The following is a 72,089-nucleotide window of genomic DNA, read 5'->3' as shown; positions in this document are numbered from 1 at the left end:
ACCTAGCAGCCTGGCCCAAGCGCAACCTAGCGGCCTGGCACAGGCGCCGACCTGCCGACCTACGAGACGTGCTCACCGACAAATTCGACATTCATATCCTAACTCTCCCACAATCCTTGGAAGTTGGTCCATGTGGCGAACGATCCGGAGGGTGGTCAGTGTGCATGGCGGTTAACTCCAAGAATCTCGAACCACTTAGACAAGCTCGCAAAAATCTCGGATATGGTGCGTGAAGCCCACGCCAAACAATGCCTATATAAGGGCACCAACCCCAATGACATGGAGGGCAAGTAAGCATATTCTAACTCTCATACTTTGTGATTTTTAACTCGCAGTCTACTATGAGAGTATTGACTTAAGCATCGGAGCGACCTTGTCGGGTTAGCCACCCTGGGTCCTCTGACATTTGGTTCCTTGTAGGTCTCTAAAGAGCAAGGAAGCTCGTCAATCTAGCTCACCACTAGGCAGCTCACCACCAGACAGCTCGGCACTAGGCAGCTCGGCACTAGGCAGCTCGCCCCTAGGCAGTTTGCCACCAGATAGCTCACCACCAAGCAGCTCATCAAGGCAGTTCACCACCAGGGAGCTCACCAACAGGCAGTTCGCCACTAGGTAGCTCGCCACTAGACAGCTCGCCACTAGGGAGCTCCACTTCAGCCTCTGAGTCACAGGCCACTTGGGAGCATGCGTCACTGACGAGGTACTTAGCCAAAAAATTTGATACATCACTAAAAAATTGATACGTGGCCAGAAACGGTTACACATCAGGAAGTATTGTTAATTAGACTTTTTTTCCTATTTTCCTTAAGGTTCCGTTCACTTTTCGATAAGTTATTTATTCAGGTAAGTTATTTGGGTAAGTGCATTTATCTGTGTTCTTTTATTTTTCATGTAAATAAGACAATGACAATTTTAGTCATAAAAATTTATTTTTAAAAAGGGCATTTTTGTCCCATTCAAGTGTTGGCAACTTTCCCCCTAGGTGGGAAAGTTATTTACCCACCTAGGAGATGGGTATACTCAGGAAAATAAACTTTCCCTAGTCCCCACATAAATCTGGAAAAAAGAAAATGAGATTCTTGATCAATGGGAGCCAAAATCCCATTTACCAACTTTTTCCCCTCTCAAAATCTGAAAAAAGAACACCCCTAAATGTCATTGTAATTTGTTAAGTCAGATTCTTGGATGTACAAAGGAATTTGCATAGGTAAGGAGGTTTTGAAAGTTGGTTTCTCTTGGAGATTTCGAGGTGAAGTTGAGCGACCAAACGTATCATCTTGTTCAGTACTTGATTCATGATTCCAATGGTTGTAATGTTGATTTGTTACAAGTTGACCACTGGAGATAGGGATAAAAGGGTAAATTTACTATCAAAAGTACATATAGGATGTTAGCATCGTAGGAGTATTGGTTTGGCTCCCTAATAGGCTGGTGTTAACTAAGATATGACTGAGGGATGGGACTATTGGGTGCATTAGGAGGAGGCTGAAGACATTGACCATATATTTTGGCGTTGTCATTTCACTAGAGCAATATGGCTTGGTTCAACAATGACTGGGTTTACAATCTTCATGGCTGTAGTGATGAAGTTGCATGGTTATGGAAATTCTTTCATCTGTTGCGCACAGAGGATGAGGATGACAGAAGAAGATTGATAATGGTTACTATGACTCTTTAGTCCATTTGGCGTGCATGCAATAAGGTCATATTTGAAGGATGGGAGGCGGATCCTAGATGGGTGGTGAGTTGTGGTTGGTTTATGAAGTGGCTGAAATAGAGGCGGAGGCACGAGATAGTAACTGTTAAGGAACGGTTCAACCTAAAAGGTTAAGCTGTTAAATTCATTAAAAGCTTAAGCTGTTAGGTGAATTCATTGAATAGATTTTTATTATCTCACATACCCTCTCACGCAAAAAGATATTGGGATTAAAGTGTACACAAGCATAGGCCCACTCATATACCTTATGCTAAAAATTAAGTAATTATAATAAGGGTGGCAATAATCAAGCACTTGATATCATACCCATTTAGTCAAACAGGCTTTAAACAGGCTTTGATACCATGCCAAGTAACTCTTCAACATAAGTGCGTAAGCTATTAGGTGAGATTGCTAAATGGATTTTTATTTTCTAACAATAACTCTTCTTCTTTATCAATTTGGATAAGCACAAGTGGTCCTGGATTGAGATATTGGGGTCTGATTATCTTCTTTGATGGTGTGATTAGAAAGTAGACCTGTTCATGGGTCGAGTAACCCAACGGGCTAGCTCAGCCCAACCCATCTTAAATCGGGCATAGATAAAATTTTAAGCCTGCTGATGGAGGCCCATCTCATCAGGGAGGCCCATCTCATCATATGGGCGACAACTCATGGGAAGAATTCAAGATAAGCCAAAGAACTCAAAGAATCCAAGATAAGTCAAGAATTCAAGATTATCTCAAGATAATTCAAGAATTCAAGAATTATCAAAATTCAAGAATTCAAGATCCATCAAGAATTCAAGAATTCAAGACTCATCAAGAATTCAAGACTCATCAAAAATTCAAAGAATCCAAGACTCATCAAGAATTCAAGAATTCTAGATAATCCAAGATTCATGCATGGATAAGATCAAGGGAGATCGGACGGGGGAGATCAAGTCAAGAAGAGTTCGATCCTATCTACAAGTTTGAGATGTTTAGATCAAATCTAATTTCTTTTCCTAGTTCTTTTATAATTTCTCAATGTATTATAAATACTGCTATTTCCCAGAATTATTAATGAATTTCATACTTCAGATTTTCAGAATTTCTTCAAGTTCTCTTCTTCCTATTTTCGCTACATTTTTCTCTCTCATAGAGAAATCGGTGTTTTTCGCTAGGTGCTAGCGAACGCCCAGTGCTTGCATAGCCAGCTCCGATTCTCATTGCTTCCACGCTGCGTCACCTGCTAGCTCGGGATCGGGCTTTCTTAAATAAGCCCAATCGGATAATATTAAATATATAACAGAAATATAATATATATGTTACTGTTAATAATACAATCATATATTATATAGTAATAAAATTAATAGCAAAAAAAGTATTACATATATTAAATGTATAAAACATTATATAATATATAATTAATATGTTATAAAATACCTATCAAAGTCAGGCTTCATGCTTTATATAGGCCGGGCTTGGGCCTAATAATTTTCTGTTTATAAAGAGGCAAAGCCCGGCCTGAACCCGGCCTGGCCCAGCCCATGAACAGGTCTATTAGAAAGGAGGGAGGTGTGTCCACTTGTGTGGAAATTAAGAATACATAAGAGTTTGTGGAGGAACAAGGTTTGAAGGTGCATGTGGTGTACCCTTTGGTTGTTGAGGCTTGGAACCTGTGTTTAGTGCTAGATGTGGATTTGAGATGCCATGGAGGGAGTATAGTCTCAATGTTGGGTGACTCTAAGGTAGTGATTGATTTAGTAAAGGATTCATGGTGAAATGTCCCTCTCTTTTTAACCTTGAAGACCATTATTCACAATTGTTCCATGAGGTTGTCAAATGTAACTCAATAAAACTTCAATTTGTCCCTAGGCATCTTAGGGAAAGTTCTATAACATGAATGTTTTTGTGTTTGCTTCTTTTTGAAATTTCAACATAGAAGAAAAGAAAAAACATGTTCTTCAACTCCATTTTCTTAAAGGAAAAATAAGTTGACTTTGTTTCAAAAAACAATACATGTTTTTGAAACCATAAAAATAATAGTTTTCAAATAAGGACAAATTTTGTAGTGTATAAATTATTTGATTTATGGAATATGATACAAATAGTCAGATGAAAACATGTTTTTGAAACCAAGAATTCTAGAACGTTTTTTTGTTTCAGTTTTGGAAACAAAAATGCGCATACACAACCAAGAACACATTTTTTATGTTTTTGTTTTATGAAACAATCTATTTTCAAACTAGATTATAGGGATGATTGAACTTCAATAAACTAGCTTGGGCTTAAGTTTGATTAGGCTTTATTCAAGTTCGATTCTAATCAAGTTCAAATCTTAGGCTAAGCACAATTGGTTATTTAAACTTAAGATTGTGTTTGAATGGGTGCAAATGTACTTTTACACTGTTGGAGTTATACACCAATTGGTTTAAAAATTACTCGGGATGTAAATAGAAGCCGGGATTATCAATGTAAATGTTTACATCGATTATCAATGTAAAACTCGATGTGAGTGGAATTTTACATCGTTCTTCGTTGTTTAATTACACTCCATCCAAATGGCTACAAAATTGGATCGGAGTGTAATATAACACATGTCTGGTATTTACACCGCATACAAACAAACATAGCCTAACTTTGATTAATAAAAAGTTCGACTCAAAAGCTCATGAGCCTATCTCGATTTATATATATTATTTTTATAAAATATAAAAATATATTCATTTTCAATCTTTCGAGACGAACTTGACCTTATTAAATATTTAGACAAACCAAGTTCAAACCAAAAAATAGAATTCAAATTGAGCTCAAACTAAAACTCGAACCTCAGAATAAAGTCAAGGCATGCCAAAGTTCGGCTCTACTCAGCTCAATTACATCCTTACCAAATGATTTTGATTTGTTTTCAAAACCATAGAAAAAACAATTCACATTTGTTTTCAAAACCATAGAAAAAACAATTCACATTGTAGAACATTTGAATGATTTTCTAAATGTTTAAAAGGAGCAAGGTATTAAAAATGGACCTAGAAATGAAATCGTTTTGACCATTGGTTTTTGGTAGACCTGTTCATGGGCCGGGTGGCCCGACGGTCCGGCCTGGCCCAGCCTGACGCTCGGACGGGCTTGAACACGCTTATAGGCCCACGGGCTTAAATTCGGGCCAAAAAGCCTGGCCCGCAATAAATTCGAGCTGAGCTCAGGTTTTGTCAAAATAGTCCAGCCCGAGTCCAGCCCAGCTCGACCTAATATTAAACTTAAAATTAGTTATGTGATTATGTCCATTTGAATAAATTTGTTGATTTAAGAATGTAAAAATGTGTTTTAAAATATAAAAGAAAGAGAAAAATACAATCTTGTAAGCCCATTGTTCATTTAAATAGAAAAAAAAATACTATCTGAATTTTTAATTCTAATTTGAATAGGGAAAGTTGTTGTTTTTTTCAATTAAGTCGGGCTCGGATTTCAGGCTTTTTACCAGAGTCGAGCTCGGGTCCAAGTTATAAGCCCATTGGTCAGGCCAGGCTCGGGCTCGGGCCTAATATATTTTCATTAATGATAAGTGAAAGCCCGGCCTGAGCCCGGCCCAACCTGGCCATCAAGAGGTCTAATTTTTGGGTTAACGATTTGACCGTACGAGTCGAACCGTTGAGGCAATGTTTATGTGTGTCATTACTCATTTTAAAGAGAGAAGTAGGTGGTTATCGCTTGTCATCTGGGAGAGAAGAGGAAAGGAAGAAAGGGAGGAGGAGGAGGCGGTGGTTCACTGGCGATGATGATGACGGGGACTATACATCTGATGTCAAATCTCACAGATCTCTCTCTCAATAATGATTTCAAATCTGAGATCTCATTTCAATCCCTCTCCCATCTCTCGTTCTCCTATCTATAAATGGTCTTTTGAAAAGTTAAATAACAAACATTTTATTAAACGTGTGTTGCTACTCGGCGGTTTTTTGATTAATTCAGCGGTTCTTTCAAAAAAAAAAATGATCCATTTGAAAATCGAACCCGGAGATGATGACTGTTTTTTGGGTTAAACGATTTGACCGTCCGGTCTGATCCGGTTTTCAAAATAATAATCCTCCACGTTGTATTATCAATTTAAACTACGTTTGATTTAAACCAATAGAAGGTTTGTATAGATTAACCCTTCGTTTCCCTACCTTTTTTTTCTTTAGATCATGTATAAACTTATTGAATACAAATTTTCTATTTCTTAAGCGGGAAAAAAAAAAAAAACAAGAAGAGAAAGAAAGAGGTTCTAACCGCCATTAGATTTGTATCTTCCAACCCCACGTCCTAATGTTGCATCGATCTGACGGGCATAAGGGTATAATCCATCATCCAATAACTCACCCACTCCAGATCGACCGCAAGCGCAACAGGAGCAACCGCCGGCGTCATTCTCAGACCACCCAAGAACTGGCCATTGGCGCACGGTAGCAAGAGTATCAACAATCGACAGGTATCAGTTGGTTGCATTGTCTACCACCGACTTACTCAAGAATCAGACGGGTTAAGCTGGGGCCCTCCGACTGACTCTCTTCTCCTCGTTAGGTCCGGCCCCACAATAGACGTTGCACTGACACCCAAATGATCCACCGAAGCACGAAAAAACTCCTCTTCCATCGGTGTGCCTTTGCGCATGTTTGGTACCTTCGTCGTTTTCTTCGTCTACGCTCCAACGTTCTAGCACAGAACTTCCAATCTCCTCTTCCGCAAAATAATCCCCCGTGATAGCTGCCTCTGTGGAAGTAAAAGTCGAATATGTCCGACCCGTATCCGATTTCAAATGGCTCGAGTTCGTTATTGTCGTAGACCCACTCCAGCCGGAGGATAAATCGTCCTTGTCGGATTCGACCGACCGTTTGCCTTTGGAGCTGCGGGGTTGGACCTTTTTGGGAGTGTATCTACGGTGATGTGGGGTGTGCATCTTTTTACCCATGAGATCCCAATATCCAACGGTGGTGGTACTGGGTTGGTTGCAAAAAGGCATGATTCTCACGGAGTTGTCGAGGAGTGCTACACTGATATTGAGCAAACCCTGTGGGCGGTCTGACGGACGACGGACCTGGAGACAGACCAATTGGCCGTAGTCGCGATCATGAGGTTGCAGGGATGATGGATGGATGAAATTGCTGACCAAGACGTGGACAGTTCCGACGAGAACGTTGCGGAATAAATAGCGAAGAGCATATATCTCTATGATGACAGAAGAGGTGTAGGATTTGAGAAAGTCTTCGTCAATGGGGAAGATAAACTTGGCATTCCATGTGGGATTGGTGTGGCCAATGAGATCGATGCGAGTGGATTGTTTGCATTTGCGTTCACGATCCAGGCAAGCAACGGCGTAGGTGCGCATTGCAGAGGTTACAGGAGCCAGGTCCAGGGCGGAGATGACATTGATCTCAAGGTGAAGGGAGGGGACATGAGGATGGACGGGCTTAGCGAGAGACATGGCTAGGTGTGGTTTCAGGTGGGGGTGGTGGTGGTGGTGGTGACTGGTGACCGCTCGCCGTCCAAGGGGAGGACAGCGAGGGAGGGATAAGGGAAGGAGCTGGCACATGCACGTACAAGCACTAATTAAGCATAAGGAAATGGTAAATAGATCAGAGCCGAGAGGTGAGGCGGGAGTTTGTTAATCGTTACGAATCCGGACTTACTGCAGTTTTTTCCTTGCACTTTCATTAAGAATGTGACAAGTGTTTCATTACAGGTATGATGTAATATGCATGGATATTCAGACAGGTGTAATGTAATTAGGGCTGTAATTGGATTCGAATCAGATTTAGCAAAATTCGAGTCTGATCCTAAAAATGTACATTTTGAGTTCGATCGCATTTTTTGGATCTGAATCCAAATTTCAAAAGACTTTTTTAAAATGCTAAAAGAAATTTAATTATTTTTTAATTTATGATCTATTAATTTTTTAAATATACTATTAAAGTATTTTTGGTTGCTCTAATAAATTCTTGAAAATTTCTGGTTGGATTTGGTATTCAAATGAAATAGTAGAGGTTTCTTTTTGATAAATATAAATTTAAAGTTTTGCTTCGTTTTTCTTGATTTATTGGAGAAAAAAATAGATAATTTTTATATTTTAAGATGAAGAGGGGCATTCGTGTCAGTGAAATGAAATAAGAATATAAAGAAACTTGTTTTTCATTGTGAGTGAAATGATTCTTGCTATTGTAAGTAGCTGATTTCGCTTGAAAAAAAAAATAAAGGGCGAGGAAAAGAAAATAAGGAAAGTATAGGTGGATGTTTTGGTAAGTTAATGCATTCTATCATCTGAGTTACAGCTACAGAGTATTTACAAAAGACAACACTTTATACTTTTGAATTTAGTCAAAGTAAAAGTTTAGGGGATATTTTTTGCAAATGAAAATTAATTCAGAGGGAAAATTATCACTAACCCTAGAGGGGGTTGTGGATTCTTTAGGCTGAGTTTGGAAGTAAAAATGCAAATATGTAAAGTGCAAAACCTTATATTATTTTGTATGTATTGAGCTGTACATATTTGCATTTGTTTTATTTCCATACTGAGCCTTAATGGCTGAAACTGAAATTGGGTATATCACTACTCCCTTGAAAGTTTTATTATTGGGAGAATGACCAATCATCCCAGATCAGAATTTTATAGCCCCAAAGTACAGGGGGAATGCATCCTGACCGTGAATTGATGCCAAATTCACAAGCAGGGATGTGGTTTATAGGGGAAAAGGGCCAGTAGTAGGGGGGGTTGGAATTCAGAATTCTGCATTGTGTGTATCCGTACTTGTCCGTTTATTATTTAGGGTCCGTTTGGTTTGTGTTTGGAATCGAAATCAGAATGGTCTATTCCCCCTACCTGTTTGGTTCAATCAGGAATCGGAATCGGATTCCGATTGATGCCGTTTGGTTCATCAAGAGGCTGGAATTAGAATCAGCCAAGCTTTCTAATTTTGCCCCTCATAATAATAAAAAAAGCAAAATATGCATTGAAATATCAAAAAATGCAGAAATTGCAGAAATTACAATAATTTTGCAGAAAATTCAGGAAAATGCATGAAAATACCAGTAAATTTGCAAAAAATTCAAAAATTTGCAAAAATTGCAACAAAATAAGAAAATTGCAGAAATTACAATAATTTTGCAAAAAAACAGAAAAAAAATGAATGCAATTATAGGAATTTTGTAAAAATTGCAGAAATTATAATAGTTTTGCAAAAAACCAGAAAAATGAATGAAAATATCAGGAATTTTTTATAAATTGCAGAAATTACAACAAATTTACAGAAAATTGCAAGAAAATAAGAAAATTGCAGAAATTACAATAATTTTGCAAAATTGAGATGATTAATCTACAGGGATGTTAAATGATTGTATTTCTTGGAATTTAAGATTTTGTTAAAGTTCCGGTAAATCTGCAAATTACAGGAATTTAAGATTTTACAAATTACAAATTAAGATAGGACACAAAAATTGTATTTGTTGAAGTTCCTGTAAATCTACAGGGATGTTAAATGAGAAATGAACAAACTCAAAAGTACAAGTGAGAAATATAAATGTGTAATGTGTAAGTAAAAATATGGGGCAAAGCTACTTTTTGTCAATCACCAAGAAAATTTTACAAAGAAAGAAATAATAAAGTGCAAGCTCCCCTACCAAAAAAGCAGTAAGGGAAATGAGCCAACGCATATTCCAATTTCCTTTCATCCCAACTCAGTGAAACTTTAAGAGGTGCAAACATCTTTATCTGGACTCAAGTGTGGAAAGTAACAAATAAGGGTTAACCAATGTATATAGAGTTGTAAAGATATGACAAAAATACGGTAGAGGAATGGATGGACAAGTTGTTGCATACACAATTTACACAAAAAATCAGAATATCCAACATGACATAACACTCATATACAGGTATCCAGATTTCATAGGTCACAAAATGTTTAACCATTAGAATTAAACCATGCAAGAGACACTTTTCAACTTAACCTGCAAAACAATTGTTTTCAACAAATACCATGTAAAGCATTGTGCCAGAAAAGCAATTTCTGAAGTTGAGAAATAGAAATAGTACATTTTTATTCAACCACTGATATGTGAAGGACAATCACTCAATCAGGATCTTGACCACAAAAGGAATTAAAAAAGGCTAATATGTTGGCAGCCCAAGATTTTACTATTATACCAAGTAATGGCCCCTTGGCACAAAAAGAATCTCAGGTGGAATATCCACCCTAGATCCCTGGTTTCCATAAATATAACATACTACATATTGAAAGATCCTCTTGGCTGGAGTGTGGCCAATGACATTTTTTGTAATCAATAACCAAATCAAAAGCTTCATGAAAATTTCATGATATCTAAGAAGTACCCATTCATCAATGGGAAATCCATAAAGAACCATACTCTGTATTCAAGTATATCACACTTTTCATCTGGATAACCTTACCAAACTAGGCACACGCACACACACACAATGAACAAGGATCAACCACAGTATAATCAAGGAACTGATCTAAAAATAATTCTAACAAAGAGGTTTAAGTTCAAAGTCTCGATTCTGATATTGATTTAAGATCTTCAAAAAAACCATAAAGGAAAACTTATTGGGGTTGACACCAAAGGACACAAAGAGTCAACAGTAAAGGAAACAGAATTAGAAGCAACAGACATTAAAACCAAGAACTTCAAAGTTTTTTATTTTTATTTATTTCCACTTATTCTCATCAGATATACAGTGATATAGATAGAGAAAAGTAATAGGCACACCCTCCGTGAACTTCCCAAAATCATTTGCTATGTGGCATTCTAAAACTAGCTGCCTAAGAAATACCAAATTAATAAACAAAGGTTTTCTAAAATTCCAAAGCAATTTAAACCCTTGGGTGGGGATGCTGAAGTATACAGACAACCTTCTATATCTCCAAGACTTTCTCCAAGAGATATTCAAGAAATAGCATCTGCAGCCTGTGAGTTGATATGTTAAGGCTGCTGGTTTGATCTTCATAAGTTCGACCTTGGGTTTCCACAAGTTGCATCTAAGCTTTTAGAATATACTATATAGTACTAACCAGGATAGATAAAACAAACTGTTGCTAAATGGAGCAGTTTTATTATATGCAGTAATATCAAAGCCCATGAATTCTGCAGTAGATTATCATCCTCTTCATCAGAATGAGCATTTTCTTTGTCAAGAAAGATAATTAACCCCAGAAAGCTTATTCTTTTGAGCTTCCTTTGATCTGATCCTGAACAAGTTAACAGTGCTGAAATAAATTCCCAACCCAACTTACAACGCTTAGATTAGGATACGTGCCCATTAATAAATTCCCAACCCAACCTAGTCGGACCAATGATTCGATTACAATCCTAATTTGTAGGGGTGATCATTCTTGACCAACCCAGACCACAAATTTCTGGGCCCAAGCCCAAGTTTTTGTGTGCAGGACAGGATCAGGCCTGGGCCCACATCAAGCCTAGCCCACAATATAATATAATACAATATATATTTAAAAATATAATATATAGTATACATAATTTTTATATATAGTGATATATATTATATTTTATGTTATACAAACACAAGTATATTTTATTTTATATTAAATGTTTAATATTTTATATAAATTAAAAAAGTTTTACATTTTATTTTAACATATAAATAAAAATTTATGAATTGACACATGACAACACTTGAGTCAATTCATGTATGAGAATTTTCCTCATAACTAAGGTCTTCATTTTCATTTATTAAGCAATGTGGGACTTAGAAATATACTCAATGGTTGCACTAACTATTTAATGTTGTTCCAAGTCTCGTATTGCTCAAAAATGAGAATGAAGGCCCGGCCATCTATAGAACGATGGTTAACCCAAGCCAAAAAATCAAGCTTAGCAATTAAACGAGATCCATGTCTTTTTTTTTATGCCAAAGCCCAATTTAACTTTGAATTGTGTAATTGTTTTTTGTATGTATTATATATTATTTAAATAAAAAAATTATAGTCCCAATGTCATTACTTATTAGGCCCAGAAAGCATGTAAACTTGGCCCGAGACCATGTAGGGTCGAGCTGGGCCTAGGTCAATCTCTTACTTGTTACATTATAATTAGACATGTTCATGGGTCGGGTGGCTCGACGGGCCGGCCCGGCCCCCGGACGGGCTTGAATACCTATATAGGCCCGCGGGCATAACCTCGGGCTAAAAAGCCCGATCCGCAATAAATTCGAGTCAGGCTCGGGATTTGCCAAAATAGCCTGGCCCAAGCCCAACCCGGCCCAACCTATAACTAAACATAAAAACCCTAGTCGAATACCCCCTCTTTTTTTCATCTCTTTCCCTTCTGTTTCCAACCGAATTCTTCTTCTCCACATCCTCTTTCCCTTCTTTATATTCTTTTTTTAATATAAAAAAAATTTGAATTTATATATTTTTTTAATGTAAATAAATTCGTATTTATATTGATTATTGAATAGGGAAAATGTCTAATTTTTTTTATTAGGTCAGGCTTCCAACTCGGATTCGGACTTCGGGCTTTTTATTAGGGCCGGGCTCGGGCCCAAGTTGTAAGCCCATTGGTCGGGCCGGGCTCGAGCTCGGGCCTAACATATTTCTGTTAATGAAGAGTAAAAGCCCGACCTGGCCTGGCCCATGAACAGGTCTAATTATAATTAAAAAAAATGATAAATTACATATTAATACCATATACTTTGAGAGTAATCTCACTTTAATACCCAAACTTTAAAACATGTCCCTGTAGTAATTAAACTCGGGAAAAGTGCTACTTTGTTCAATATCATCGTTAATAAATGTTATAATATTGGATAGTAAAATTAGGAATGGATGGACGTCTCTCTCTGGTCATGTAATGATTCCATTACAGAATTCAGGGAGAGGAGGAAGTGTTGATGGGATCAGAAATCAGTCAGAGATTTCTTGAGCAAGAAAAGAAAATTAATTGTGGTTTTAGTTCTCTTTTCTGCCATCTAATTAAGCATTATCATCATCCAAAACAATATATTAACCATTATTTTTCATGCATAACGATAAAGAAATTGCTCTTCTAAAGACAAAAGCCATGCCCAAACAATATATTACTTCACGAATACAGTCAATTCAAAGCACAGCCCGTCGGCGATAAGTAAGTAAATCTTTAAATGTCGGCCATAAGTAAATCTGCCATAAGTAAATCTGTAACTATGGAAGCATATTAAGTTAATGTGAGCATTTTCTTGCACCAATGGTCAGCACAACTCAGTGCAACGATGGAAAATAGTTGGAGGGGGAAGAAGAGAAGAAGAAAAAGAAGTGAAGAAAGAGAATGATAGAGTCGATAGAAAAGAGGTGAATATGTGGTGATAGGTTTTGAATTTTGTTCACCAGTATGGTTTAATCTTGAGGCTCAAGAAGATGATGAACAGAATCTTTTTTTTGAAGGACAAATTTGAGATTTTGAAATATTTCAAATCCCATGTGATATCACATACGTCAAATAACTTGTAAAATGCTAACAAAATGGATGCTATAGTAGCAGTTTTGAGGGATTTTAGGTAATATAGTGGCATGTCAGGTACTAAAATGAAACCACCCCAATAGGTTATTAATATATAATTTAATCGTAAGGCCTTATTTTATCATTTTTTCTTGGTTAAGTACCTCGTCATCTCATCTGCTCCCAAGTGGCCGGTGACTCAGAGGTTGAAGTAGAGTTCTCCAGTGTAGCGCAACCCAGCTGTTCCCTGTAGGAGATGATCCGCTCATCTTTGTAGACGACGGGAACTGAGGAACCCATCCTCCCTATAGGAGATGATCGGCTCATCTTTGTAGGCGGGGGGAACTGGTTGCCTGCAAGAACTGAATCAAAGAACCTGGGGTGGCTTACCCGACGGGGACACTCCAATGGCTAAGTCAGCACTTAATAGCGAGCTGAAAAATGATATTAGAGAATGAGAGAGATAGAGAGCAGAGATCACCCTTCATTTTTCATTTCTTCACCCTTAAGGGGTGAGGCCTTTATATACTGGAGTCCTAGTGGGTTTGGTGGAGTAGTTCTTGGATTCTTGCTGTGATGGAACCTGTTTTCGTGTTAGGTTGGGGATAAAGCCACCAACCGGTAAAGTTGCCCATTTCTATCTAAATCAGGGAGTGGGTGAGCTATTATATCCGTTACAAGTCACAATCCCGTAAAATGCGGGGTATGGTGGTGAGCTCCTCGGGGTTGTCATGTGGTGGTTAGTCTGACTAGGAAGCAAGTTGTCTGTAAGGTGCTAGGCTGCATGGTGGTGAGCCGCCTAGTGGCGAGCTACCTGTAAGTGTTGCATGGTGGTGAGCTGCCTGTGAATGCTGCATGGTGGCAAGCTGCCTGTGAGTGCTGAGTTGTTTGGGTGGCGAGCTGCCTGTAAGTGCTGCATGGTGGCGAGCTACCTGTGAGTGCTACATGGTGGCAAGCTGCCTGTGAGTGCTGCATGGTGGTGAGTTGCCTAGTGGCGAGTTGCTTGTAAGGTGCCAAGCTACATGGTGGTGAGCTGCCTGTGGAGAGCTGCCTGTAAGTGGGCGAACTGCCTGTGGCGAGCTGCCTAGTTGTCACGAGGTTGCACCTAGTTATCTCGAGGTGCCAAGTGTCATAATGTCATTGGAGGGCCAAATCCGCCCTCATCAGAGCCCATAGTAAATTCTTTTTTTGGAAAAAGACTTTGAACCCCTCCCTTGCAAAAGGAAAACCTCTTGACACCTGAATGTTGAAAATCCAACCACTAAAAACCAATGCTAGAACCAAAATACCATTGCTACCCCCCTCTATTCGGCATACGTGATATACGTCAGCAATCTCTCAATTCTTTGACCATAATGCCTATATAAAACTCAGTGATCTGAACATTGGTCATGCAAAACTCTCAATACATGATTCAGATGCCCACAACTCTTTTGTTTTGTGCTTGTTAATTTTTTTTTTTTGTAAAATTACTTGTAAATTAAAGGTGCACGCATGGTTTTTAAAACCAACCCGATGATCGACCCGGTTAGGGGTCCAATTACCAGGTCGAACAGTCTGATCATTTGAACCAAATGCAAGGCCTATTCTAAGAGAAAATTTAAAAATTAAAAAAAATAAAAAAAAAAGTAAAAAATGATCAAAACCGTCCGAACGATTAACCACCCGGTTTAGCGGTTCGCTAACCAAAATTAATAATTTTGGGGGGAAATTTGGCTTTTGGGAAAAATGGACTGGTTCCCGATTTTCTGGTCCGACCATCTGGCCTGATCCAGTTTTGAAAACCTTGGGTGCACGTATGAACCCTATAAATTTTTGTTTAAGCTTTCTTGTTGCAAAAAGAAAATCCAACATTTATTCAATGTTTAGATGAAGTAACCCAATAATCGGAGTTATTAACTCCTCAACATCTAAAAGAATTTTTTTTCTAGAAAAAAGAGAGAGGAATTAGATATCATAGCTCAAATCATGTAATACATTTTGGCCGCCACCATTGGCCATCTACGAATATAGGGGAATCTTTAGGTAGCTCCCCCTTAGAAATCCAAATATCGACTGAGGACGTATAGAAATCGAAACCCATACCACCCCCAAACAATAAATCCGAAATTTGTTTCGGATCCTCCCCACGTTATCATAGGTTTAGTGTTATACCCATTATACCCCTCCACCCCCAACATCTTTTTCATCATCTTCTTCCTCATTTCAAACTTACGATATCCTCGCCCTTTCTCAGATCCGTTAATCATAGATCACTGGAGCTCTATAGAAATCTACAACGTCTTCTCATAGTCTTCTTCCTCATTTCAATCCTACAACATTCACCCTCTTCTCCGTTTCTCAAACTTGTTAATCACCGAATCACTGGAGCTACAACATTTTCCCCATTTCGAAATTTTTCAGAGCCATTTATAACCGGAATTTCATCTCTTTCTCATCACTGGAGCTTCATCTCGTCGTTTCATAACTAGAGCTTCATCTCTACTTGTGTTCGTTGTTTCAATACTAGAGCTTCATCTCTACCTGTGTTCGTTGTTTTATCACCAATCTTCCTTATTTGAGACATTGTAACATTCTCATATCCCCTTGTGTTCACCGATCATTGGCAGTGGACGTCACTCAACGTTCACCGTTCGGAGGAAGCTGGAGCATCGATTTACTGTTCACCGTCCATCAGAGGCACCTTGCGTTGACCATTGAAAGGACGCTCAAAGTTGGTCTTAGTGGTCGTTGGAAGGTTTCTCAAGCCCCTGCATTCAACCATTGTGGAGGTGGTTCCCTCGTGTTTCTGGCACAACCCTTGTGTTTCCAGTTCATTCTGGTTTCCGTGCATTTGTTGACACTGCTCAACCACAGACAATTTACTTTGTTACATTTTTTTTTCCTTAATTGATTACCGTAAGGACCTCTATAAATGAATATTTGAATGTTGCTTAGTTTAGTTCTAATGAAAATGAAGTGTTTAATGTTGATTAAGATATGAATGTCGTTATCATGGATTATTGAACATTTGTAGGTATGAATAGCCAACGAAGTGTCAGGAATCAATCTCTGAATAGTTTGTAGTATAATACTAAGTATTGCTATTGCAAATGAAAATGCATCCTTTGAATTTCAACAACTCGGAATAACCCACAGAAGTTTTTTTATAGCTATCAATTAAAATCCGAGGTAATATTTTTAGCGAGATGATATTATTTGTTAGCATCGATATAGGGCATGTATATTGCTAATGGTATGTGTTGCACTTGCAGGAGTAGGTGCTAGATAGCCCAACAACTGAAAGCGATTCTATTAGCGCTTGCAAATTTTTTGAGTGGGTGATTCCTCGAGGCTGGTTGGATGAGGTTGCATCGGGAAATAGTCATGGTGATGTTTTGGAATGACTTGAAAATGTAGAGAAAGCAGTCAGTGTTTGCATAAGGCAGATTGAGTCTATGAAATCAATCCATGAGTTAGCTACTGAAGGGATGGCTACAGTTAGGCAACTTGTTTTTCTTCTTTTTGTTATTATTCTCCTTACATTGGTCTTTTGGAAATAGTTTATCATTATTGGTGGTGTTTTTAATAAAGTGTTAAAAGACTCGCCCCTTTCGTTTTCACGTTGGTGAACTATTTTGTTGTGTTATTCTAGTTTTCAACTTTTTAAATACAAGTATATAAACATAAATTGCTTAGAAGATATTTTTTTTCCTGACTAAGAAATATTTGTAAATTCCTCGAAGATACCTTCCAGTAGAAGGCAGAGAAGCCCAGGCTCACGGAGAAGGCCGACAGAGAGGCTTCCAAATGATTCTACCATTTCCGAGAAGCGGTCAAAGAGGGGGACACGGGGTAGACGGGCGGTGGAACCACCTCCTGGGTGAGGAGAGGTCTTCTAAACGTCCCTAGAGGAGGTGAAGATGCCCCGAGGCAACGGGGAAGGCTAACGGTGAGAAACGGTGCTTTTGCAGAACCACCGTTTCTCATTGTCGAATCAGGCCAATGGGCAATTGCAAGGTTTCTAGATGCTCGATGGGTGAGTGGTAGTAGGAGGGAGTGGGTTTGGTGGCCATCGAACCCCTCCACACCCACCGAAGCAACCTCTGGGTGATTCTGCCATTTTGGAGAAGCGGTCCCAGAGGGGGGCATGGGGGTAGACGAGTGGTGGGACCACTTCCACAGGGTGGGGAGAGGTCTCCTTTACGTCCCTATAGGAGGTGGAGATGCCCCAGGCCAATGGAGAAGGCCGACGGTGGAAAATGGTGCTTTTGTAGAATCACAGTTTCCCATCGTCAGCCTAGGCCATCGGGCTGATGGGCGATCAGAAGGTGTCTAGATACTCGGTGGGTGAGTGGCAGTAGGAGGGAGTGGGTTTGGTGTCCATCGAACAAGAAGCAACTCCGACAAAAATAAAGAGGAAGGTGGAGAGGCCCTCGACGACGAGGGCCTTGAGGCAGTCAATGTTTGTAGCCTCTCGAACATGAAGGAATATGGTCACTAGTCGGTGTCAGTAGCCTTTCGATTAGGAAACAACTTCGACAAAGACAAAGAGGAAGGTGGAGAGGCCCTCGATGACGAGGGCCTAGAGGCAGTCGGTGTCCTTAGCCTCTCGAACATGAAGGAATATGGTTTTAAATAAGGAGCATTTTCATACAAAACTATGTGACATACACACGGGGTGGAGTTGAACATAAATACCGACGTACAAGGCTAATGGAAATTTTTATTTCTGCGATTGAGAGATCGATAAAACCCCTATATTATAATATTTATTAATTTTATATATAAATTTATATCATTATATTTAAAATTATAAAAATATATTTTATATATTATATTATATATGAATTTATATATATAATAAATTCAGTATGTTATATTTACGTTAATTTATTATATATAAAAGTCAAAAAATATTTAAAATTTTTTTACATTAAAAAATATAAAGTGGAATCGGATTAAATCCTAATCCGTTAGGATTTGAATTTGAATCCAAAGTCTTAAATTCTGATCAGATTTTAGATTGGATTCTGATGCACATTTTTACTAATCAAATCGAATTCAGATTTTGATGAACCCAATCTTAATCCAATCCAATTATATCCCTAATTTTGAATTGATATCTATAAATATGCATGTAGCAATTTAAACTCCGCTGCTCATGAACAAATGTTATTTTTAGATGGGTCAAGGAGTTGTAACTGGTGTTCAAAAACACCAATTATTGGGTTACTTCATCTAAGCATTGAATAAATGTTGGATTTTCTTTTGGCAACAAGAAAGCTTAAATAGGAATTTGCAGGTTATCTTTAATTTACAAGTTGTTCTAAAGAAATAATTTACAAGCAAAAAAAAAATAGTAAAGTACTAAGTTGTGGGTATATGAATTATGTATCGAGAGTTTTTCATAACCGGTGTTCAGATCACTGGGTTTTGTATGGACATTATGGTCAAAAAATTAGGAGATGGCTCACATATATGGGAGGCTACAGTGGTATTTTAGTTTTAGTTCTGTGTTTCAACGGTTGGATATTCTACATTCAAGTGTGGCTCAAAGTCATTTCCCCATTTTCTTTAGCGAGAGTACTAGTTACCTGGTGGGTAACCAATATTTTCCTAAAAGGTGAATAAGTTATTTATACCGGTCAAAAATGCTAATCACCTTATTTCTCATATCTTATTTGGCTAATCATACTCAAGCCAAATGTTATATTTGTAATTATACTTGTATTACCTTTCCCAAGAATCACATGCCTGAGAAAACGCATTACCCAAATAACGCAAAATGAGCGAGGCCTAAAAAATGTTGATTCGGTCCATGACCAATGAACCGGGTGATTAAATCAATGACATGTTTGGCCCATTTAATAGATTATTGATTTTGTATACTATTTTATTTTGGACAAATTTCTTAAATTATCCTTACTATTTAGTTAATTGATTAATTATAATCTTACGCCATCCCTACTGTTTCTAACAATTGTGAATCGTGATCGCTGTTAAATTCTAACGGAAATGATGAAAAATCAGTTTTACCCTCCACTATTCTTCGAATTTCAAAATAGAATCGAATAGACGAAAAATTTTAGGAACCGGAGCTCAGAATACCAAGAGCAGAGCAGTTGGTCGCCACCAGGACTAGAGCTCATAACTATCCATTGCCTTCACCAAGTTTCTGATTAGATCGGAGAATGAGTCGAGGACCGGCTTTTCCCCTTGCCGGAACCAATGGAGAACGGAGAAACAACTCCCTGCACAAACAAATGGTGAGCAGTTTACTTGTGGGTTCATAAAGACTGCTCATGACCGAGACCTTTTCGAGCCCTGTCACAAGATATGGGATGAGGAACCGGCGATGATTCTGTAGAGAAGGAACCACCAAATGTTGTTACTCGTAAAGAGAGGGCAAAGTCAAACCCTAAGCAGAAAGTCCGAAAGCTCCTTTTGCAGATCGACAGCCCGTTTCTTCTCCAGGGTTTTCTCGAACTGAAGCTGCACTTTATTAATTGCAGATGCTTCTGCAAATGTGGGTAGGCTCCGACGGCCACGATCCTCTTCCGAGTTCCGACATCTTTGTGCGGACGAAATAAAGGAGGTTTTTTACTATATAAATGGGTAAGATGAAGAAGAAAAAGATCGACAACCCGTTTCTTCTCTAGGGTTTTCTCAAAGTGGATTTGCACTTTATCATTTGTTGACGCTTCTACAAATGCGGGTGGCTTGGGGGGATTTGGAGATGTAGAAATGGGTTTTGTTTCATAAATACATAGAGGTGGATCAGATGGAACAGAAATGGAGGTAGAGGTGGAGACGGAGATGAAAACAGAAACAGAGGCAGAGGTAGAACTCGATTTACTAAAAGAAAGAAGACAGTAAAGAAGAAGGACAAGGGAATAAGAGAGGGACGAAGGTTAATATTAGGTTTTAAAGAAAATTATATCACTTGGTGTCATGTGTATACGAATTTTGACGAAATATTAACGGATGTTATCAACAGTGGTATAATTAGTCCATTGTCATAAATAATGGTGCAAGACAATAATTAACAGGTAGAATTTATCCATTAATTAAAAAGTAAGAATAATTTAAAACAGTTGCCCTGTATTTTTTAAATATTTTTATAGTAACATTATGGATTAATCTATTGACCGAGACGGTCAAACCGCTGACACATTGACGCACAACAAAAGCTGTGTTGGCTTGAACCTTGAGCGTCCTTAGAGAATGACGTGCGTTTCAATCACGCCCACACCAAGCCAAGCAGCTGTCCATGACAAGGCCCAAAAATAGACGTTTTGGTGCCCTTCCGTGGACGTTGGACAAGCTCATGAAGTGCTAGAGAGTAGAGAGTAGAGACCCTCCAATGGGTCGGAGTGGCTGGAACCAGGCCACGCAGGCTGCAACCTTGGTGAGCCGGGAGCGACTAGTTAGATCTCTTCTCTGCTCAATCCAACCGACACAAGAATGGTCCAAATCGATGTCCAACGTTGAAAAGCCGATAATAATGCTCACCTTGTTTCTTGTAACTTCACAACCTCCAGTCTTGAGATGACTACTTTTCCAACTTGAACACGAAGAGACAGCTTAAAGATGGGTGGTGGTTGTTTTTTCTACACAGCTGGAAGCCCTCTCCACCGTTGAATTACTTCTCACAAACGTAATCAAATTCAATTACAAGAGCTCTAATTAGTTTCTTTCTCCACCACTCACAGCGCCCACCCTATACACATATATACAATGGGCGTCTCTTTCTCACCTCCTTGCCTTTAATTTGTTGCTTGATTTTGCTCTCTTCAGTTCTGAATCCTTATTCTGTGAACAGGTAAGTTCTTCTCCTGATACTTGTTCTTGGTCTTGATTCCTGAATATTAATTCAAAAGATTTTTCTTTTTTTGTACCCAATTCAGAATTAACTTCTCTGAGAAAGACCAAGAGTTCTTCCCTCCCTCTCTATCTCTGTCAAGGGGATTAAATATTTCTTCTGTTTTTCTTTTTTTTTCTTTTCTCTGTCATGCCTTCTTAATTCATTGATAGTTCAGTATTCTGAAGCCCCTTGGCTAGAAAATAGCTCAATATGCATGGAGTAGGATGATAGAAAGTTCCCTTGCGCTCAACAGCTCTCAAATTTTTCAATATGAGAAGATGAAAAATAATGAAAACACCTACTTGATTCATTCAATTGAACATTCCAGTTGGGTGATTGATAGGATGCATTACTCATTCACACTTAAAGGTTCTACATGAAAACCCATTATAGAGCATTAATTATTCCAGTTCCCAAGTCAATTAAGATTTGGTGGCAACCCTAGCACCAATTGATTTCTCACACCAAAACTCCCAAATTGATTACAATATCAGCTTGAATATAGAAGTTTCATGAGCCTGGGCCAAACTGTATTGATGGGCCATAACCCACCTTCACAGCAGTATTCATAATGGGTCATGAATATTAAGCCCTTGTCAAAACTTCTTCTTTGTTGTCGAATTTAATTCCTCCACCGACAACGAAATGGTGAGGTTGGCACATCCCGTTTGTCATTTATAAGAGGGCAACTCCATTGAAAAGTTAAGGTACTTTATTGTCATTTCAAACAAATACTTCGGCTTGGTCTAACTTATTAGAGTGTCCCCATTAGTGTGCCTAAATTTTTTTTTAACGTGAGATACGTGGCAATTGATGAAGGATTTAAATCAACCTGCCTGTTGTTTGCCACGTGCAAAGTAGAGACCCACTTTCCAACTTGGGCCCGAGACGGAGGACCAGAGACAGAGGCATACCGCATACCTGCCCTTTTGTTCCTTGTGGTCCAGCTTCAGCTTGGTTTCGTTTTCTATCTCCTACAGTTCTACGTAAAAAGTGGTTTTCTAACCGTCGTCGATCCGGATAGTTGGACCATTGGGCCTAAAAGGTGGTTTTCTATCTCCAGCAATCGATTTCATTTCATCCTTAGACCTTTTTTTCCCAACCACTGACTTGGTCAGCATTTCGCTGATCCAGATGGTTGAACCATCAATCTGTTCGACTTGAACCATTAATTTGTTCGACCGATGGTTAAATGGTCGAACCGTTGACTCAGAAACAGGTGGCCAAACCGGTTTCGGTTCCGAGTGGGTTTTTAAAACATATTAAAACGTCAGAATCATGAGGGAGATTTTTCAGGGAGGAATCACATGCATATTCTGATATACTACACGTGAGTTTGCACCTATCAACCACCCCACACTTTTGGGATCTTCTCCGAAAGGGCTGGTTGATTGATTACAATTTTCAAATAGATTTTCGGCAACTTATTAATTCCTGTTTCTTTGATTCTTTCTCCAGCATCTCTCTTGAAGCTGCGAGAGACAAATCCATCAAAGCTTGGAGAAATGCTGCTTAGGAGCTCTTCAACCCCAATTCTTGGGTCCTTGCTTTCGTCCTTCCCCGACAGTCCCAACAGAGACTTCGACAACAACAAACACCCATCGAGCTTTGATCACCATCCCAAGAAGATCTCGTTTCCTCACTCTGGCCTACATCACCCCGGCTTCGGCCCATTCTCCTGCAACTCGCCCCCCAACTCTCACTTTGTTGTGGGTTTCACTGACATCGATCGGGAGTCCAGTGGTAGTGGCTCGAGAGGCTTCAGAAGGGCCCAGTCGGACGGCAACCTGGAAGGACTAGCTGTGGCTTCCTGCGATGTCGACAAATTCCAGTGCTCCAACCCGCCGACGGTATCTTCCCGAAGACCCAGTATGCCGATATTGGAGACCATTCAAAGCTTCTCTTTCTATAACTCGAGAGCTAAGAAAGAAGAAGACGAAGAACAAGAACAAGACCAAGAAGGTGGGTTGTTGCAGAGGTCACTTACAATTGGAGAAAGCATTGATGCTTTAGGAAATGCTGACATCAGTTCTAAGAAGAACAAAAACATGGGTTTGATCATGGAGGAGGAGCTTAATTCGGGACTTGAAGGAGAAACAGAGCCGGCTAGTCCACCACTCTATCTTGCAAGAGGTCTTGGAATTGATGCGGGCGGACTTGGTGGCGGTGGCGGTTGTGGTAGTAGTGGTGTTCCGGTGGACTTTGGTGAAAGCGGCCCAGATGGATCAAACGTCGAGGAGCATTATAAGAAGATGGTGAAGGAAAATCCAACCAATTCTTTGTTCCTGAGGAATTATGCACAGTTTCTCTCTCAGGTGAGTTCTGTCCATTCATCTAACAATTATTTTTCTCTTTAGCTTCCCTTTTTGTTTCTCTGCTTTCTAAATCACATTTAGACAGATATCAAAGATGGGACTGATTCATCTGTGGACTGCCTCTTGGGTTTTATGTTCGATATTAGACTGTTAATATATATTGGAGAACCTGATTCTTGGGTCATTCTCTGTCCAAGAAGTTAACTCCTGATGGAATGGTCCAGATAGATGAGTTTGGTGGGCCAAGATCCTTGGAGAGATCTGTAGTCCAGGTCCCTGATAAGTGATAACACCATTTCTTTCATAGTAATAGTGATTGATCTCTGCCTTGTTAGATTCCCTTCAGAGAGTTTATTCTGATTTCTCTGCTTGAGTAGTCCATTTTGGTGGCTATGATGGCCATTGCTCAAATAATTTGAGAATTCTCTGCTTGTTATTGTATAACCCAAGAGGAGCTGCTGAAAATGCTCAAAATGGCCATTGCTCAAACAAGGTTGTGGAAGATGCATTTGACTCAAGAATTAGGACACTGTAACAAATCTGTAACTCGGCTTTGATGTGTCGGAAAGAGCAAAATGTTAAGCAATCAGTCCACATATGTTATCATGGTGGATCTCTATGACTGCAGGCTGCGACCTTAGGTTTCTTCTCACAATACTCAAAACGATTCTACCATAGAGTCGCGGCTTGAAGAACAGATTCCCTAATTCACCAGACTCAACCTCCCCTAGTTATTCATTCCCTAATTCACAGGAATCTCCTTCCCCAGTTATTTCTCTACAGTCGGAAAATTCCAAAAAGTTTTCCTATTGGTTAGCTATTTCAATTATCAGTCTCATGGGTTTGCTCACATAACACAGAATCTGTGAGTACAGCAATAATAGATACTGGGGAAATTGCAGACAAATGGGCTCAAAATTACAGAAGGGTAACTGATCTCGATGTTTGGGAGGGAAAATAAAAGGATTCCTTTTTCTGTCTGGACTGTAAAAGTGGGAAACATGCATGTGGAGAGTGGGGGCCCACCTTTCCTAAGTTATATACTGAATGTGACCAACAGATGGTGAATCTCAACCCCTTTTGCCATGGTAGAGTTAGCAAGGACAAGATCCAGCCATGTGAACTCTTGTTATTCTAGCTTTACAACAAACAAGAAGGGGGTCAAAGAGCAACAAGACAAACAATTCCAGAGATGATATGGATTATATTCAAGTCTAGTTGCTTGATCTCTGAATTGCAGAATTTCTGTTAGTTCCTGGTCACAATCATTTGTTTGAATGGAGTATTTGTTTTCTTTTTCCTTACCTAAGGGATTTGATTTGCTGATTCTTTTACAGTCTAAGAGAGACCTACAAGGAGCTGAGGAATACTATTCAAGAGCTATACTAGTAGACCCCATCGATGGGGAAATACTGTCTCAGTATGCAAAACTGGTGTGGGAGCTCTATCGTGACCATGAAAGAACTTCAAGTTACTTTGAACGGGCAGTTCAAGCTGCACCCCATGATAGGTATGCTTATGTTCTCTACAAGAAGAATCTGTCTCAGATTGTTTACTGTTGAGTTGATTCAGACCTTGCATTAATTCTTGAGCTTCTGTTTCTTGTTGCAGCCACGTCCATGCAGCCTATGCTAGTTTCCTCTGGGAAACAGAGGAAGATGAGGAAGAACATAGCCTGCCGCAACATCCTACTGGGGTTCCACTTTTCCATGGCGCCATGGCATCTGCAAGTGCTTGACTGCCATGGAATCTGCAAGACTGCAAGTGCTCGACCCTTAGAAGACATGAATTTCCAGAGGGATGACAACTAGAGTTTAGAATGTAAATCAAAGCCATGCATGCATCAGCTGCTATTGTATTTGTACTTGTTAGTTAGGTAGAGAAGAATGATTATTTATAACAACTATAGTAGTGTCCCAAGTTTGCAGTTTAATTGGTGAGCGTTTTGGGTGCATTTGCCATTCCATATTTTGGGTTAGTGAGGAGAAATGAGGCCTGAGGCAAGGCTAACATAAGAACACATAAGCTGTTCCTAGTATCAACAATCCAGATATGATGTTCGAAACCGGTCTGAAACATTTGGTCTCTGGGCCGGGGCATTTAGATTCCTGGTATCAACACATAAGCTTGTAAATGGAGGATATGTATCAAAATATGAATTGGATAGGCATTGATATGGTGGAATTTGGAAAGACAACAATAGACTTCAACATCTTAATTAATGAAATCCCCCCATAAATATTGAAACAACTATGAACTAAGATAATAATAAAAAAAAAACTGGAGACATAATGGATAAAACGTGGTTTAAATAATAATAAATCCGAAATAAAGTTGATGCAACATATCCAAGAAAGCACTATATCAACTGATGGAGCTGTATCTCACCCCGGTTGAATTGCCTCGTGGACAACGACGTGGATAAGGACCTCGCTGCAACCTTGATCAGACCAATGATGTGGATTGCCACCATTCGGTAGGGCTGGATAACGGTTACTGTATGTGCCACAAACCTCATATGCAGAGGGACATGTAGCGCACGTCGTGCTTGACTTAGCCTCCCCTCCCACGACAAAAAAAAAAAAATGTAGAAGTTTTGGATTGGATACCAAATCTAATTCGGATATCAAATTTTCTAATCAGATTTAAATTTGGATATTATCTGATCTAATTCGAAGTCCATCTATTTTCATCCTTGTACAAAAACTGCCCTTAAACCTAGGTGGAAATCCATCCTACCGCATATCATATGTTGTCCCGAGAAATGAGGAGCACAATGACACATCGCCATGGAACATGCCGACGAAGTCCATAGATCATGGGATCTAACAGCACAAAGGATGCGTACCCATCGCCATGCGGTTTCCATTCTCTTGCAAGGTGTGTGGGTCCAGGTTCGACATCGCCGATCTCCAGGTTTGTCATCTCCGATCACCGCTACAATTTTTAGTGGCGGCGGATCTCTCCCGTCGATCTCCCTTGTTTCCTTCTTGCCCTCTTACCGCATGCTCTCAGCCTAACTAGAAACCTCCCCTGTTTACCGTCTAGTGACATTAGATTTTTCGTTTCCTTCTACTATTATTAGTTGTTTCCCTACCATCCCGTCACTGTCTCCGCCCGTAGCTGTGTCGACGTTCGTCTTGCCTCTTCTCAGTCATACAAATCTCATATTCACTTTAGTTTTGGGTCGTTATCCTCACTGCCATCCTCCATCTCTTTCTGTTGTTTTGCTCATTACCATGACCTGGGTCCCGCCCATCGTCTCCCCTGATCGGTTGTTATGAAGCCTATTGGGCGTCTAAGAATACCGTCACCAAACTCTTCATAGTGGGAGTTGTTACCCAGACCGTGGGACGGATTCTCTTCATGAGTAAAGAATTACTGGTTGGGTTTGGCTTCACCCCAGGTTCCCCTGCACTGCTTCAACAAATCGCTTAACCATTGACATACTAGCGGTCTGCTGTTCTCCGCCATTGGTATATCGGTAGTTCCCAAATTCCTTTCTTGAACGTGATTCATCCAACATAGTTTGTCTTAAGTCTGAACCCAGTTGATGTGAGCTCACTTCGATACGTATAGTTTCCACCGTAGCAAATGCAAAATCAAAGGTAACATCTGGCATAACAGCCTCGCCACATGTCGTCTTTATACCTATCTATATTTCTTTTTGACCCCGATTTGTCCTGGTGGTGTGTAATGGTTTGGTGTTGTAGTATGGTGGTTTCTGGTTTTATAATTTCGTTCATTTTGGTGGTATCTAATTAGCTATGTGTTTAGGCTTGTTTTAATTTTGTTCTTTTTGGGTGTCCTTCCCATCTTCTTTTGTTTATTTTCCATTATTAATGAATTGGAGAGTTAACTAATGGAGCTACTTCCTAAATAATAAGTCAAAATAACAGATTCTCTATGACCAAAAAAATTGTATATCAGTATTTAATTAATGATTCATTTTTTTGTTATAAAACAATACTTGGGATCCCTTTGGTACTGATTAATGCCTTTTATTATTATCATATTCAATTAATTCACTTCTATTTGATATGGTGCTTTCGTGTTGTTTAAACCCTCTCAGTCTTTCGTTAGTTAGGGATTATGATCTTAGGTAATCCTTTATTTATGTCAATGATTAACTCTCCTGACAGCCCTCAGATAAACGATTATTAGTTTGTTCTTTTATTTTCTTGTATTATCATAACATTTCTTTAGGATATCGAATAACTCTTTTTTTTTCTCTCTCTTCACGAGCCTCTCATGAGTAACCCACCAAAAGACACATGATTATAGAGTTTAATAAAAAATAGTTCTTCCAAAATTATTCTCAAAACACACTATTTCAGCATGATATTTCTAGTCACATGGTTATTTTCAAAAACATACTTGCAATATTCTCTTAAAATATATTATCAGTTGGTTTTGAACGTTTCACCTTACTTATCAAGAACATGTTTTCAAATAAAGCCTTATTGATTTTGGTTATAACTACTTAATTATCACAATGGAGAGATATAAATGGAACCCGGTCATGGCCAAAATAATATATTTACTGATTTTCAATGCAATAAGTTCAAGAACATGTTTTCAAGTAAGTTCATTAGCCACATTACCTTGGCCCCTACCAATTTCAATGCAATAAACTCAGCTCCATTGTCAAACTTGTATTATAGGATAACTTTACTGATTTTCAAGACACTACTCCACTTCCCAAGGTAAAAACATATTCACTAGTAGATGTACTATCCTTTGATTATGAAATATAATTTGTATTAATAAAGCCTTCTAAAATAGGAGAAAAACCTAAATAATCCAAATCATAGTTCATGGTTCCGTTTAAATATTTTAACAGTCTTACCAAAACTTCTTACTATTCAAGTCTGGGGTTATGAGTATGTTGACTTAGTTTTCTAACAATTATAGCTATATTAGGCCTTGTGCATTTCATTAGGTAAGATACAGATCCAGTTATATTTGCATATTCCTTTTGTGGAACAAGTTCTACATTCTTTCTTAAATGAATATTATAATCAAGTGATGTCATGACTAGTTTACAATCATAATGTCCAATTTTTTTAAATATATTTTCTACATAATGGAATTATGAGAGAATGATGTTTCCTTGTTGTTTATGGATTTTAATCCATAAGATTACATCAGCTTCACCCATGTCTTTAATATCAAATTTGGACATTAAAATTTGTTTTATTTCTCTTACTATATCCAGATTTGTCCCCATTATTAACATATCATCAACATACAAGCAAATGATGATTCATTTATCATCTACAAACTTTTGTAAACTAGAATCATTTCTAACATATCCACTTGTCACTAATACATTATAAAACTTTTCAAGCCATTATTCGAGAACTTGTTTTAAGCCATATAAAGACTAAATTAGTCATACACTTTGTTCTCTTGCCTTAGTACTTTAAAGCCTTCAAGTTGCTTAACATTGTAAATTTCTTTTTCTAACTCTACATTTAAGAAAGTTGTTTTTACATCCGTTTAGTGAATTACAAGTTTGTATATAGGTGTTATAGTAAGCAAGACTCTAATTGTAATTAATCTTATAATAGGGGAATATGTATCAAAGAAAATTATATCTTTCTTTTATTTATAACCTTTAACAACTAATATTGCCTTAAATTTATCTATTATACCATTTGGCTTTAATTTCTTCTTAAATATCTATTTACAATCTAGTGCCTTAGTCATAAGTTAAAGATCCACAAGTTTCTAAGTGTGATTAGTGATCAGAGAATCTATTTCACTTTTTATTGCATCTTTCCAAAATACTGTACCAGCGGTATGTTAGTGGGTCTTTGCCCACCAAAAAAATGAACATTCCATCACCAAAATTTGTCTTTTACTTCTCTTTAAATATATCTCTTGATTATCGGATTCAAGATTTGATGGACTATGTGAAGTATTAGTTTCTTGAGCATTTAATTCTTGTTCTTGGTTTCTATTACAGACTCGACATGGTTTTCTATTTATTGCTCCCATTTTTTAATGGAAAAATATGCTCAAAGAATACTACATCTCAAGACTCAATTATTATATTGTATTCTACAATATTTTAGGTCCTAGTTCTATTACAGACTCTATTATTTTAATTACAAGAAATTTATAGGTTACACTATTTTGTGCATGTCCACTAAACACATAGTCACATGTTTTAGGTCCTAGTTTCCTTCTTTTAAATTCAGATATTCTAACTGTTGCTAAACAACCCCAAACTTTCAAGTAGTTTAGGTTGAGTTTTCTATTATTCCAAAGTTTATCATTTCTTTTAAAATTCTACTAAGTGTTCCTATGACTCTATTTGATTCATGTTGGCAAGGGGTTATAGTTTCATGTATAATTCCAAATCTTCAAAGAATCTTCTAATTATTTGTCAATCATATTCAATCTTTCTATCAATTCTAAGTCTTTTTATTTTCTTTACTAACTAATTTTCTACTTTAGTTTTATATTTTATAAAAGCTTGTTTAGCCCCATCTTTTGATTTAGGTAAGACGACTTTTTTCATATCTAGAATAGTCATCTATGAATGTTATATAATATCTTTTTACTCCTCTAGTTTCATAAAATTTAATACTCCCTAAATCATTATGTATAGGTTATAGTAATTCAGATTTTCTTTCTACACTTTTATATGGTTTTTAGTAAATTTTTCTTCTACACATACTTAACATTTTTCACTTATAAATTCTATAGGAACATTCAAAACTCTCAACTTACATAGTTATTTTATATAAAGAGCACTACAGTGTCCTAATCTAGCATGCCAAATATCAAACGATTCAACTATAAAAGCAAAAGAATAAGCATTATTATTTATAATAATATCAAAAATATTCAGTACAAACAATTCACCAATATTATATCTTTTTTCAATGAATACATTATTTTTTATTCAACATAGCATTGTTTACTCCAAATGTGAGCTTTAGTCCTACTTTGTTCAAGAGTGCACCCAACACCAAGTTTCGTCTTATTTCTAGCACATGCAACACATCATTCAGCATTAGGATCTTTTTAAGCTAGTTTCAGAAATACCTTTCCCTTGTTGATGACCTTCGAAGTCTATTAGTTTTCGATGAATACTTGCTCTCCTTTAGTCTGAATTGTGTATTCAAAAGGATCTATGGTCCTCACATATGTTCTTAGTAACACTAGTGTCCAACACATACTCCTTCAGTTTCTCAACTAAGTTTGCCTTGATTACCATTGTTGCAATAACATCTACCCCAATCAAGCTGACATTTGGTTTTCTAAATTCCTTTAGGTGATGGTATTCATTCTTGTAGTGCTCGGATTTGCCACATACATAACACTTACTTTTCTTTTGTTTCTTCTTAAATTTCTTGTAATTTTTCACATTTAGGCTCTTTTGAATTTTGTAGTCATTTCCTCCACCAAGTAGGTTTTGAAAATGTGATTTTTCTCAACTTGATCCTTCTATTTTGGTTCAGACTACCACTTGATCCAAAGTAGTGTCATTTCTTTTATGTTTTATACTTGTTTTGAAATCATTTCATATATGTGGAAACTTCTCTATATGAAAGAAATGGCAACAAATTCATTAGGTAATACTATACCTTCCTTTGCTAGTCCCCCTACAAGCTCCTAAAACTCATCTTTTTAACCACATATGTTTTCTTTCATGGTAAAATGCAAGAAATTGGCAATAATATATTTCTCATTCCCAACATATTCTAAATCATATTTTTTGTCCAGGACATTCCAAATTTCATAGGCAAAGTTGTATGAGCAGTAAACATTATATAATTCATTGGATAATCAATTCAAAATGTGGTTCTTGCATAGGTGATCAGTCGTGACCCAGTAAGTTGGATTCCTCCATGTTTATTGGGTTTAGTTCAACCAAAACAAAGGCTACCCCTAACTATTCTAAGGCAAAAAGGTGTTGTCTCCAACACATGTAGAGGGTTCAATCTTGGAGAAATCAAGAATTGTTAACAGCATCCAATTTCCCATTACATGGATAGAAGAGATAGGTTCCATAAATGTTGTTTTAATATTGTTGTAAAAATAGTAATTAGAAATTGAACTGATCGTTCAACGCTTTCCGAGCCCAAGCAATGTTGCAAAACCGGTAATGAGAAATTGAAAAATGTCGTCTGAAAATGGGTTGACTCATGACACTTGGTCACTCCCCTTAAAACCATATTTGCCCCCTATGGTGCAACTAGGTAATTGCAAATCGGCTTCCAAGATGAAAGAACCCACAAACTTATAGTAGTCATGCACTCGCTTACTAGACCTCCACGAATCACCAATGGAAGATGCTCAGATATTTCACAAATGGTGGATAAAGAAGAGAGTGATGTGTGTTCTATTCCATTCCACCCTATTTATAGAGTGCTCTCAATCAATTGAAAGGACATAGAAATGTCCTTTAAGAGAGATGTCTCTCCATAACAGTGTTCAAGAAACCTCTTTAAAGAGATACATAGAGCCAAAAATGAAGTCACAAAAGAAAAATAAAAAACAAATTTAAATAGTTAAAATGGTTTGAATGCAAATAGTCAGAGGAGAAAAAGATAAAGCATGGCATGTGTGTACATGCCCATGCCCACATCCCGGCCCAGCCCGATGTGCATGTGTGAAAAGCACCCCCAACCCCCCTCATAAGCATGTGAATGTTGTATAGTGCATTTCCTCCTGCGGTTCCCTACCCATAGAGAGCGCAAGTCTAGTAATATAGTAATTAGAAGGGATAATGGAGATAATCATTCAATACTTTCCGAACTCAAAATGTAGCAATGTTGAAGAACGAATAAAAATGCATTCTAAAAATGGGCTGACTCGTGTCACTTGGTCACAGTCCTTAAAACCACATTTGCCTCCTATGTACAGTCGGGTAATTGCAAATCTGTTTCCAAGATGAAATAGCCCACAGGCTTCTAATAGTTGTGCACTCGCTTACTAGACCTCCGCGAATCACCAATGAAAGATGCTCAAACATTTCATAAACAACGGATAGAGAAAAGAGCAATGTGTGTTCTATTCTACTCCACCCTATTTATAGAGTTCTCTCAATCACTTGAATGGAGATAGAAGTGTCCTTTAAGAGAGATGTCTCTCCATAACAGTGTTCAAGGCACCTGTTCAAAGAGATATGCAGAGCCAAAAACAAAGAATCACAAAAAATAAAAAACAAATTTAAATAGTTAAAATGGTTTGAATCCAAACAGTTAAAGGAGAAAAGATAATGCATGGTGTGTATATACACGCCCACGCCCCATCCCAACCCAAGTCGCATGTGTGAAAATCACTCCCAATCCCCCACCCCACCCCCCCCATAAGCATGTGAATGTAGTATAGTGCATTTCCTCCTATGGGTCCCTACTCATAGAGAGTGAAAGTCTAATAATATATTCAAGTCCAACTCCTTTCCCAAACAATATGGGTCAAGAAATCTTCACATGCTTTCAAGGGAGATTACAAGATCACAAAAAACAAAAACAAAAGAAAGACAAAGACAAAACTAAAGGGAGTTAATATTCTTGTAATTTGAATCTTCCCTCCAACACCCTAAATCCAAGACCCCTTCATTTTTTGGAGCACACAAGTTTCTCGAAAAGACCTATTTCATTTGTCTTTCAGTCTCTGTCTCATTCCACCAAAGTGATATTTGGATTTTCTCCAATTCATTTAAGGTTTTTTAGGGAATTTTATTACACTCATGCAATGCAGTTTATGCATTAATTCAACCATCTAGGTCATCTATAGTTGAAAGTCTTGCTTGGGATGTTCAAGGGTTTATTTCAAAATCGTCTTTGATGATTTTCTAACAAAAATATGGTGCTTGAAAAGAAATTTTAAGACGTAATGAGATACACTTTGGATATGGTCGAAAAATTAGGATACACTAGGAAAAGCCAAGCAAAGATCATAAAATAGATAAAATATACTGAACCTAGGTCTTAAATGAATAAATAAATTATATAAACACAAAATAAAACACATACTATAATAACTTATGTGAAGTATAAACTACCAAAACACACCCATCTTGGGATGTTCAAGGGTTTATTTCAAAACCGTCTTTTGATGATTTTCTCACAAAAATATGATGCACGAAAGGCAGTTTTAAAATATGTAATGAGATACACTTTGGATATGGTCAAGAAATTAGGATACACTAGGAACAGTCAAGCAAACATCACAAAATAGATAAAAAAAAAAAACACTAAATCTAGGTCTTAAATGAATAAATAAATTATATAAATACTAAAAAAGCACATACCTCAATAACTTATGTGAAGTATAAACTACCGAAACACACCCGATGGCACAATTGGTATGTACATTTTAATTTTTAGAAAACCAATACACCTATAGCTAATCATCATCTAAGGCTTATCCCAACTATATGGGTTGGCTATATGTATCTCATTTCACCATTCCACTCTATTTAATGTCATATCCATTGTTAAATTATGAGACTTAAATTATTTCTAACTATTTAAACTCAAGTTCATTTTAGTCTACCCCTAGCCCTTCTAAACCCTTCAACTAGCAACAAATTTCTTCTAATGGGTGCAGTAAATGGTCTTTTATAGGGATGTAAGTGAGTTGAGCCAACTTGCAAGCTACTCAAGCTTAGTTCGCTAAATACTCAAACTCAACTTTAAGATTATCAAGTCGAGTAGTTAGTCAACCCGAGTTCGAGCTTCATAATACTTGGCTCAGGTAGCTTGCGAGCCTAATCAAGCTTCTAATAAAATATTGTTTTTATATATTTTTAATTATAATATAAATAAATATTAATTTTTTATATTAATATAAATAAATAAATTTATAATCAACCTTCACAATATACCTTTGTTTATAACATTTCATAACATCAATTTATTTATAATTTTTAATATATAATAAATTTTTCTAATAATTTTTATTTATAATCTTTTAAATATTAATTTATTTATAATTTTTAATATAAATTTATTTATAATTGGCTCAAGCCGAGTCAATTTGGAGTATGAAACTCAAAACCCAATTGATCTCTAATTGAATTTTGCACTCGACATTTTTTAGTCTAACTCGATCTTGAGCGACCCAAAGCATAACCCGACTCAACTCAATTACACCCCTAGTCTTCTGTGCATGTAATCAAACCATCTTAGTCTACTTTCTCTCATGTTGTCACCTATTGGAGCTACTCTTAAGTTTCTCCAAATGATCTCATTTCTAACCCTACCCTTTCTAGTTTTTCCACTCATCCATCTCAACATAAGTATTTTCACCACGCTCAATTTTGAACATATTATTTATTAACTACCCAACACAGCTCCATACAGCATTACTGGTCTTACAATTGTTTCATAAAACATTCCTTTTAATCAAAGTGATATTTGTCTACCACATAGGCTTCCACATGCACCTTCCTATTTTGCCCATCTATTTTAATTCTATGGATGGCATCCTCCTTAATCTCTCCTCTTTATTAATTATTGAATTATCTCTTGGTCTCCAATATAATTCTCTTAGGCCCTGTTCGCTTTTCGAGAAGTCACTTTCCTAGGTAAGTGTTTCCTAGCAAAAACTTACCCAAATAAGTGTGTTTATCCATGCTTTTTATTTCCCAAGTAAACAAAAGTTGACTATTTTGTCTATAAAAAGCCATTATTAAAAAGGGCAATTGTGTCCCATTCAAGTGTTGACAACTTTCCCTCCAGGTGGAAAAGTTACTTACCCACCTATGAGATAGGAGTAAGGTTCAAAATATCGATATGCTCGATACGCCGGTATGGGCATATCGGGCGAATTGATACAGCTTTTGATGCTTTTTTTATTTTTTTTTCGCAACCAGTTCAGGGGACGGTTTAGGGCTCCTCCACCCCCTGTGCCGGTTAAACCCCCGATACACCCATTGTAGGGGCATATCGGAGGGGTCTCGGAACAATATATATCGACCGATACATGTCGATACTTTGAACCCCAATACACCCAAGGAAAATAAATTTTCAATGGACCCTACATAAAACTCAAAAAATAACATGGGCATATTAGTTAATGGGAACCAAAATCCCATTAACCAACTTTCTCCCCTCTCAAAATCCAAAGAAAAAGAATGGACCCCTTGATTTATATACCAATTATTATTTTTAAATTTACATATTATTTTGTTTCAATCATACTTTTTTTTAAATTTACATATTAACTTTGCATTTAATCCGTTAGTTATATCAATTAAAACAATATCATTAGAAACCAACATGTAAAATGCTACCTCTTGTTAAATATATTTAGTCAATTCATTTATCATTAGTGCAAATAAATAAATGCCAAGTATTGATCCTTGCTGAAGACCTATCATAATCTTAAAATCAGATGTCTCTCCCATAGGTGTTTCCAACATCGGTTGTTCCACCCTCATACCTATTCTTAATAAGGTTTATATACCTATTTAGAACCACTTTCTTGTCCAGTATAATTAGTATTAATAGTTATAACTTATAAATATGTAAGTTTGGACCATCATATCAGGAGAACTTCGATATGCCCATACAGAGAGTGTATCAGGGTTTTGACCAGTTCAGGGGATGAAAGAACCTTAAACCGTCTCCCCTGAACCAGATTTGAAGAAAAAAAATTAAAAAAAGATACTGATACACCCCTACTGGCATATCGGGCATATTGATATCTAGAACCTTGGTCAGATTTGTTAATGAATGAGTTGTCTTTGTTTTCTGTTGAAGAGTAAGGATATCTTCAACTTGGAGCCTTTTGACTGCCAACAAACCGTGATCCCTCGTAGAATTGTAGGCAGAGGCGCCTAACTTAGCTATTGCGTTTTCAGGTCGCAGAAAACAAGCCAGAACATCAACAGATGTTCAAAACTATAGGCAGAGCTCGGGAGTTAATAGCACAAGAGTCTGAGATGTTTGATCAAGCTGTACAGGTAAAGAAAATCCGATTTTGTCCTCACAAAATTGGTTCTGGGGAGATGTTCCCAATGCATGGCCTCAAGTGTTGTGAGGGCGGTGTGAGGACCAAGTTTGTGAGGACAAAATCTGGATTTGCAGGAAAAAGATGTCACATGAACCCAACCCCTATCGCAATAATAAATAAGAAAAACACGTGAAGTTTTAAACATGGAAAAGGCGAAAAGCAAAGCTCAAAGATGAAAAGCAGCCTCAACACAAACCTGACCAAACGTACCATTTACTGAGAACCAGCCGAATTAAACTGGAATTACTTCTTAAAAAGTGCCAACAGCGCAAAAAAATACAGAAAACCTCATTGACCAGATATGAGAGAAAAGGATCCAAACTAAGGAACATATGCAAGGACAAAACTCAATGTTGCCAAAACCTTCCCTCTTGAATTAGAAGTGAGCAATAATATGATGAGAAGAACTTCATAAAGAAAAAATTTAAAGATGCCCACACCCAAAAAAAAACAGTGGTGCTTCCTCCAACACCCCATGAAGAAGAAAATGTTCTTGTAGACAACTAACCCATAAACCTTTGTATCTTTTCCTTTGTTGGAAACCTAAAATGTAGCCTCTGATGGGTTCTGCCCATTCCTTGATATTTGATTTCCCAAGATGCCTCTGTCTTGTCGTGGACCTCGCTGATGGAATCCATTACCCCTTGGTCTGCTGTTGTAGTCCCTTTCACTACTGTCCAAGCCACTTCCCCGGCCAAATCCCCGACCGCCACCACCAAAACGCCCCCTCGGTGCATCTGTCTGGTAGCCACCTCTTCCTCGACCCCTTCCTATACAAAATTCACAAGGCAGTGGGAATGTTAATGAATGACTGACCAACAATATAGAAAGCACATTAGAAAATTATATCAGCATCTCCCCGTGTTGAAAATTAATGACATCTTTGTCTTATGCACCACCAATCTCTAGTAACTTTGCTGGTAAGGTTGCGGGTATAAAGATCAAACCAGCAGGGAGAAACAACCATTTGTAGGTAGTTGATTTTTGGGGCTCAAAGAGATGGACAAAAATGGGTTGCCTGGAAAACATCGACTCCAGGAAATATGCACAACAGCACAAGACATGGGCATGGCATGATTAGTAAGGTGACAGAGAACAAGGCCCACATAAGATGCAATAAAAGGTTCCAATGGAAAACAATATCACTTAGCCCCAACATGAATATCCACCAGGACTAAAACACGTTAAGGCTGATGCTGTTGGACAACTTTAAGGCAATACAGAAAGACCACAATATACGAACCATAGGATTCCAGAGATTCATCCCTGGGTTAGAGAAAGGCAAGTAGGCATAACCAAATGCCTATACAACCCATGAGATCCCCCTACATCCGCTAACATTACTTAAAAAACAGAGGTGTGAGAAATCCCCATTGATCATCACTCTCTTCTGCACCATCATAGTCACTATGGCCACAAAAGTGGGGAAGATATATATAGGCTAAGCTCAATACACTTGCTTGGACTGCCCAGATTCTTTGATGCAATTCTGGCAACTATAACTATTGTACAGTTATATTTTCATCATTCCATAGCTCAATATAGCAATTATTTACCATACATCTTAACAATAGATCAGCACAGGATAAAGATACATACTTCCTCCTCGAGATAGACCAGAGCTGCCAGCTCTCCGTTCCTCAATGTGTACTTGCCGCCCACACAATTGTATTGGAGATGCCTACAGATAAAACAAAGGTACATGAGAATGATACTAAATTAAAATATCCACCATGACACATGAGGATAATACTATAAAATCAACTATCTTGATAAGAGCAGGAAAAAAAGAAGTCAGTTTCAGAAGAAATGGAAATTGGCAGTTGGCATATTTCATAGCATTTAAAAGTATGATGGAATAATAGCTGGAAAAACCTTATAAATAAAAAAGCAACCACATATTTTAATAATATGGCATACAGTGTAAACAAAGAGAATTTTCTGACCTGAATTGCATTTTGAACACCAGCAATATCTTCAAATTCAACAAAAGCATAGCAAATGCCAACATCCTGTACATCAAACAGAAGCATTTGAAGACAGTAAATATAATTTCATTCCCTCAAGGTGAGTTTTGAGGAGAAGGGCAGAAGATAGTACAGACCTTCCGGTGCCTGATGGCCACACCATCGGATTTGATTCTGCCAAAGTTCTTAAACTCCTGCTCAATATCAGAAACAGAAACAGTAGGGGGCAAGTTTCTCACATAGACTGATCTTAATTCACCTGAAACATTTCATGATAGATGACCAAGGATCAATATGATGTTACTATTCAATATGGAAAAAGGAAGAACTTTTACATACTTGAGTTAATTGCAATAAACCAAAACATTTCCACAAAAGAACAAGTATAGAAATCAAGTTTCCAAGAAAAGGTGTACATGTGACAGAAAAGAAAATTAAAAAGAGATGAAAAGGATACCAACTTCCAGAAAAGTTTTGAAATTAACAAAAAACAAATTTTGGTCATAAAACCAAGCTACTAGAAAGAGAAGATGAAAACAATGACCTTTGCAATGTATAGTTCCAGTACTAATTACTAAATATCACATACAAAAATATTATATCATTCCAAAACAAATAAAAGAAGAAGATTCTTGCTAACGTATACAAGTCAAAAAACAAACTTTGACCTAAGACCTGTCAACCGTCATCACCATGAAATAATGATAAAGAAACATTAAATATGATGGGAGAATGGGTGGGGCATTAAACCTTCTTCTTCTGGTGTTGTAACTTCCTCTGCTGCTTCTGCACCAGATCTTTCGGGCACAATAGATGAAGCAGTATTTGACTGCTGAAAAGTAGGTTGCGGTGTTTGAAGCCACTCTGAAGTAGTTGGTGTGCTCTTGTTCAAAGATGGCTGAGGAGCTACAGATGATGCAGATTGACCTCTAGCAATTCGTAGCTTCCAGGTAGAACATTTAAGAACCAAAGCAGAAAAAGTAGTGAGCCAGAAAATATATATCTCAAAGAAACAAAGAGAACATAGAAAGCAATTTGAATAGCACTGGTAAGAATTGTGCATACAATAGAAGCATAAGTTTGCTTAGGGGGTTCTCCAACAGGTTCCTCAATTGGGGCAGTAGGAGGGTCTCGCACAGAGTTTATTGCACTTTGAAAAGAAGCAGTAGGCTCTTCCACCTGAGTTTCATCCACTCGATTTTCCACCTCTAAGACTTGCTGCTGCTGTTCCTCTTGGAGATTGTAATTATCTACGGGTTCATTTTCTTCCACATGCACTGGAGTCACAAATTCTGTGGCCTGAATATCTCCGCCCAGAATGTAGTCTGAAGCAACTAAAGATATTTTCACAATAGTCAGAAAACCACAAACAGTAACTGTTGAAGGATAGCAATAAGCAAAAACTCATGCTGAAATTCAGAAACAAGTAGCTTTAGATTACTTAGATATTTTCACCATAAGCACAAAATAACAAAGTAATCACCAAAGCACAGAAACCAAATAAACATAAATTGACAAATATGATACACAAGCAGTTTAGGATTCCCCAGTGAGAAACCAACTCATAGGTCCCAATAAGAATCTCGTACACTGCTAAAATTACCAGTTACGGTACTTGGGTTAGTTAACTCTCCGAAAGGATTTCATGATCATACTAGGGCGTCCCCTCATTAATCTAACAATGGATATGACATTGAACAGAATGGAATGGCAACACAGGATTCATGGTTGATCCATATGGTTGGGACAAGGGTTAGATAATGGTGTACTTGGATTATTTACTCCCTCTTTGATAACGCTTAAGGCTCCATTTGGGAAGAGTGCAAGCACCAGCTCAATGCATATACGCACTTAGGTTCAGTTGTGCAGGCATTTGATAAGAATGCATTTGTGTATTGAAAATGACAACAATCACGAATTCCAAGACATGTTTGCATTCAAAATGGGAGAAAAGTTGGCACCCAAAAAAAAATGGATGCAAACTTTTGTAGTCAAAGTTGGTCAATGTAAAAAAGGTGGATTCCAGTCGTGGAATTCATATTCATACCCATCACAACTAAATCATTTGGCAAGGATACAAAATTATCATTGCAAAACTAAACCAACTTTGCATTTTTATGAACCAAACATATATGTATCTGCACCTTTCCCAGTGTTTTAAAAGCGCAAGACGCAGGGGTCAATTTGCGCCTGAGGCGCAAGGCGAGGCATGCGCCTTTTTTATGCAAGGCGCAAAAATAAAAAAATGCTAAAAACTAAAAAAAATCAAAAAATGCCAAAAGTTTCAAAAAAATTAAAAATATTAAACATAATATTAATAAAAAATATAAACTAAAATTTTAAAATAATGTTTTAAAAAACCTATTATCTAAAATTAAAATACATAAAACATAAGATGTAAAGCATATTCAAATGAGAATTTAAAAATAAAATCAAACATATAAAACATTTTCAACCATATAAAACCTCTAATTTCTTTTTTCACTCAATTGTAGTACTTCACATAGCTAACGTAATGTAAAACATATTGCATTCTTGATTCTACGAACCGGCTTTGTGCCATGCCCCTCGAGGCAAGCCCAAATAAGCCCATGTTAGGTCTTAAATTCTTAGTTTTCACACAAAAAATAATGATTTTATAGTTTTATTTGTTTTTTAAGAAGACATTTTATTAGAATGAATGAATGAACAACATTACCAAATTGGGCTTGCCTTGAGGGTCATGGCACGGGAGTCCGGGAGCGGAGCCCCTACCTCGGCTGTTATGTTCAAAAAAAAGCAAAAAAGAGCCAAATTTTCAAAAGGTGCAAGCCTAGGCTGAGGCGCAAGGCGTATCAGGCACACCAGGCGTGCACCTTTTGAAAGGGATGCACCTAGGACCTAGACGAGGCGCATACCCTGAAATGTGCCTCACCTATATGCCTAGGCACGCCTTTTAAATCACTGACCCTTCCCAAACAGAGCCTAATGGTTAATGCTGAAAGTGCTACATACAAGCATTTCAAAGCATTCAGTTGTAAATTTTGCTTCAGCCTTATTTCACCAACTCCAATGTACTAGTAGTAGAGATTCTTGTTTTGTTTTCCAAAAATACCCCAAAATGCTTCGTCCATCCTCTACATTTCAAAAACTCAAGGGCCTGACATGGAATAATATTAATAATAATAATTATTAGAAATATAAATAAAATATTAATAAAAACAGTAATATAATAATTAATAAAATATTAAAAATAATAAGAAAATAATTAAAATTTTTAATTATTATTTAACTATTTATCAAATGCTCAATTATTCAATTATTTTTAATAATCAATTAATTGTTTATTAATGAATTATTTAATTATAAATTCTGGATATGTATTTATTAGAATAATTATTTAATCAATACTTAATAATTAACTGATTATTAAATGCTCATTTCTTTAAAAATCACTTAGTTATTTATAATTTTTATCAATTTCTTTATTTATTAATCATTTTATAGCATTTAATTAATGTTAATTAATTTCTTAAATAGTTAAACAAACTCCCATATCCAGGGTTAAAACTGCCAATTGTCATTTTTCAAAACTAAACATTCAGACTTCAAAATGGCATTACCTGCATTCAGATATGAACACCAAGAAAAATTCACTAACTCCGATGCACCTCTTAAAGTAATCATTACGGTTTCAATGTCAGACTTAAGTACAAAAGAACAGGCCCTTAGTTACAATAACAAGAAGAGCTGTCCTTTATACTCTCTTTTTATATGAAAACGTAAATAGAGAAAATACAATAGAAAGGTCTGCTAGACAAGCCCTATAGCAAAGATAACAACAATCCAGTGAGAGATTATGTAGCTGCCCAAAAGCACGTCATATGTTCACAACATCACAGCTTCAACTACCAAGTTACATCGTCGATATAGAGATAACATAGACTGGCACTAGGAAAAGAGTGCAACATATGCAAGGATATAAAGCCAGCATGGACTGGCACAAAAACACATGCCAAATCCAAAGGGTGCCAATCTGATGGAAAGTTGCACCTCATCTCTTAGCATGGTGTTTGAGAAGTACAACACATGACAAGATTTTGAGCCAACATGGCCTGCCACTAAACATATGGCAAATCCCAAGGGTGCCTATCTAGTGGACAGTTAAGAATTGCACGTACTCCCTCAAAATGGCTTTCAAGAGCGAAAGAAATAAAATCATCTAGACAAACAATCTAACAGAAATGTCTGATGTGCATGTATTAATTGACAACTACAGGTAGGCTATTAAATAGTTCCCTGATAGGCATAATTATCAACTCACAGCCTACTCCCAACCATTTGGCATCAGCTATCCAGCTCCTGCTTAAAATTCCATAACTGAATCCATTCATAATTGTTAGAAATTACATTGGTACCTGGCTCAGGATGAGAACTAGGCACGTTCACTGTGGAGTCAAAAGTATTTTGTGCTAATATAGGTGCCGGTTGCTGGTGAATGGGTTCCTCATCAAGGAAGTGAAAGATATCATTGAGAACAAAGTATCCTTTCTCCTGAGGAGCAAGGAAAAATGTCTGCATAAATTTCCTCTTGCCATTGAAATCCTTAGTTTGCACAGAACCTGAGACCATCACAATAACACCTCCATTCCAAGAATCCAGAGAATGTGCCGTCTTAATCTCAATTCCAGTAAAATTCATCGACATGATAAGCGAATGGATTTGCTGCAAAGAAGATACAGAAACAAATAAGAATTCCAAAATTCCATTGGTAGTTCATGATGTGCAAGTAATCATATAAAAAAAAAACTGAAAAATGAAACAAAAATGAACTCTCCTCTCGTGCTTAGATGAATGTCTTATGTTCTTCAAACTCTCAAAGCACTTATAAATTTATTTATAAAATGTAATAATAGCCTCACTCAAGGATATTTTTTAATGCACCAACAGATAAGTTCCTCCAAACTAGTGGGCATAAATGCCAGTTTAATGTTGAATTTGATCTCAAGACGATGATGATGTATTATATATAGTCAGATGTTTATAGCATCCTTACAAGGAGAAATAAGCTCTTACGAATTGAGAATGTAAATCGAACTGTGTGATCAAGCACAATTTCAAAATATCCATATAAAATAACAAATTGATTAAAATCATCTTATAGATATTGTTCCTTGCATACCCATTAGCTTCATCAAGAAGTCAATAAGTGAAAAATAGTTTCTCATCATATAATAAAAGCTCTTATCTCTTGAAATGAGTGAAAGGATCTTTTCAAAGAAAAATTACGAAAGAAAGCATGAAACAAAGATTTCACATGGAAACATTACGGCAAGAAGTTCAAGAGTTGAAATGAAATGAATCTTTATCATAGTAAACATTTTAACCTTCATCTATGACCTACTTTTTAGATCCATACAGTAATATTTTGGAAGTCAAGCATTCTTTTTTTCCTTTAGTTGGGTTGTATAGAGGGGATGATACAATGTCTAGTTGGTTAGACCTACGTTTCAAAGGCAGTTGCTTCTTCAACCAATGTACAATGTATCAAGAATGAAATATCAATTCAGAGGAAAAGCAAAGAAAGTCCATCCTCAAACCTAGTTTTTAGAAATATCTTGTATGTTTTGAACATATTATAATCACATACATCGTCCACCCTCTAACGTGAAGCAGCATCACTTAAGAGTACTATTATGAGTTGGCCTGCCCTTGAGTTCTGTTAGTCTGATAACAGCCAAGAAGAGAGAAGAAGAAAGAAGAAAGAAAGAGAGAAAAGAGGAGAAAATGAGAGAAGAAAAGTCTGATTCGAATGAGAGAAAAAATAACCTCTCCCATTCGGCTAGACATGTTTTATATTACTAACATAATGGAGAAGACACATGTGCCCTTACTTAAGTGAGGGACACTAGTTCTAATATAATATTACAGATCAACAACCTCAACATAAGTATAAAGACGGAAATACTGCTACACTAACACTCCCCCTCAAACTAGTGAATATATATCATATAATCCCAGCTTGTTACATATGCAGTCCACTCTTCCCCGACTCAACCCTTTTGTAAATAAGTCTGCCCATTGGTTCCTTGTATTAACATATGCGAAGTTTATCACTCCATTTAACACCTTTTCTCTCACAAAGTGACAGTCAACCTCTATGTGCTTGGTTCTTTCATGAAACATCGGATTATAAGAAATATGAACTGCAGCCTGATTGTCACAATAGAGCTTCATTGGAGTGTTAACATTGTAACCCATCTCCTGTAGAAGGTTCCTTAGCCACACTAATTCACAAGTAGTATGTGTCATAGCTCTATATTCCGCCTCTGCATTGCTTCTCGCCACGACTGTCTGCTTCTTATTTTTCCATGTCACCAGATTACCCCCAACAAAAGTGCAATAGCTTGTGGTAGACCTCCTATCAAATATAAAACCAACCCAATCAACACCAATATATCCTTCTATTTCAATTTTCCACCACTTTTGTATATCAAACCACAACCAGGAGCCCCCTTTAAATACCTCACAATTCTTAGAACCGCATCCCAATGAAGAACCAGAGGTTTCTGCATGAACTAACTTACCACACTAACCGCAAATGAAATATCTAACCGAGTAATGGTTAAGTAGTTCAGTTTACCTACAAGTCGCTAGTATCTGCCAAGGTCTTCAAACACTTCACCCATATCACTACTCAGCTTAGTATTTATTTCCATAGGTGTTTCAGTTGGTTTAGCACCTAACAAACATGTTTCCTCCAGCAAATCAAACATATATTTCCTCTGACACAAATTAATACCATGCTTAGACCTTGCTACTTCTATCCCCAAGAAATATTTCAATTTACCAAGGTTTTGTTTGAAAATGTTCCTGTAGAAAAGTCTTCAACCTATCAATGCTCATTTTATCATTCCCAGTAATAACAATATCATCTACATACACCACCAATAGGATTTTTCCTACCTGAGAGTCATGACTGAAAACGAAATGATTAACTTGGCATTGTTTCATACCAAACTTCTTTACCACCTCACTGAACCTACCAAACCATGCTTGAGGCAACTGTTTAAGCCCATAAATAGCCTTCTTTAGTCTGTATACCTTACCATCCTCCCCCTGAGCAACAAACCCCGATGGTTGCTTCATATAGACCTCCTCGAGCAAATCACCATGCAAGAAGGCATTCTTGATATCAAGTTGATAGAGAGGGGTCAATCATACATAGCAGCAAGAGAGATCACAACACGAACCGAACCTACCAATAGCAACTGGGGAGGTCTCTGTGTAGTCAATACCATAGGTTTGGGAGTACCCTTTTGCAACCAATCGAACTTTCAGGCGCTCTACACTACCACCAGGTAAATACTTAACAGTATAAACCCACTTACAACTGATAGCATGCTTCCTAAGAGGAAGAGTGGTGAGGTCCCAAGTATGATTATGAGTTAGAGCTGAGAGTTCTTCTTCCATTGCATGACACCACCTTAGAGAGGCAAGGGCTTCTTAGACATCCTTAGGGACAACAACTAAGGATAACAAAGAGATAAACTGGCGATGGGAAGCAGAAAAATGAGTGAGTGAAACATAATTAGAAATAAAATGAAGGGTACAAGTGCGTTTACCTTTCCACAAGACAATGGGAAGATCAAGATCAGATATTGGGTTTGGGTCTAGTGTGGAGACAATTGTCAGATCTGTTGATGTTGATGGAGCTGGAGTAGCACCCGGTACATGTGAGCGATGTGTATACACTTGACGGATAGGTGGTCGTTCAACAGGTGGTGGCACTGGAGGCAAGGACTTGGTCACGGCCGGAACAAGGGGAACAGAATCCGCAACTAGAAGTGAAAGAGAAGGTGATGAGGAGGAAAAAGCATCACCGGACCCCAAGAAAAATGGAGTAGACTCAAAGAATGTAATAAAAGGCAAATACAAAGGAACGTCGAGAACTAGGATGATAACACTTATACCCTTTCTAGGTCTGGGAATAGCCAAGGAAGATGCACTCAATGGATCGTGCATCTAACTTGTCCTTCTCGGGGCCTAGATTATGGACGAAGCAGACACACTCAAAAACCTGATGAGAAAGAGGAAACTGAGACAAGGTGGGAAACAAGGTAGTGAATGGAGAATGACCATCAAGGATAGACATGGGCATCCGATTAATCAAGAAGCAAGAAATAAGCACCGCATCACTCTAAAAGGGTTTGGGAACATTCATGTTATGCATGAGGGATCAAGTTGCTTCCAAAAGATTATGATTCTTTCTCTCAGCCACCCCATTTTGTTGTGGGGTGTAGGTACATGAGGTCTAACGTATAATGTCATGTTGGTCCAAGTATTTTTGAAATGATGAAGAGAAATATTCATGGCCATTATCGAAACGAAAAATTTTAATGTGAACACCAAATTGGTTGCGAATCTCAACACAAAATTTTTGGAAGATGGTAAACAATTCACTCCTTTCTTTCATTAAATAGAGCCACGTCATCCTCGAATATCATCAACAAAAATGACAAAATATCTATATCCATTGTATGGCATCTCTTTATAAGGACCCCAAACATTTGAATGAACCAAAGAAAAATGACTCGACACACGGTTATCAACCCTAGGTCTAAAGGAAACACGACGATGTTTCCCCAACTGACACGACTCACAATCTAAAACAAAAAGTTGAATCAACGAAGGAACCAAAGATTTCAGAACTTTCAACGAAGGATAACTAAATCGACATTGCCACTGAAGAGGAGAGAGATGACTGGAGAACTGTTGATGTTTTTCCACCACCATCAAGATAATACAATCCACCAGCTTCATGCCCTCCACCAATCTTCATCCTCGTCTTGAGATCCTAAAAAAAAAAACACAAAGAAGGGTAAAAGGTAATAGAACAATTGAGTGACTTGGTCAACTTACTAACTGACATAAGGTTAAACGGAAATTTAGGGACATACAAAACTGAGGATAAAGATAAGGCGGTCATGTTAACATTGCCAACACCACAAATCGATGATGTGGAACCATTAGCAAGGGTAACAGATTGTGATGTTGAGCAATGAGAGGGAAAAAAATCACACCTGGAGTTCCAGTCATGTGATCGAAGGCTCCAAAGTCAATAATCTAGAGATTGGGTGTGGATGCCAAACAAGCCATACCTGAGTGTGCAAAAATAGTCGTGTTCTGCTGAGATGTGGATTGGACAAACCTCTCATACTCATCACGGGGAACACTCACCATCTCCTTCCCGGGAACATCTGTGGATGTACGAGTCATCTGATCAGCTGAACGACTCTCCTGTCTGAAACTGGTGTCACTAATCAGGGCATGATCGGCCCAAGTTGAGGGTGGACCATGCAAGTCATAGCAATAATTAATGGTATGTCCATCCATACCACAATGAGTACATCTCAGACCCAAGCCACGTCCTCTGCCACGGGCTCCCCCTGAATCTCTACCTCCAATACGACCAGCACCACGGTTATATGTAGGTCCACCACCACCACTCCGAGCATATATCGGACTACTGCTACCACCACGACCAGACTGAGCTCCTCGAGCTCCACCCCTAACACCACGGCCCCTTGACACTACAAAGACCAATCTATCAGAAACATTAGAGTTCTCAGTAGATCCAATGAAAGTCCTCCAAAGTCGAGCAAACACCTCTTCTAAGGAAGGGAGAGTTGACCCTCCTAGTATCTGAGCCCGCACTAGTTCAAACTCAAATTTCAGCCCCACCAAAAGTCGAGTCACATCAAGCTGTTCTCTTTGTTGTTGTTGAACTTTGACATCAAAAGTAAGGGGGTGATAAATATTTAACTCATTACGAATATTTATCATATTAGCATAATACTCCCCAAGACTCTGATTGCCCTGTTGCAGATTAAAGTATTACTAATACAGCTGATATACTCCAGTTGTATCGTCTTGACCAGAATATAACTTCTTAGCATGGTCTCACACATCTTTGACAGTGCCAAGAAACATGAAATTTACACTAATCTTGAGTCATATTGTTCCATAACCACGTGATAACCTGTGCATCCTCTTGTTCCCAGTCATCATACTCATGAGAATTAATGGAGGGTTTCTCCTCCCTTGCGTGTTTCACTTTCTTCTTTGCCTTTAAAAAAACTTCTACAGATTTAGCCCAATGTACATAATTCTCTTAATTTAGTTTAATGGAGGTCAGCTGAACATTCAGGTAGTCAGTAGGTATCATACATTAGATTTGCTATCATTGTTATCTCCCATTGTTGAATTCTTTTATTATTGAATTTGGCACACTGCTTGATCACACTGGCTTTAGCAGTTGTTGTTGTTGAAGATTGCACTCTTTACACCACAAACCCTACCCCACAATCACCTGAAATCTCACCACACTATACTCCCCCTTCGAATCACACAAAAAATAGCACAAGCCCTAACACACTACAGTCTAAAATCCCACCATATGATCTGAAACATACTTCCTATTTGATTCATAACAAAAATATGCATAGAAATCTCTTACCTCATCACCCGAAAAACAAACCACACAAGACACCCACAACACCACACGAATCGGCCCTCTTCTCTTCATCGATTAGAGGAGGGCTTCTTAGAAACCACAGCAACCGACCATGAACAACACAACTGGAGGCATAGAGACCTCCAAGGGAAGAGGGCGACCACTCCTTTTCAGCCATTTCCCTTATCTCCAATCAATGGCAGAGAAATCAAGAGAAAACCCTAGATTGAGTGCACGGAAAACAAAAATCTGGGCAGATCCGAGTTGCTTAGTTGTGCTCTGATACCATATTATGATTCGGCCTACCCATGAGTTCTGTTAGTCTAATAACAGCCAAGAAGAGAGAAGAAGAAAGAAGAAAGAGAGAGAGAGAGAAGAGAAAAGGAGAGAAGAAAAGTCTGGTTCGAATGAGAGAAAAAATTACCCCTCCCATTTGGCCAGACATGTTTTATATTACTAACATAATGGAAAAGACACATGCGCCCTTACTTAAGTGAGGGTCACTAGTTCTAATATAATATAACAGATCAGCAACCTCAACATAAGTATAAAGACAAAAATATCCCTACACTAACAAGTACCATATATTTGAATGAATGAACCTTGTACGTGTTTCCTTTCTTGTTCTTCAATTTTTGGTTACAAGATCTATGTATTGACTATTGAGAACTAATATAACTTATGGTATCTTATTCTTTTATCAATTCTTATCTCCTATTTTTCTTGGATAGATTTACACATGATATAATACAACACATTGTAACACCTTGGAAAGGGAGAGATGTGGCATGAAGTGATAACTAGTATACATGGCAGATTGGAAAATGGATGGGATGCTGGTGTATTGTGTCGAGCCACTTCGACAACTCCTTGGAAAGCAATCCAGAGTATCCTCCCTCAATTTCTCAATTTTGTCAGGTATAATGTCAACTATGGTAACTCTATTTTATTTTGGGAAGACATTTGAGTGGGAAGCTTTGCCCTTAAGAATCGATTTCCATTTCTCTATTCCCTTTCCCTCTACAAGGAAAAAGCTATCTCCCATTTTCTTCCTTCACCTGTCTCACCCTCATCCTTAAGCTGGGACTTTGGTTTTCATTGGGACTTGAGGAATGATGAACTTATTAGTCTCAGACCTGTTATCTCTTCTTGGCAGTGTTTTTTTAGACACTCTTAGATGAGATATGAGATTATGGTCCCCTCATCCAAAAGGTTACTTCACATGTGCTCACTTTTTAAGGCCCTTTACTCTTCCCCAAGACAGTTGGGTTTTTCGACTAAGGAGATATGGTCTAAACCTGTTCCACCTAAAATTATTTTTTTTTGCTGGGAGGTGTTTTATAGAAAGATCAATACCTTGGACTGCTTGTAGAAGAAAAGGCATTTCATGTGTTTGTCCCCTAACTGGTGTGTACTTTGCAGGGCTAGTGGTGAGAATTGTTTCCACTTACTATTATCTTGTTCTTTTTCTGTTGCTATTTGGAGTTGGATTTTTTGCTTTGTTTGGGTGCAAGTGGAATCTAACCACGGATGTTAATCATCTATTTGATCCTTCCTTTTTTGTGTGGCCTACAAAAAAAGACAGAACTATGTGGAGATGTATTAGAGCAGCTGCCTTATGGACAATTTGGGAAGAAAGAAATGCAAGGTTATTCAAAGAAAAGGAAAGAATCATTCAAGATGTAGAGGAATGTATTTTGACCAGGGCCACTCATTGGTAGAGAACTCTGGATTCCTTTCATACATTTTCTTTTGATGATATTTGGAGAAACTAGACAGTTGTGGTGCTAATAGTCATACGAGGAAGGACAGGATATCTGCAGTGTGGGTGTCTCTGTCTAAAGGTTGGGTAAAGCTGAATTTTGATGGTAGCAGCCAAGGATATCCAGACCCATCGGGGATAGGAGGGGTGTTGAGAGATAAGAACAGTAACATCTTAGCCTTGTTTTCAAGCCCCGTGGGAATAGGAGACTCTAATAGAGCTAAGATATCAGCGGCTGGACAAGGTATTCAGATTGCAAACCAATTAGGAGTTCAGAATTTGGTAATTGAAGGAGACTCCAAAGTTATTGTAGGAAAATTGACAGATCCAGGCTAGGTTATGTGGCAATATAGAGACTTATTGAGGAAAGTTAATTGGTTTACAAGGAGCATGACTATTGCCTCTCTTTGGGTGGGAAGAACAGCAACCACCTTAGCAGATGGGTTAGCTAAGCAAGGGGCTTCAAGGAAGCATTTATTTTGGGCTGCACTGTAATTTTATTTCGGTTTTAGCTTGATGTAATTCTTTGATAGGAGAAGTAACAGCTTGTGCCTTTCCATGGGTATCCTGTAATGCTTTAATTTTCTGGTTTTAATAAAATTATCTTCATTCATCAAAAAATAATACAACACACTGTAACCCATTTTTATATTATATATAATATATTTTTTTAAATAGCTCAGTACCCACTTACCCAATTTCATGGAAACAACCGTGAAATTGAGACAGAAACCTGTAAGCGGGTTCAGTTACTCATACAATTTGATTGTTACCAAACGGAGCCTAAAGCTATTGTTATTTTCTATTTGTTTCTAATGAATACTATTAGGGAATTGGTGTTTAGCTCTAGTTCAGTTTATGCAGGTTTTTGTATTAGAATAATTAGCATTTTATTGATATTTCTTGTTTATTTCAAATGTGAAATATCAGGGTTTGATGTCAAATTTAGGCTCAAATTCGAGCTTGCAAGCTCAATTAGGTTTTTGAAATTTCAAGCCAAACTCGAACTTATCAAATATTTAATCAAACTGAACTCAAACAGGAAAATAGAGGCCATATTGAACTCAAGCTCAAATTTGAATATAGGAGTATTTAAGTCGAACCAAGCCAAGACATGCTGAAGTTCGACTCAACTCAATTTGATTACACCCCTACATATTGTGTTAAGAAATGACTTGCAAATCTTTTTTGACCAGTCCTGTTCATTATTCACCAAAACACTTTAAGGTATCCAATAAATTCCTCAACCACCAGCTCAAATGCAATATTCTTCCAATATGAGTAGAACATGAAAGCCCATTAACCACCTTTATAGCATCAAACAATTGATCATCCATAAAAATAGCTTGTTTAAAATACAATAAGACAATAGAACATCCCATTGCTGTATAGCCTCATGGAGAGACATCCCCCATGCCAAGCAATCTTCGCTCATTGTACATACAGCACATTCCAACAAAAATGATTCACAGCCCATACAGCTGTGAGTCACTACTAACTATTATTAATTCGTAGTTTCCATATTTCTTTACCCTGTTAATTGAGCATGTGTTAATTTTAAATAAATTTTGTTCACTTCTTGCTCAGACATCAGGATTGTTTTCCTCGGTTCATCAATTTGCTGCTAAAACTTCTATAGATTCTAGACATGAAACATGCATTCCATATGGGTAAGATTCACCAAACAGTCAGGGCTACACCAAATTGAAATAGAAGGGGATTCCAAATTGGTAATTGGATGGATGCAATAAGATGTTTGGGAGCCCGGATACATAGACAGCTCAAAGGGAAATATAAAGTTTAACAAGGGAGGTGGATGCTTGCTTTAAGTGGATGAGAAGATCAGCAAATGGGCTAACAGATACTTTAGCAAAACAGGGGGCAGTTAGAGAGAACATGTTTTGGGCAGCTTTGTAATTCATCTGGTATCGGTTCAACACCCTACACTAGGGGTTAGTGTCTCTATTTTAAAAATCTCATTAATGAAGTTGCCGTTTCCAATAAAAAAACATGTTTATCATTTTATTTCAGAAAGAATAGAAAAATGAAAAGTAAAAGGGGGAAAAAAGAGAAGCACATTAAAACATAGAAAATTCCATTTTTAATCTCCAAAATAACCAACACATTGTGCACACAAGATATGCAGAAAATTAAAATACTAATGGTTGTTGTCAGGATAAGAAAAATGGAGTCCCTATGAGTATATGAACAATTCCATAGTGCATTATTGAATTCCATACAGAAATATGACAAGATTAATAATGAACCAAAAGGTACAGAGCTGCAAGCATATTCACCTATTGTCTGGTTAGGTTCAATGACTAGAAGCAATCCCAATCCCCAATGAAGGGCTGGAAAACTTAAATACAACAAAAAAAAAATTGACCAAAAGAGAAGTAGGATAGGATGTAGAATATGTAAAGGCAACATTTAGATATGCAACCATCTTTAAATAACCAGATCAAAGAGTTGTTATTGATACAAAAGCTGGAAAGGATATAATCCTCTAAATTCTCCATCAAAGAGGAGCCAGAAACTAGGGGTGGGCACAAACCAAGCTTTTCACAAGCTATGTAAGCACGGCTCGCGAGCCTTCACGCTTATATTATATATAATATTTTTAATTTATATATATAATAACAAATAATTTTTATATGTATATTTATTTTTATATGAAGCTTGACTCATTATCGAGCTCAAGCCAAGCCAAGCTCAAACATACAAGCTTTTGAGTCGAGTAAAATTCAAGCTCATGTCTCTAGCTTGAATCAAGCTCGAGCCCAAACTCAAGCCTGAAGTCTTTTTGGCAAGCCAACCTCAAATAGCCAAATATTCGGCTTGGCTCAGCTCAAATCCACCCCTATCAGAAACCAATATTTTGTAGTAAGGGTATTCAAGTGGTAATCTAAGATTAATCCAGCTTGATTAAGAATCCAATGATATAGGTCATTCAAGCAAGGTTCAAAATATCGTTACATGTCGGCCCATAACGGCCAATACATATTGTATCGTGGCCTTCCCGATACGCCCCTACAGGGGGTGTTTTGGGTCAGACCATGGTTCAGAGCTTTGAACCTTGCATTCAAGTATGGGTCAACATGTGGCATGACAAGGAGAAGCCAATGATTTAGCCTGTCCAAGTGATGTGCCACTATTATTACATTGATCTATGGCATACAAGTACCCAAATTCAAACTAATCATCTAGGCAACGTGAGTAACATAACGGAATTTGCACCATCCAATGTGTCACTTTATGAAATCAATTGCAGTTCTAGTCATTAGAGTCTTATTTGAGGTTTACGCATATAATAAAGTTGTATTCTTATATTCAATTACGTATGATCTAGCTACCTTTCCTTTTTCTTTCATCATCCAAATAAATCAAAAAGTCCGATCAAATATCACAGAGATGTGAGCATCCCTACACTTCAAAGGGATTGGACTGTAGGGACAAACTCAATAGCCTAAAGCTATATCAAATGAGAAAATCCCTTCAAAATCATAATTTTATTGGATGCAAAAGTCATTGTGCATTTCTGTTTTGTTTAAAAAATACAAAGAAGTGAAACCAAATTTAACCAAATCCATAGCAACAGAACCAAAACTCAGAGCATATTACGATGAGATGCAAATATAGCCATATTAAATGAACAACACTTTCAATAATCACCATGTATTTGCATTTGGTTCAACAATGAGAGAACATAACTATTTAAAAAAAAATAAGTGTTTAAAAGAAAAGAAAGCACAAAGACCTTCTAGCCCCAAGGTGTGCACCCTGATGAAGAAAGGTGCACTTTTTTTAAATGAAATAAATAATATTAATAGATTAAAAAATATGAAAACTTGGACTTCAAAAGAAATTAAATGTTTTCAAAAGCTTATTAGCTCAAATCGAAATACATAAGCATAACATATAAAACAAATTCAAAGTGAAAGTAAAATCAAACAAATGGAGATCATACCATGCTTAAAGCACTCAATAATTCAAGCATAAACTTTTAACAAGTCTTTCTATCTCCAAGTTGCATTACTTCAAGTTGCTAGTGTGATATTAGACATCTTGAATTCCTAATCCTGAGAGATAGGAGCATTTACAGTGATAATCTCTTCAAGGAACCTTAAGGCAAGTCCAAACAAGACCATTTGGAGGATTTGGAGGCGTTGCCACTGGCTCAAACTTTTGGCCCATATAGATAAGGAGTTATTTTATTATTTTAATTGCAATTCATTTTATTTTAGGATTAGAGATTAGAGATCATCTGTATTGTTGTTGCTTCTTCAGTAGAAATTTTGCTATTTGAGATGATATCCATAACAACTAAGGCTTTAGGTATTGAAAGGATCTATTTTTTGTTTCTTCCAAGAATTATTAAACCATTACTAGTGCATGAGCACCAATTAAAGGTAAGTTATAATTAAAAGATCATTAGAAAGATGTAAAACAAATATGCATAAATAAAAAAGTAACCAAAAGAATGCAAACTTAAAAAAGTGTGCATCTGACCAAGATGCAATGCACACCAAAAGCATGCCTTTTGAAAGGGCCTGCACCTAGGTTGAAGCAAGGCAAATAGCTTAAAATGTACCTCACCTGTGCGCCTAGGTACACTTTTTAAAACACTTACAAAACCTAGTTTCAATCTAGAGACTTAATCTAATTAAATCCTTAATATTTCCTAGACAACTAGTTTAAGTTCTAATGTAGATAAGATATAGAAAAAAGCAAAACATTATATAAAATTGTAATATTGGGTGCTAAAAATATAAAATATGCAAAAGTTAAAAGGAAATTGAAAGAGTACATCATTTACTTCGAAAAAGAAATTATCGCAAATATTACCAGCATTGCGGTTGCAGACTCTGTCCTGCTCCCATCAACACGAAGCATTGTACTTAAATCCGTGTAGAACTGGTGAACAAAATCCGGTTGCTGTTGAAGAACTTGATAATACTGCCCAACAAAGTAAGAACCAACCTGCAAAAAAAGGAGCAAGATACAAATAATGAGACATCAACACCATCAAAACAACAATAAGAACACCCAAAAATAAGGTCCTCTTTTCTCGAATACGCCATAGAATCACCTGAACAGCAGTGACGTGAGTCGCCATAATTTCGCTCTACAAAAACATGCAGAGACAAAAGATCTCGAAACCCTAACCCCGCCAAAAATCTAGATCCGGAGTGCTCGAACCGATCTGTAAAACAAATCCTATCCGATTATTTGAAGTTCCAACTAAACCAAAAATCAATTTCTTTTCCTTTTTTCTTCGTTCTTCTTCCGCAATCAACAGTATACCACTGTTTCTACTCAAAAAAATCTGAGATATATCAGATTAGAGAGAGGGGATTAGAGAGAGAAACTAGAAAAAAAAAAAAAAATATATATATATATATATATATATCTAGAAAGAAGGCGAAGAAAACCTCGCGATTAGATTCTGTGACGATGTTGCTTCACTCTGCTCCACTCTTTTTTTGTTTTTGTTTGCTGTTTCAGCTTTCCTCGCTATCACTTCCTGTTCGCCTAAACCCGGGCGTAATTTAATAGGAAACAACCACCTCCCTACCACCCATTGCTAACTTGCGCTGTAGGGGTTTCCAGCTTTTCGCATGCGTTTTAACTTTTTCCGGTCCACAGTTTGTCTTATGTTTTATTGATGTTACCAGAGCACGTGCGCCACGTTACAACATTTGCACACGAAACACCATCCGTTGGATTTTGAGGATTGATACTGTGCGACGTACAACAACTAAAACACATCGATCCCGATGAATGTAATCCAACGGTTGAAAAAGCCCAGTTTCTTTTATGTCAGCGGAAACAAAAAAATGCTATATAAATTCTTGAATAAAATAATAATCAAGCATTAAAAACGTAAATATTTTTATTAAAAAATTCATTTATATCAATGATAAAACAAACCAAAGGTTAAGAGTAAAGGAAAGGTAGCTTCAAAAGATGTACAAGGACAAATGGATACAAATAGGAAATTCAAATAAATTCTAAAAAGTATATTAATAACAATAAATAAAAACTATATATAACTAAAAATAAAACATTAAAGTTTTGAACATAAAAGACACACTTTAATGCTTTATAAAAAGTGTAAGATATTGAGACATGATTGTTAACTATTAAAAATGATAAAAGAATTAAAATGTGTATTTATGTACCTTAATTTTCAAAAAAAAAAAACAATTCAATTTGTCTTAATATTTATTAATATATAGTTTTTAATAATTAATTTTAGCATTACAAGAAGAGAAAGTTTACTTAAGAATTAAAATGAATAAAATTATGACAAAAAGAAATTGAGTAGGGTGTAGTGTTAAATTTAGTCATTACAAATCAATGACCAAAGTTTAAACATTTCTATAACCTAATTCTAGTTTTTATACTCAAAATTGTGAACAATTCAAATTTGGATTTGAAAAGACTTAAACCTAGGAATTACTATAAGAGTTCTTGTGAAGGGAATAGCCCATACTTTTTTTATTTTTTTTAAATGAGAAAACTACATATTAGAATATTAATAGATTAGAAAAGGGGGAGTCATATGTAATGAGTTCCCATATGCTAGACCGTTGGTCTAGCAAATTTGCAAGAACAACCTATCACAAATTGCCACGTATATCTGTCCACCTCCAAATAAAAATTTGGATTTCATTCATTTCAAACTTACTACCCTTTCCTTTATCCCTACTCCCCTGTTTTGTTCCTCTCTCTCTCTCTCTCTCTCTCTCCACAGTCTCCCGTTTGCTGATTAGATTTGTAGAAGTGAACCCTATCTTTTCAAGCTCCATCATTATATGTAGGAGTATGGAGAGATAAGGCTGGTAGAGATAATACCAAAGAGAGAGAGAGGGTTTCTTGTTTCAATCAAGTGATGACAATGGTGGTATTAGTTGGCCATCATTGAGAGTGGAGATGGAACTTAAAGCCATCAATACGGAGGTTGAGAGAAAATGGTTTGGTTGTGATTAGCAACAAATACAATGGTGGTGGCCTTTGTCCTCAATGATCAATGAAAAGGGACACAAGGGGAGAAAGATGAAAAGTAATGGGAAAAAAAGAGTCCTCTCATTAAGGTGACATTTGATAAATCTGAAGTCTAAGAACTTAAAAAGATATTAAAAGTGTTTGAAATTTGAAAAGAGATATAAATGTTTTTTTACTTTTTAGAGGCTTGTTTGTGTTGGATCAAACTTTTAACATCCGAAATTCCCCGATTTTGCTATTTTACCCCTAGAATACACTATTTGGTAATTTTGGGCTCAACTTGTACTATTTCATATAAAATAATTTATCAATTTCAAAATAATATTTAATAATTAGTAAAATTAATTATTAATAATTAATAAAAATAACTAATAATTAATAATGCCAATCATTAATAATTAAAAATGTATAACTAATACATAATATTAAAATAATTAACAATAAATAAAGATTAAAATTTTAATAAAATTAGTAGTTAATTAATAATCAATAATAAAAACAAATAATTAGTTACTAAATATGTAACTAATATCTAATAAAAAGATTAAATTAATCAAAAAAGAAAACTAATGGGCCATGTAGAAGTGAAAACCAACTTGATTGAAACAGTATGTTATTTTAGTTTTCCATCGTGTTTGAGAAGTGAGAACATGTGTTTACTGTCTTGGAATAATCATTGACAATAGTGAAATAAATAAAAGAAAATAAAGGAACAAACATAACATCAAGTGAAGAAAATAGCCGATAAATGCCATATAACCACAAGTAGAAAACAAAATACAAAATAGAAATATAGTAAAACATGCGTTTGATAGAACAACTGTAAACAAATCAAAATTCACATAAACAAATCAAATAAAAAATCTGAATCCTAGGAACAACCGTTTGAGAAGAAGAAGAAGAAGAAGAAGAAGATACCTTCGACGAGACGAGTGGCGATCTTCAGACGAGACAAGGGTGAGGATGCTCTTCTTTCCCATTTTAGAAAGAAAACACAAATGGAGAAATGTTTTAGGTTTTGGGGTTAACAAGGGAAAAATTATTTGAAGAAGAAGAAGAAGAAGAAGATACCTTCAACGAACGAGCGGCAATCTTGAGGATGCCTTTCTTTCCCGTTCCAAAGAAAAAACACAAATGGATAAATGTTTTAAGTTTTAGGGTTAATATGGGCAAAATTGTAGAAGATACCTTCAACAAGACGAGTGGCAATCTTGAGGATGCTCTTCTTTCCCATTCCAAAGAGAACACAAATGGAGAAATATTTTAGGTTTTGGGTTTAATGGGGGCAAAATCGTGTCATTTCCAAATTTTTGGGGGGTATTTTCATCTTTGGGCTCTCTCTAAATTAAAATGCATCTAAGTGCGTTAAGAGCCAACTAACGAGCTTAAAATTTCAGATCTAAAAACAAGATTCAAGCCCATTTTCAGAAGCAACACCAAACGGGTCTGGTGTCTGAAAAGCAAGTTTTTCAGACACCAAACCTCCGGAAAAGCGTTATCAAACACCCCCTAAGTCCCTTCTCCATGTGGTGCAATGCTATTAGATGGTTCAGCAAAACTACTGGACAAATGGTCCAACAAATGCATACTCATATGTAATGTATCAGTCCATACACTTAGAGTACCAAACAAAAAGGAACAAAACATGGAATTTATATGTATTCCCATAGGACTTTGTCAAAACAAAACCGCATAAGCCTGTATCAACTAATACATTACAAAATTTTGAACCTTGAATAAAACACAATAAATTTAGGTTTTAAGGTTTGTTTATTTATTTATAATGATATATGTTTGTTTTTATCAAATGTGCAATACATCAAAAAATAGTGGGATAATTACTTAAATTATCCCTAAACTATTTAACAATTACTTAAAGTAGCCCTCAAGTTTAAAACCCTACTTAAGCTACCCTTAAACTTTTAAGAATTCGAGGTTCACTAACATAGTGCCATTAAGATGGACGGAATGGACATAAAGTCCATTTTACCCCTAAACTTAAATTTGAGTTTTGTAGATTGGTTCAATTAAAATACTCTCTAAACAAAAAAAGGAAAGTTATTTTCTATGGGTTGGATAAGTCCAAAAGTCCATTTTACCCTTAACTTTCATATTAATGGAAAGACATATGTATTTCAAAAATAGAGCACAGTGGCAAGGTTTTCAAAACCGACCCGAAAACGGAACCGTTCTGGCCACCGGTTTCTAGGTCAGTGGTTCGATCGTCCGAGTCAAACGGTTCGAATGATTTGAGTATTTTAACAATGATATGTCATCTTACCCTTTAGATTGGAATATTAGGGTAAGATCCATATAAATATAAAGATAAAATAAATATGGAATGAGAGGTATTTGAGAAGTTGTTGACCGAAAGAGTTTAGAAGAAGAACAAGAAGAAGAAGGAAGAGGAGGGCTTGAAGGTTGCAGTGGTGGTGACTTACAGCAATGACAGCGACGACGATGGCGATGGTGAAAAACGGGAGTAGATCTGAGATTTCTCTATTCAGATCTCACTCACTCACTCATTCTCTCTCTCTCTCTCTTACAGATCTGTCATCTAGAGTCTAAAGACTCTAAACTTCTCTCCCAGATCTCTAAATGTAGGATCTCTCTCAGTAGACCTCAGATCCAAGAGATTTTGTCTTAGATCTGAGAAATCTTCTTCCCTTTTCATTTTGTTATTACAAGTTAATAAACCGCAAACTATTCTCTAGGTCGAATGGTTCAACGGTCAAACCATCTGGGTCAACGGTTTGTTGACTAATTCAATGGTTTTTTACTAGAGATCGGGTTTATGGTAAAATGGAACCGGTCGCCTGAACGGTTTCCGGTCCAAATGGTTTGACCATCCGGATCAACAATAGTTCAAAAACATTGCACAGTGGTATTGGGGTGAATAAGCAACACGAATCATGAGCCAAGAGGTGTTGGCAATGGATGTCCATCCATCCATTCATTGCAGGCTCACCAAAAAATACCCTGTGGCTTCCCAAATGCAGCCATTAGTCCAGTTGCTTGCTAAGGCATTAACTTTAGAGCATAGTAGCATCAAGTACCCCATATAGGCTTAATTTATCGCCGATGCCTTATCTTTGGGTAACTCATCACTAGAACTGAAATGTTATTTGTAGGATTTTAGGAAAAAGTTAAGAAAAACAAAAAACAAAACCTTTCCATGTTCTTTGGAATGTCATAATGTTATTTAAAAAGTTACCAATTGCCTTTGTTAGCCATTTATAACAATGTTAGAAGTGTTATGCGGAAAACTTGATGCAACAACAACCTACAAAGAAAGGAACACTTCTATATCTTCATATAATTCAAACTATAAAGGGATTCCCCACCATCTCATAATGCATACGCCCATCAATCATCATCACATCCATCATTCATCAATTTTACCATAAAACACATTCACATTATCACATCCATCATTCATCATTCATCATTCATATTCTCATAAAAAAAGGAAAAATTAGGAATAAGTTTAGTATTTGTTACTTGAAGAGATGGAGGAATGGAAAATGGAAATGGCATGCCCTGAGTCGGTGCCTGTTGTCAATATGATTGCACTTGTTTCATGAAGTTCCGCAACTCTCCAAGCTCAATTTGCATTATACCCATTTGTGAAGGTATCATTTGTATGATAATAGAATTCTGTCTATTTAAACTACAAATAGGGGTGCAACTTAGGCAGACTCTTGTTAAGGATTTGTTAAGATTTGAATGGGCCTAGTTTGAGGGCCTTGGCCCTGATTCTATATAAATTCTTCAAATCGAGTACTTGACTTTGCACCTCTCTCTACCAAAAGAAATATAGTAACAAACAGACTTTACACTTGAACACCTAATGATCTATTACTATCAAAGGACCAAGAACATCTCCCATGACCGAGAAGGGATCAATGCAACTTGCAAAAATAGTACTTGGAGTAAAGAATAGAGACAGACTAAGATGGATAAGGATAGCTTGATTTGATGCCAACTCCCTTATACTCAGACTCAAGCTCAGGACGTCCTTTTCCCATTATCCTCTAACAATCTGACTAATGAAAATAGACAACAAGCAAAAGGAAAGAGATACTAATTCAAAGTGCAGAAAGCAAACACACAAAGAAAAGTGTTACTAACATTCTACTAAACTTCTAGAGAAATTAAAAAAATTAAGTACATATTTCTACCTACAAGAACACTACCCACAAGACACTATAGCCGCACATTAGGAACATCTCCTGTACTTGTATGTTGTCATTCAAAGTGAGATTGCTAATGAGATGGAGGAATTTGTAGGTAATCCATGTACATGTAATTGTTAGTTTGATACATCTAGGATCCAACCAATGAAAGAATAGAACCATCCTCCTTGAGTCATGGTATCTTTTTTTTTTCATTTTTTGGTGATGGTGGTTGGTGTGTGATCATGCTTTTGGATGTGGTGATTACTTTTTAACCCCCACCCCACCCCAAACTCATTATATAGCCCCAAGAACACCTCATCTCTATTTACACTTTGTCATGCCAAAGCATCAACCATGTTGGCTAATCTGTGTACCCACAAACATTCTATAATTGTATCCTTCCCCAGGTCTTTTATGATCCCCTCGTTGCTTGTCGTAGTAATGGGTGGAACTGAAACTACATCCTCACACTGAATCTATATTACTAGCTCCATCAAGCCCATTAATGGGAGAGGGGAAAATTGTTGCAATCCAAAAATTAGTGGGCTAAGTGTCACTACCCCCAAAGTACAAGGTTGCAGTTTGTAATTTATCCTATTAATGCCTAGGTAGCCCAAAGTTACAATTCAAGCCCAATATTAATTCTCTACAGTCAGTTTGTAGCTCATACAAGAGTTAGGAGATGTGAATCAAGATCTAGATATTGGGTTGGCTTTCAAGGGAAAATAAGCTATTCATTAAGAACAATAATTTGTATTAATGATCAAGCTCCAAGAACATGTACATCTGTAAGAAGGTATAATGAGGTGTTGTCCATCACAAAAGATTTTGTTTTAAGACTACAAAATTATTCTTAGACCACAAAAGCTGTATGGAAATCAAAAGAGATGAGAAAGAGAAAACCCTGAAAATATAAATGAAACTAACAAACTAACAAAATATAAAAAATTATTGAGCATTTCAACTAGGGTTCTCTATAGATATTGTTTATTCATCCATTCCACAATCTTAAATAAGTATGAGAAAAATAAGATTACATTTATGTAATAACTAGTAATCAAATGAAAATTGAATATAACCAATAGAAGATAAGTTATATATGTTACCCTTGTTCTTTGTTGGTTTAACCCTCCACTTGTTGCAATAAGCAAGTAAGCCTTTAGAAGACCGCTCACGTACAACAACTAAATTTTTAGTAAAACAAAAATAATGATACATGAGCAGTGAGTTATGTAGCAATATCTAAATGTGTTTCATTCTTCACAGTAAGATAGTCAAATTAATAATCTATCTTAGCATTTTCAAGATAACTAGTGGAATTGGTTGTTGAAATCATAGATATCTAATTTGCACACCTTAATTTTGCTTCCTTTGGCACAAAAACCAAGAGATTGAATCATGTACACCTCATCCTCCAAATCGCCATTTAGAAAGGCATTCTTAATATCCAGTTGATGTAATTTTCAATCAAAGTTTGTAGCCAATGAAAGAAGAACCCGTATTGAATTCATCTTGGCTACTAGGGTAAATGTCTCATCATAGTCAACACCACAAACTTGGGTGTACCCTTTAACTACCAGCCTTGTTTTGTACCTTTCAACTGTCCCGTTTGCCTTGTGTTTCACTATAAACACCCACTTACACCCCACTAGGCCTTTCCTTATTGAAAGTTCCACCAACTCTCATGCTTGATTCTTGTGATGGGCATTGATCTCCTCCTTCATAACATATGCTCATTTAGGGTATTTTAAAGCTTCTACCACATTTTTGGGTATGAGAATACTATCAACTACAAATAAGAAGGCACAGTGAAAGGGGGAAATGTGGTCATAGGACATATACTAGGTAATGGGATGTTTGGTAGTGCATGAACTAATCCCTTTTTTATGAGCAATGGAAATGTCAAGGTCATCCACAACCGAAACGGGGGCTATGGGATCAACGGGTGTTGGACTTACCTCTTGGGAATCAAACAATGTTGGTCGCTCAGTGTTTGGTGGCTCCACCTCTTTGTCAAATTGCTGATTTCTACAACGTTGATGTTGGAAGACACAAAAAGGAGCAGGATCTAAAGTAGAAGGAAGGGAGACTTAACGAGCCTGAGCTTGCATCTCCTCTTCCACATTACTCTCCCCTTGATGAGAGGCAAGAAAAAATGATTCAAACTAAAAAAATGAGACATCAATGGAGACAAAGAACTTATGACCAACGGGATCAAAGAATCAATAACCCTTTTGCTAGGAGGGACATACCAGAAAGACACATGGAATAGACCGAGTATCCAACTTACCATGGAATGGGGACAAGCCATAGACAAACGCACAATAACCAAACACCCTCATGGGAATGGAAAAAAGAGGAGACTGAGGAAACAATAATTGATGAAAGCATGTGGTTTATGACATAAGAAACAACAAGTACAACATGGGAACATTCATATGTAACATCATCCCTCGGGCTACCTCAAGTAGGTGTCCCGTTCTTTCTTTCTACAACACTATTTTGTTGTGGTGTTTTTGCACATGAGATTCTATGAATCAATCCATGGGAAACAAAGAACTCATTTAACTCACCATAGAAGTATTCATTCAATTGTCGGATTGAAAAATCTAAACTTCCACATGGAACTATGTAAACACCATCCTTTGGAAATCTCTTATGATATTTGGGACTTTGTCTTTGCTATGCATGGAAAAAACCCATGTATAACAAGAGAAGTCATCAATCAATGTGATAAAGTACTTATACCTGCCCTCTGAAGTTATGGTAATAGGCCCCATCACATCAGAATACACAATATGGAAAGGAAAACTTGATCTTTTATTACTTGAAGAAAATATTGTTCCACATTACTTGCTCAATTGACATGTTTGACAATAGAAATTTGACATTGAATAGGACTTAAATAAAAATAGAAACAAAGAATTTATTATTTCAAAAGACACATGACATAACCGATTATGCCACAAAACAATTTGACCCTTATTTGACCAACTATGAGACTTTGAAAGTGACACTGAGAAACCAACTTTGCGGTCGAGAGTGTAGAGACCATCCACTAAGCTTCCTCTACCAATCATCCTCCCAAAAGTTAAGTCTTGAAAAATACATGAATCAAGAAAAAATGTTACACTGCAGTTTAATGAATTTGTGATACTACTAATAAAAAGAAGGTTGATAGGAAGTTGAGGGACATGTAAAACATTATTTAGGTTAAGTCATTGAAAAAGGGATATTGATCATTGACCTACAATGGAAGAAAAAGATCTATCAACAAATCTCACATTATCCATTCCTAACAAAAGGTTATAAGAACCGAATAGGTTTGGCTTACCGGTCATGTGATTAGAAGCCCCTAAGTCAATGATCCAAGGGGAATCGGTGGTTGTGGAGACATGGAAGGTAGAAGCTACATCACCTGATGTAGACACAAATGAAGTAGAAGGGTTACTAGTGGCTGATCTGTCCATCTGGTGCAAGGTCCTACCATATGATTCCAAGTGACTATGGAAGGAATTCATAATGTCTTCCTTGGGATCAGAACCAATGAAGTGTTCTCGAGTAGTATCAGTTGGCACCCCCACAGACTGAGCTTCTTGGGTTACCACATTTGCTATGTTGTGGATGGTATTAGGCTTCTTCTGACTTTGTACCTTACCTTGTTCTTAGTTCTTTACAGCTCACTTTGGTCTCCCATGGAGCTCCAAACATGTGTTATGTGTATATTTTGAACAATGACGGTGGGTGAAAAATAACTTATCCTAATCACTGGCTTTCCTGGAATCATTTTTATTTCCCATGTTATTTCCACCCATTGCAGCTAATGCTACTTGTTGCTCCCCCTCAGTTGTAACCATTACACTCCGTCTACTTTCATCAAACTGAACAAGGGCATACACTTCTTGGACTGAAGGCAATTCTTTACTTCCTAAAATCTGAACTCTAAGGGGTTCATATATGGGGTTTAGTCCCAACAAGAAGGAAAAAACCCGTTGTTGATAAACCAACTTCTTATAGGCTCTAGCATCATCCGCATGTTTCCATTCTATAGCCTGATAGTGGTCCAATTCCTTCCAAACTGAGGTAAGAGCTAATCAATAGGCTGATAAGTTGCAATTTCCCTATTTACAGTTGATGATTCATCTTGTAGCTGATAGATCTTAACAAAGTGCCTTTGCTTAGAATAGGTGGTTTTGGCTTGTTCCCATATCTCATTTCCAGTATCTTCCTACATAAAATTCTTTTTTACATCAAATTCCATGGCTATAAGGACATCACCATACTGTTTTCTTGGTCCCACTGATCATGTTTAGTAGTCCCACTCTTGGGTTCTTTAACCCTTCCATTTATGTAACCAACCTTTGCCCTTGCTGTTACATAAAGTTTTACACCTTTGGCTCACTCCAAGTAGTTTAAGCCATTTAAAGGAGTGATCGGCATAGGAAACATCATGCCTTTAGTCCCCATACCTATTGTACCACAGGTCGATGTAACCCCATGCGGAATCATTATTCACCATTTTCAGAGGTAGGTCTACAAGCCACAAACAAAAAACTGCATGTCTACAAGACTAGTTCTCACACCAGTACTACTTCTAATAGCCACAATTAAGGCACAAAACTCCACACACTACTTCTAAAAACATGTATACACTACTGTTGTACTCCACACTTCATACACCAATTCTAGCACATACATGGACAAAGGGGATCACACACCCCCATACAACACATGTACAAAGGTGCAAAAAAAAAAGCCGAAAGTAAAAAAAAAAAAGGATGTTTATGCCTTCACAGTATTAGTCGAAGGAGCCAAGCCTTCACAACCTCAGCCAAAGGTAAAAAAAAAAAAAAAAAAAGAAGTTTAGGTCTTCACAGCATCAACTGATGGAGCCAAGCCTTCACAGCCTCAACCGAAGGTCAAAAAAAGAAGTTTAGATCTTCACAGCATCAGTTGATAGAGCCAAGCCTTCACAGCCTCAGCCAAAGGTAAAAAAAATGAAGTTTATGTCTTCACATTATCAGTCAGTGGAGCCAAGGAATCTTCACAACATCGACCTCTACCAAATAGGGTTATCTTGGTGCTACGACCAAGGAAGAACCTAGAAGAAGTGCCAAGAGATATTTTTTATCAGTCCGATTGAGTTTTTTGTCTTCATAGTCCAAGAAAACAGGCACCTGAGTTGAGAGAATACTTCTCAGCGAGAAAACCAAAATTCCTATTGCCTAGAGTGTCGATCTGATACCACGTAAACATACAAGAAAACAGAAACAAGAGAGAAGAGAGGAGAGGAGAAGAAGAAGAAGAGAAAAGATGTGGAAGTTGAAATCTTAGAGCTGGCAGCTACAACTCCTCTTTTATTTAAAATGTTTGAACTTATGACAAATATAAGAAATTGCAATTAGGCCTGTAGGGCTCACCCTAATACAAAAGAAAAGAACATGATGACAGTAGTCTAAGCTGACAACATTGTAACGACATAAATAAAGAAAAAACTATTTAAATCTAACAACAGGTAGGTTATAAGTTTTTCCATGGAACCGAACCAAATCAGCCCATGTTCACCCCTACCCTAACCAAAATTCTATTCAACTCCATGCCTTAAATGGGTTTACTAGCTAGTTAGGTGATAAAGCTCTAGTGACAAAACATGGTAATTTTATCTTTGGGTATTTTATGGTAATCAACATTTGTTAGTGTATTAACCTAAATTTTCCAATAAACACTCCTTTGTTACTTAAGTAGAGCAAACACATGTAAATCCATGCTCAATGTAATGTAGGAGTGATCATTTCCAACCTATATTATGATATGAAATATAAATAATACATATTATATATGATATTTTATATAGCACACACACACACACACACACACACACACACACACAAGATATTTAAATTTATAAGACCATGATGTGGGTTAGGCTGGACTAGGCCAAGACAATTTGTTGGGGTTGCATCCCTCATTTAGGGCCAAATTTTGATATCCATTTTGATTGTAATAAATGTAATTTTGGGATTGTTCTCATCCTTGTTTTCTGGTATATAGTTATAAAAGCCACCAAATCAAGGGGTAATTATTAGAATAAACTCTACTTCTTTCATCATGAAACCCCAAACCTTGTATTATACAAGCACCAATCTAAATGGTCTACAAATTTTGGAATTATATGGGTAAAAAGGTGAACAAGACAATGTATAATGGCCATACTTTCAATTCCACAATTCATATTGGGTCTATATCTAACCTTGTATAACCATAAAGGGGGGGAAGGGGGGGGCAATATTAAACAAATGCCAATGTATACTCAACTATTATCCATGAAAAAAAAGGTTTATTTGCCTATTTTCCTAACCAATAAAATGGAGGAAATTGGAATAAAAAATCTATAAGGTAACTCTAGGTTTTGGATACTCATGTTCAACAAATAATTAATTCTAAGTTGTATTGCAAGATTGAACCCACCACATAGGCACAAACTATGGATGTAATGCAAATAGGGATTTATTGATTAAACAACTCCATTCTTATATTTCCTCTTAATTTATTAATTCTTGATGCCCCCACCCATTATATAGATTTCATACAAAATTAGATAGTATTAACCTACAATATTTGAATGTACATACTTAGTGTGCTAAATATTACATGGATACATCTAAATTTACTTTGTAGCATTAACACTTGCTATTTAATAGGATTCCAATAAATTTGTGAAATGGTATAGGAGAGACAAACTTATTATGGCTAACTAAGTTATATAATAGGATGATGATAGAAAAATAAATAAATAAAGAATAGTATGGTGCCGATATTTAAGAACAAAGGTTATATATAGGGATATAAAATTTTAGTAAGTATTGGGGAATTAAACTCATGAGCCACCTATGAAGCTTTGGGGGAGAACAATTGAGTAAAAATTACAATATGAAAGTAGTATATCAAAGAACCAATTTGGGTTTTCATTAGGGAGATCAACCATGGAATCTATCTTTATTTTGCGATGATTGGTAGAACAAGTGGAAGGAAAAAAGAAAGATCTTTAAATGGTGTTCATTGATTTAAAGAATGGGAAAGTTTCTAAAGAGATAATACATAGGGTCTTAGAAAAAAAAGTGTACTAAATAGGTATATAAACCTAATGAAGGATATGTATGGGGGGGGGGGTGTAATAATCAATATCAAAACACCTATGAGGGAGACAATAGATTTTATGGTTACAATGGGTCTTATAGGTGTAAAACAAGTGCTACCCATGGGCTAGACACAATGTAGGTCAAACATGGCCCATATGTATATTTATGTATATATTAATAATATAAATATATATATAATATATATTTATATATTATTAATATATTAAATCTTGCTAACATGGCCCACTACAATGCAGGCAACACAACAAAACCGTGTCATGCTAGCCCGACACAACCCACATTACACCTATAATATTGGGTCTTCACTAAAGTTCATTGCAATAGTGCTTGGCTTTTATTTATTTTCACTAGTCATAAATAAATTAACTAAACATATTCAGGAGGGAAGGATTAAATGCACAATTAACCTTATGGACAAATGCCCTATAAATAAGAGGTTTTAATAAGTATGACCAAAATAGAGTATATGATATATATAACTTGATAAAAATAGGAGTGCAAATTAAGGAATACTTGAGATTGGAGACTAAGAGAGAACTAACTCAAATTGACCTTTACCTAGATTTGATAATTCATTACAAGGGAGAGATTGAGGAGAATGTTGCTCATAGAATTAAATTAGGATCGGAAGAATAGATGAGTACATTTAGAATTTTATGTTATAGCAAATACCCATTTAGATTAAAAGGAAAATTCCATAAAATAATAGTAAGGTTAGCTATGATATGTATGGAACCAAGTGTTGGACAATCAAGAAATATGTTAAGAAATGAGTGTAGGGAATGCATATGTTGAAATAGATAAATAAAAACTAGAAATAATATGATCATAAATGAAATCATTCAAAAGAACCTAAGAATAACTTCAGTAGGTGATATAATGGGAGAAAGTAGACTAAAATGGTTTAATCACACACATAAAGACCATCAACAACACTTACAAGAAGAAGTGATCTATTATATGTAGAGGGGGCTAGACTATCCAAAGGAAGAGTATAAGGACATGGTTAAAATAGTAAGAAATGATTTAGGCACCCATAACTTAACAATGGATATAAAAAAATGATGAAATAGGATTTGTGTACTCGACCACATATAGTTGGAATAAGGCTTGTATGATGATGATGATGACAATAGCATTAAAACTTGCAAAACATATAAAAATCATAAAAATATTTGTACATGGTATAAATTAATTAATCTAATTTAACAAGACATAAAATGACATTCAACTTCATTTTCAACCATGAAAAGGTAGTTTTGAAATTTATAAAAATTATACAAGTCACATGATGCCAAATACAAGCAAATTGTAAGTTGTAATGATGTACTAACTAGGAGTGTCAAAGGACAGGTTTTGGATTGGACTCCGTCCAAATCAAAATCAATTTGAATGGACCAACAAAACATATTGAATTGGACCAATCCAGACTTAATGGTCCAAAGTGTTTATTAGATTGGATTGGACCTAGTTCATTTGTAATTGGTTTATATTGGATTAGGTTTGGATTGGACCCAATCTAAATTAAAACAAATTTGAACAGTTTGAATAGTCTAAATATTAATTTGGATTAGTCCACAATGGCCCAAAATATTCATTAGATTGGATTAGACTAGTCCATTTATATTGGATTCATACAACATTGGATCAAATTAGATCAATATCCGATCCATTAATTAAAGCCAGGATTTTGTTAATTATCAGAAAAATCATGGGTACTTTAAAGAACTTTTTTAATAGTAAGATAAGTTTTAGTCCATTTACTCAAGCTTAAAGTATACTTTAATTACTTTAACCTTATAATAATTTATATATATATACACTAGTAGTTAAGCACATGTGTTGCACGTGAGAAGTTTTTCTTCATATTAATTACTTGAGTTTTAGATATGTCATAGTTAAGATAGAAATTGAAAATTAACAAAAACAACAATATGATAACAAATAAACTTAAATGTTTGTACCAAATTACAAATACTATTATTATTATTATTATTATTATTATATTTTGTGTTCCATTTATATCATAAATAAAAATAACTTTTATTTTAACAATTATTTTTATTTAATATGATGAATATATAACATTAGAAATGTTCTCCAATGTTTTTGACAAAATTCTGTACATTTTCATTTTTGGTATTCTATCTTTTTTTAAATATTTATTGTTTAATTATGACATCATGGGTTTCTTAGAAAAGTTGGATCATTGACCCACCATCTAATGTTGGGTGATTGGAAAATAAGAAAATGGTTTTTAGTTTCTCCCTCTCTCTCTTTCTCCCCCCACTCTCTCACTCTCACAGTCGTCTCTCTCTACTCAATGACCATGTGATTTGAAAATAAACAAAAATGGTTTTTGGTTTCTGTATTTACGTTTGCTCTATCAATTTCTCTCCTTCTTTCTCTACCTATCATTCTCCCCCCATCTCTCTCATTCTTTTTCTCGGTGAATCTCTCATTCTCTCGTAATTTCTATCATTCTCCCTCAGTTTCTCTCACACTCTTGTTCTTTTCTTTTATTTTTTTACACACTTATATGGTATTAATTAGACTATAAAAAAGAATATGAGACCAACTTGGTATAGTTCAAAAATCATTACACCAATTTGATAAAAGTTCACAAGAAACTCTTGACAATGAAATTTACACCAACTTGATAGAAATTTATAATTTGATTGTACAAGTGGTTGGTCTCTTTAGTTATTTTATACGGTCTGATTAGTACTATAAAAGTTTTGTAAGGAAAATAAAGAAAAAAAATGAGAGAGGTAGCGGGAGAAAGACTGAGGGAGAAGGAGATATTAACCGAGAGGGAGAGGGAGAGTGAGGAAGAAGAATAAGAGAGATAGAGAAAGATTAAGAGAGAGGGAGAGAGAGAGAGAGAGAGAGAGAGAGAGAGAGAGAGAATGGAAGAGAAATCGAGGTTTTGATTTGGCTACATACCAAAGTTGAGAGAGTGAGAGATTGAGAAATGACCGCGAGAGTGAAAGGGAAGGAAGGGAGTGAGAGAGAAATTGAAAACCTATTTTTGGTATAAGGTTTTTTGTGTCCAACATAGATTAAGAGTCCCATGTTGTCAACAGTCACATAAGCCTCTGATGACATGGCAAGAGTTTTTATAATTTGAAATATATAGCCGATTGTTAAAGTTTTGTTGGTTTTTGGACCAATCTACAATCTAATTTTAAAGGTATAGGCGGCTTTGAC

The 72,089-nt window shown here is 36.6% G+C and overlaps 2 protein-coding genes across 8 annotated transcripts; one reads left to right on the top strand and one right to left on the bottom strand.

The window, feature by feature from the left end:
• The first annotated feature begins 20,456 nt into the window (after positions 1-20,456).
• Positions 20,457-25,258, top strand: LOC148865102 (uncharacterized). Of its 4 annotated transcripts, none has more exons than XM_088977063.1 (5): positions 20,676-20,968; positions 21,830-22,055; positions 22,469-23,325; positions 24,663-24,835; positions 24,937-25,258. In XM_088977063.1, exons 3-5 carry the CDS (start codon positions 22,516-22,518, stop codon positions 25,061-25,063), a joined length of 1,110 nt encoding a protein of 369 aa, XP_088833189.1. In that variant the 5' UTR covers positions 20,676-20,968; positions 21,830-22,055; positions 22,469-22,515; the 3' UTR covers positions 25,064-25,258. The 4 variants fall into 4 exon arrangements, with proteins under 4 accessions (XP_088833188.1, XP_088833189.1, XP_088833190.1 ...); XM_088977064.1 differs by having other exon boundaries at positions 20,909-21,717; XM_088977065.1 differs by having other exon boundaries at positions 20,914-20,968; positions 21,872-22,055.
• Positions 25,259-36,506: 11,248 nt separating this feature from the next.
• On the bottom strand, positions 36,507-56,131 carry LOC148865101 (nuclear transport factor 2-like). 4 transcript variants are annotated; one of them, XM_088977998.1, is made up of 10 exons: positions 55,966-56,131; positions 55,623-55,736; positions 55,379-55,513; positions 42,674-42,980; positions 39,342-39,601; positions 39,027-39,219; positions 38,414-38,535; positions 38,256-38,321; positions 37,909-37,990; positions 36,507-37,079 (listed from the first exon to the last, which is right to left on the bottom strand). In XM_088977998.1, exons 2-10 carry the CDS (start codon positions 55,647-55,649, stop codon positions 36,853-36,855), a joined length of 1,419 nt encoding a protein of 472 aa, XP_088834124.1. In that variant the 5' UTR covers positions 55,650-55,736; positions 55,966-56,131; the 3' UTR covers positions 36,507-36,852. The 4 variants fall into 4 exon arrangements, with proteins under 4 accessions (XP_088834124.1, XP_088834121.1, XP_088834120.1 ...); XM_088977995.1 differs by having other exon boundaries at positions 39,342-39,610; positions 55,966-56,130; XM_088977994.1 differs by having other exon boundaries at positions 39,342-39,610; positions 55,623-55,859; positions 55,966-56,097.
• Positions 56,132-72,089: the final 15,958 nt, after the last annotated feature.

Source organism: Nelumbo lutea, chromosome 3 (assembly GCF_056320005.1).
Source record: "Nelumbo lutea isolate HS-2025 chromosome 3, American lotus-T2T, whole genome shotgun sequence".
Lineage (NCBI taxonomy): Eukaryota > Viridiplantae > Streptophyta > Magnoliopsida > Proteales > Nelumbonaceae > Nelumbo > Nelumbo lutea.
The sequence above is the reverse complement of the archived record's forward strand: the minus strand, read 5'-3'. Positions and strand labels throughout refer to the sequence as shown.

Excerpts from the sequence above, each read along its gene's own strand:
- LOC148865101 (XM_088977995.1), bottom strand. The coding sequence starts at position 55,649 with ATGGCGACTCACGTCACTGCTGTTCAG. Across the intron at positions 42,981-55,378 it reads AGTCTGCAACCGCAATGCTG|CAAATCCATTCGCTTATCAT; the intron begins GTAATATTTGCG and ends TCTTCTTTGCAG. Across the intron at positions 37,991-38,255 it reads GTGTTCAAAATGCAATTCAG|GCATCTCCAATACAATTGTG; the intron begins GTCAGAAAATTC and ends TTTTATCTGTAG.
- LOC148865102 (XM_088977062.1), top strand. The coding sequence starts at position 22,516 with ATGCTGCTTAGGAGCTCTTCAACCCCAATTCTTGGGTCCTTGCTTTCG. Across the intron at positions 23,326-24,662 it reads ATGCACAGTTTCTCTCTCAG|TCTAAGAGAGACCTACAAGG; the intron begins GTGAGTTCTGTC and ends ATTCTTTTACAG. Across the intron at positions 24,836-24,936 it reads CAAGCTGCACCCCATGATAG|CCACGTCCATGCAGCCTATG; the intron begins GTATGCTTATGT and ends TTCTTGTTGCAG.